Source organism: Mercurialis annua, linkage group LG7 (genome assembly GCF_937616625.2).
Source record: "Mercurialis annua linkage group LG7, ddMerAnnu1.2, whole genome shotgun sequence".
Lineage (NCBI taxonomy): Eukaryota > Viridiplantae > Streptophyta > Magnoliopsida > Malpighiales > Euphorbiaceae > Mercurialis > Mercurialis annua.
Genome location: NC_065576.1, coordinates 31333275 through 31405363, shown reverse-complemented (window position 1 = coordinate 31405363; position 72089 = coordinate 31333275). Strand labels below are relative to the sequence as shown.

The window sequence follows — 72089 nt, the reverse complement described above, 5'->3', positions numbered from 1 at the left end:
TATGAATACGATACATGTTAGGAAATATTAGGAGTCTAAGATTAAGGTTTCTATCGGATCAAATCTTTGTTTGTAATATGATAATATTATATTTGCTTGAATAAATGATTTTCATTTGCGATGTTATTTTGTGATAATACCGTTAGTAAGTTATATCTCACTCAGCTTAAGCCGACCCTGTGGTTTTTAAACATTTCAGGTACCTAGACTTGGAGTGACTAGAAGTCTATCGTTTTTCCGGGAGTCTGTCTTGCCTTGTACAGTCCGACTTCCGTGACCGCTGTAGTAGTACATTGTGTGACCAATCATGACCTAGAACAATATTATAGTTTTGGAAAATATTTATGAATGTTGTTGTGTATAATACAAATATTATAACAATGTTGCATTTGCGTAATCAGTGTTTATAAAATGACTAGTAATGTTTTCATAATTAAATGCATCCGTGTTATAACATAACTGCAAAAAAAAAGTTTTAGTGAATTTCAGGCTTGCTACGGGTTTCGGAACTATAATTCCCATTCCCTAGCGCCGGTCGCGGCCCTAAATTTTGGGTCGTGACACGGGCTTGGGCGTAATCTATTGAAGAATCTAATACCTCTGAGTCAGTAGTACAAATTGGGGAGAAAGATAGGGACACAGAATCATAAACCCACTTAGAAGGGAAATCAACAAAGGCACTCTCATGACTCACAATAAAGAAGGAGCATTGCCAACGCTTTGTAATCTTGGGCAAAGCATCTATTAAGCGCCTACCCCGGTGAGCAGCCAAACGATGATAAAACTCGTTACTTCTACGAGTAATAAAGAAAAGCTCATTAAGAAGACCTAATGAAGGAATCAAACACCCTATCACAGACTAACTTAACGAAACAACACAATACCCGAATCACGTTGGGATGAATCTGACCTAACAGGATCCCATAATCCTTGATGGAAGACTCAATCAACGGATCCAAGGGGAAACGCAACCCACAACAAAATTGCTTCTTGTAAACAACTACTCTCCTAGTACCGACACTCTCATTGGCACCCATACGAGCACCACAGACAGAAAAAGAATAAGAAACTGGAATACCATAGTCATCGCGAATCTCCTTCAATGACCCCCTATCAATATTGGTGACAAAAGAACCTAAGAAATTACGATAATCTATGGCGGCACCAGAAGAAGGGAGTGACACAGAAGACCGAGTACGCGCCATAATCAATACGAAAATTATAGAAAAGAAAAGAAGTTTCCCTGAAAACCACAAGGAAGAAGAAATCCGAAAGAAGACAGTGCCGATGGAAGAATGAAGAAAGATTTAAAATGATCAAGAAGGAAGAAAGTGAAAGGAAAGATGAAGGAAAATGAAATTCAAAAAAGAGTCTAGAAAACCGTTCAACAGTTAATAGCTAAAAACGTGGCACGCATTCAGGAGCATAAAATGATGGAAGTTCAAATTTTGAAAAAATGGAATTGAAGAGGCAATAATTCTCAACAGATAAAAAGAAGAGAAATCCAAGTCAGGCCCAAAGACGACCCAATAAACAAACATAAATGCTTGAAGGACATAATTTCGTGGGGACGGACTAATGATGGATATCACACCAGAAATAGTACCAGAGGGCAACTAGGAGACGTAAGTCTCAGACGATGTAACCAGTCAGCAAGTCCCTGACCCAGTACCTAACAACAACTAACGCAGATCAGCAGGTCAGCCCGTTATCCCAAGAAATCAGGGATAACTACGAAAGATAACTTAGCCTAACAAGAAGATGAGTTCAGAATAGAGGATGAGACTCCTAACACATGACAATGACTGCAAGTATATATACAATTAGACCTAAGTCAAGTAAATGCTAATTTTACTCATATTCACCAATCAATCTTTACTCCAATCCATCTGACTTAGGCATCGGAGGGTGTTCGAGCCAACACCGGTTCGAATCCTTCTAACCTATTTCTTCGTGTAGGTTGGATCAGACTCAGACCGGCAGTTTAAGAACCATTAATAATAAATCACTATTTAAAAATGATAAATATGATAACCTAGGAACTGTTATAATTAAAAATAATAATATGAATATTTTAGAATAACAAGTGTTTTATATTAAAATACAAATATTAAAATTGAATGATAAATGTTTAATTTAAATGACAAGTGTGTAAAGATTGATAACAAATATCTTAATAAGTTCAAATCGTAAATTGTTGTTCCAAAAAATAAAGAGAGTATTAGAAGCAGGGGTGTGCATCGGTTATTTCGGTTTGGTTCGGTTCGGTTTATGCTAAAACCGAAGAAACCGAATCTTCTATTTATTAAAACCAAATTATCTATTTTTAGTTTGAAAACCGATTAGTTTTTAACTAAAAATTTTCGGTTCGGTTCGGTAGTTTGATTTGGGCCTTTCACTTAGGCCATAAATTACAAAACATTCAAGAATAGTAAATTGAAAAATATAAACGTCACTAAAAATTACATATTTGAATGTTTTTAACCTCTTTAATACAAATTCTCTATTCCCAGAATATACAAACTCCCTATTACAAAATAAACAAATGAAGTCACAAAAAAATAATTGTAAGTATTACAAAAATGTGCAAATCTAAAAATAATTTGCATATATCAATTGGAGTTGCAAAAATAAAGCTCAATTGATTTGAAAGGATCCGAGAGGGGCCATGATTCATTGCATTCCATATCAGCATGAAAGGCAAGCACTGGCTCTGCACTGCAGTGTAGACTGCAAAGGATTGAAGCAAAATGAAAATTGATGGGCTCAGAAACTAAATAACTACAAATTAATAAACTGCACAAAGCTTATAAAGTAAAGAAAAACAGTTTAGATAAGTAAAAAGGGGCTCAGAATTAGATTTATCCTTTCACTTGCAATGCGAACAGGTGATATGGTGGCACAAAAAGGGACCAATACTTCATATCACAAAATTGAAGGCATCACGAAATCTGACAGTGGTGGAAGTTTCATCATTGCCAAAAACTTTGAAATAATAAAGTTTGAACATATAAAATTTAAATAAGAAGTTTCAAAATAGGTTAGAAACATGAAGTTAGAAAACATATTAAATGTAAATAAGAAGTTTCAAAACAGGTTGAAACATGAAGTTACAACACATAATAAATGTAAATAAGAAGTTTTAAAACAGGTTGAAACATGGAGTTTGAAAGCAGTTTGAAACAAGTACAGGTTCAAGTAAAAAAAGTTAGGTAAAATATACTCTCACGTCGTGAGAAGTGTTCTCACTTCGTGAGAAACACGAAATCCGCCCCGACTCCGATTCCGACGTGCTATCAACACTTCCGCACCTATCCATCATCCAAACGACACTCCAATCAACCAAAACGTAGTAAAAACACTTAAAACAAATCGAATACGCGATAACGGTACAGTTTTGCCGTAATATAACATTATATCCAAAAACCCGTCAAAATAAACCAAACAAACCTTAAAACGACTATCTCACCTTGATAGCCCTTCGTTCTAGGATTGTTTTACAACGAGTATTGGCAAATTTGGACGAGAAATGGAAACCCTAGGTTAAGCTGAAGTTTGATCGTGAATGAAGGAAAGTTTGGTGTCTGTAACTTCATAATGAAGTTGATGATCAAGGTTATATATAATAGTTAAAGTACACTTAGGCTCAAGAAACTCAATCCCGTACTTTAACTCAATTCCTTAATTAACGTCCGCGTCCAATTTTAAAACAGTATCAGTATTACACGAAGCTTCACCGATAAATTCTTCAAAATATTTTACGGACAATGGCATAAAAATTATTAGCTCGGGACCTACACTTTCATATTAATTTTCTTAGCTTTTACCCGCTAATACCCACTCTAACGAATAATATATACCGAATAAAATTATTATTCTGCGATTAACTTAATAAACTTATTCTGACTACGATTCTGAATTCCGACCTACTTGGCCTAAATTTTGTAATTTAGGACACGTGGCACGACCTAATACCTTAAAAATTTACGGGCTATTACAATATCTCAAATGGTATAAGCATTGGACAACAAACTACTAGATCATTAGTTTAAATTCTCCCACAAACGCTCCCCTCCAATTATTAAAAAAATTAATTAAAAATAAACAATCAAAATAGAAAAGTTTAAAAAGATATATTTAAACTTGAATGAAAACAGAAAAGGTAATATTAGCATGTTGCGGGTGCAAACTGATTTTTTTTTGTCAAATAGACAAACAGGTTCTTTAAACTTGTGTTAACAAAATTTCAAGTCTCTAAAAAGGAATCTGGACTAACAAAATTCTTAAACTATTATACTATTAATTGCGAGAGGATCGGGTTTTGAGAACGCTCGCTCAGTCTTATGACTGCCTTTCGATCTGGTTGGTTTAGAAAATAATGGAGTCGCCACCTAGCTTAGTGAGAAAACTTTTATACCGACTATACAACCTCACACGCATATGAGTGAGATCATCGTGCATTAGAACAAAAATCGGGTTCGTTAACACTACCAAAACTCTTGTTATTGACATATTAATCACATTAATTTAGAAGACATATCCGGAATAACTCATCACAACATGTATAACATTCCATAGGATAAAGTGTTGGAAAGTAAACAAATCTGGAAAACTGAAAATGAGAAAGTTGGAAAACATGCATGACACACATATAACTCGATCTGGATTAGCATATGAGCACGTAGCAATTGCTCATAAAAAATCATCTAATCCTGGGTTTTTATCATGTAGTAGACATAGGTAGATTTTATTCATTTTGCATGCACAAAGCCTAAACCGGATGTTTAAGTGAGATTGATTTTAATTAGTTATCTTGAATGCTTATACAACCACTAATTACATTTTCACAACAGTCCTAAGATTTCTAGGTAGTTTACTGGATTTGGAGGTAATTAACGTGGTTAAGTTATTAACTGTTAATGCTAGATTTGGACATGCTTTGGAAAGCGAGAAAGAATTTAAACATACCCATTTACAATTTACATACATGCAAGGTTAGAGATAATTTTAACCTTGAAGTACCCGAGTGTCTGACAATCGTCTGTCGTCTGTCTGTGCGGTCGGATTTTGGATATGGACAGAATATTAAAGTTCTTCCTCTAGTATATACAATTTTATTGGTCTAAACCGGAGTGAATTCCAAGTTCAAACGAACCTGGAATATGGTCTGAAAGTTGCTGGTCCGGCGGGCTTGGGCTTTGATGCCTATGATGACGTAGCAGTCCATGGAAATGATGTGGAAGCCTAATGATGACTGGGATGGGTCAAGGAAATTACGGAAAACAATTCTACAACCATTACAAGTCAGTGGGCTCAAACGTGGATGAATTCTGAGCTCAAACGAGTCTAGAAACACAAAAACCAACTACAACTACGAATGAAGATCTGGAGAGGGTCTGGACAAAGAACGTCGACGCCAGAAGAAGTAGTGGAGGTGTCATAATGATATGGCGATAGCACCACTAAAATCTGGTCCGAGGGGCAGTTCATTGAGGTTTGGGAAATGTGCAAAAACAGCATAAAAAGACGAAAATACATATTTAGAGGTCTGAAATTATACATGTTAGCAATATATGTGCAAATCATAAAAAACACATCTTGAACATGTTTCTAAGATTGAAATCATGGAAATCATGACAAATATGACAGCTATGACAGTTGATTTTGAACCTAACTAATCATGCATCCTAATTGACAGAATTGAAAATATAATCCATATATAAACAATAAACATGTGATATAACTGAAATTGGATCCTCATAAGTATCGTTCTGAGTCCATCGCTCGTTTTCAGGCGATCCGGATGGAGAATCCAGCTTTGGATTGATAGACAACAGCGCGTTCTTGGCAGATGAAAGCTTCTTTAGCTTATTTGATTGACTAGATTTGACTATGATTTGGTGTTTTTGGTCTATATGGTTTGGCCAAAACTTTAAGATTTTAGGGTTTTTGTTTTTTTATTCGTAATATGTGCCTCTCTGGTTTGATCTCCCCTAATTGTAAGTTAATAGTAGTATTTATAGGATTAGGCTACGCCTAGGGCTAGTGTAACATTTAGGTTAAGTCCAACTTGAATATTTAGGTATTATGATTAGCTTAGAACTCTATGTTAAGTATTTATATAGTTTAATTTGTATTTATTTATGCATGCCATGAAAAAGGTGGCAAAAAGATTATTTTGGTGCCTGAAAGTATCAAAATGGACGACAAGAAATCGTGTATGGTCATTTAGTACGTCAAACTTACAAATTGGCTCATAAACTTCTAAGTCATTGCAATTAGTTCGATATCTTGGACATAAATTGTGATCCCTTTGGATTTTTATGAACTATTTGTGGCTAATTACGCTATAATTTTTTACATGCAGATCACTAGCTCATCACTCAGACGAGTTTTTGTAGAAATCATCATTGGACGCTTCAGTCCATTATCACATTTTACCTGTCCGGAGAAAAATTGTCTACAAATATAATTCATATAAATCCTTTAGCAATAAAGTTTATAATTATTGTCAAATTTTTATTAGTTATGTGATGTATATAATTAATGAATCAATTATAACAGGATATATCCCTAAATATTAAAGAAAAATATTACAATAGTGAATAAAATAAATTAAATTATAAAAATATAAAATAAAAATGGCCAAATTCCTATCGGAGTCCCTACATTTGGCCAATTATTTACTTGCGGTCCTGTACAAAAAAAAACAGGATAGTCTGTGTCCATACACTTGGTAATTATGCCTTGGTAAATTATATCTTTATTTGGAGCGAGACGATTTATCTTCTGGCAAGTCGTTTCGTTTGCTTGTTAGGATTTTCATATTTCATTTTTTGACATGTGTCAGTCATCCGTTCTTTTGGTATCTCCAAATTTGAGACAAGTGTCTCGTTTTCATAGCTTGTTCATGTTATCAGTTATATATAAATAAATTTTTTCCTTTCATTTTTTCTTTTTACTTCTTCTTTCTGAGTATTTCTTCAATCTCTATTAGCTTTCATCTATAGTTCTTTTTTTGTGCTTTATTTTCAGGTAACCTCTTTTGAGCTTCTTCGTTATATTTATTTTCTTGTGTTGCTTTTGCTGTGGTTTCCTGTTTCACCATTTTTTGGGTAGTGTTCTTTGTTTCTCTAGGTAGTGTTCTTTGTTTTTCTATTTTTTTTACTCTGCTTTGATCTTCTTCGTCTCTTGAAATTCCTTTAGTTATTGTTCGTGTTCTCCCGCCTTAGGATGGCAGCTAGGAGGGCGGAAACTGAATTTTCTTCTATGGCTATTAGCGAGTCGCGTCTCAATCAGGAAGAGATTTTAGATATCTCTTATAGATATGGTTTTCCTTATGTGTATAGAGTTAGATTGCCTGATTATTGAATGTGGGCTTTCGTGTATCTCGGTTCTCCTCGGGAGGTAGTTATATTCAAAGAGCAGCTCGCCACTGGTCTTTGATTCCCTCTAGATCCTTTCTTAGTTGAATTTTGTAGTAGTTTAGATATTGCTTGAGGAGATCTTCATTCTGGAACTATTTAGGTGATTGTCGCCTTCGTAGAGGTATGTAGGCTTCGGGGTTAGTCCCCTTCTATGAATATTTTTCATTATTTTGTTGACTTGAAAAAGTGTGATAGCTATTTTATTTTTGCTCTAGGTATGCAAGGTCGCTCTTCTATTTATTTTCCTTGCTTAGATAATTATTGAAGGAAACAATTCTTTATGGTTATCCATGATTTTTCTTTTTCCCAGTTCCCGAAGGGTTTTTCAATTCATCGGATTAGTATCCATCACCTTTTAACTTGTCAGAGTCCATTCTTGCTTTTGACTTGTCTTTTCATTGCATTTTTCAACGTCCTTTGTTGTCGGTCTTGGTGAATAGCCAAGTTCGGTGTCAGTGGTTTCCTTTGGAGGATCCTTCGAGGGGTTTGGCGGACCTTACAAGAATTTGTTGAAGGTATTTAGTCTTGATTTTTTTTCTTTTTCTTTTCTTTTATATGATATCTTTCTTTTCTGATAATTTGATTTCAGGTTTTAAAGTAGATATGGATATTCCGATGGGCGAAGTTGCTCTAGTTCCTGTTGGGGCGGTTCAGCCTGATGTTGATATAGTGGTAGTGGACGATGATGTTGATGGTCCTGATGCCGAGGTTGCTGACGCCGAAGTTGCTGATGTAGTTCCCCCTCCAGCTCTGATGGCTCCTTTGGGGGCGGCAGAGGTTGATCCTGAAGTAACTGAGGTGACTAATGTGCTGGATTCTTTGGAAGAACTCCTCTTTTAATCGAAATTCCTACTCCTGATGAGTCTCGGTCTCGGAAGAGACGTCGTCTTGATGAGGGGTCCTCTTTTGAGGGGGCTCGTATTGAAGGTTCCGATCCTGTTCCAAGTTTGCTGAGTGGGATGAAAATCACGAGCTTACAAGTTTGCTGAACCCGCATATTTTGGGCAAGCATACAAAGAGTTTGACGATAGCGCAAGATATTGATTGGTTCGATTCGAAGACCGGGGGTGATTTGGACGATTTGGTTTGCTTTCATGGTTTTTCGGTAAGCTTCCCTTCGTTTTATCTTTTCTTTTGGTTTATTTTTCTTCTTGTAAAATCAACTAATTCTTTCTTGTTGTTTTGGTTTTCATAGGCTCTTTAGGCCGTTTTGGTTTTGAATGGTCGCCGGCAGTGCACCGAGGAGGAAGTTGGGCGGTTGACCGCTTTGTTAGCCAACTCCGAGTCGGATAAGGCGAGGTTGAAGGCTTCTTTGAAGGAGCATGATTCACTTCTTTTGAATTTGAAATCTTATAATGCTATTAATGATCATCAAGTGTTGGTCATTGAGAAGAGAACCGCTGATATGACTCAGGAGATTGAGGATCTCATCACCACCAACACTTATGTTGGTGATGAGCAGAACAAGCTGAGGGCTGAAGTTGAAGAACTCCACATTCGCCTGCTTGATACGAAGTCTTTCTATTCGTCATTGATGGGTGTATATCGCCTTGCTATTGGGAACAAGCTTCGCGAGCAGAAACCTGACATTGATCTTTCGGGAGTGAATGAGCTGGATCCTCGAGATTTGGCCAAAACTTTGATGGAGAAGATGGCGAAGGATCGAGCTGTAGGAAAATTGCAGTAATCTTTTTTGTAATTTTGCCTTTAGGCGCATTCTCTTTTTACGCTGTTTTATTTAATGAAGATTTCTTTTTTTCTATATGGTCTTGATTTACTTTCTTTGTTTTGAAAGAGTTGATATAAACTCTTTTTATTATGATTTTGAGAGTAAATCTAAACTTTTTTGTCTTGTTTTGTGGATGCTTCGATTTTAATGTATACTTTTAGGCGTTTTGCCTTTTGAGAGTTAATCTGAACTCTTTTATTTGTTCTAGGCATTTCACCTTCGAGAGTTAATCTAAACTCTCTTATTTATTTTAGACATTTCGCCTTATGAGAGTTAATCTAAACTCTTTTATTTAGTTTTGGCGTTTCGCCTTTGGGAGTTAATCTGAACTCTTATTTTTTTTAGGCATTTTGCCTTTGAGAGTTAATCTAAACTCTCTTATTTGTTTTGGGCGTTTTACCTTTGAGAGTTAATTTAAACTCTTTTATTTATTTTAGGCGTTTCAACTTTGAGCTTCTGATTCCTTTTCGTGTCATATATTGCATGATATTTGGGGGGGGGGGAAACTGGAATTTTATTGATATAAATGAACTTGCTTACAAAATAAAGATAGTTACAACTTCCATCGGGGTAAGACGTAAACTCCTTACTGGCGATGGGTTACTTATGTTTCCACTCTTCCTCCTTCTCCTTCTTGTTTCCTTGTAGGTCGATGAGTGACTCATTGTAGCATTTTTTGGCGATGTTCTGGTCTCACCTCAATGTTACTACTCCCTTTTCTGTTGGTATTTTCATACCTAGCGCCTTGATACTTGTAACTCGGCTGAGTCATGGAGGAATGGTCTTTCCAGGATTGCATTGTATGTCAACTCCATGTCCACTATGTTCAATAGGGACATGATCTTCTTGTTGATTCCCTTCTCTAGGCCGATTACGACCTCCAAGGTTACAGCGCTGAGCGGGTTGATGGAGGGTCCCCTGAGGCCTGATAATGGAATTGGGACTCGGCAAAATTTTGCCGCGGTTCCGCCTAGGCTTTTGTAAGCAGCATTCGTCATGAGATCCACTACACTTCCTTTATCTATGAGGATTCGCTCCATATTCTAGTTTTTGATGAAAGTGGTTACCACCAGGGCGTCATTGTGTGGGGCCTTTATGTGCTCATAGTCTTCTACGTCGAAAATGACCGGAGGCATGTGGGATTCTCTGATGTTCATTACTTCTTTTCTTTGTCTTTTCCTGATGGTTAAGCTGTTATAGCCGCCTCCGTTGATCATATGTGTCATTCCTAAAATTTTGGACGGCCTCTCTTCTTCTTTTTCCTTGCCTTTATCTTCTCGGTGTCTCTTCTCCCCTTGATCGCCGTTCTTTGGCTTTTTGGCGATGAACTTTCTAAGTTCGCCCGAGTCTATCAACCCTTCTATCTCTACTTTGAGATTCCTGCACTCCTCAGTTTTGTGTCCGTGTTTATCATGTAATTTGCACAGTTTCCTTGTGTCTCTGATTTTAGTTTTCATTTTGGGTGGCTATTGGACTTTTTCACGTTCTTCTTCATCCACGTGAGGACATTTGTCATTCGTGTGTTAAGTAGTGTGTAATTATACTCGTTGTCTTGAGGGTCGCTCCTAGGTTTGTATCTGCTCTGGGGGCGAAGCGTCTATTTTCTTCAGGTCTTTGACGCCTTTCCTCTGTTCTGGATTTTGGTATGTCCCTCGATCTTTCTTTCGAAGTCTTTTCCTTTTGCCTCTTTGTAATAGCCTAAATTTTAAAGGTACTACATATAGTTCCACGAGGAATAATCATAAAAATTAAGATCGAGAATATCGAATTAAGATGGACTAATAAGAAATTAGACCGAAACGGGTCTATCAGAATTACTGTAAAATATTAATTTGAATGAGAAATTATTATTTGGTAAATTGGACTTGAACGAAGTTAAAAAGAAAGGAAAATAAATAAATTGGAAAGCCCGAGCTAATAATTTTTACGCCAAGGTCCGTGAAATATTATTGACGAATTATCGTCAAAGTTTCGTAAATCTACGAAATCGTTATTAAAGTAAGCTCGACGATTAATTAAGGATACATGTTAAAGTACAATTTATCCTTTTGAGCTAAAATGGAATTTTAGCCAATAATAATTCAAAGTAAAGATTATTATAATTTAAAATAATTAAGAATTGATCGGAAAAAGGGTTTCCGATATCGTTTTGGAAAGTTAAGCACCTCGGTTAATCGATCGAGTTAAAGTGTATTTTAACCGAGCTAAAATGGACTTCTAGCCACCTCGTGCCAAAGTGGACTCTTTACCAAACAACTTCTTAAGGAAGTTGTCTTTCTCAATTCATTTCCTAAGATGAGAAATAACCACCAAAGGCTTCCATTTTTTCTCCTCCATGCCGAACCCATCTCCTCCACTTTAACTTCATGGATTCTTCACCAAACTTTAAATTTTTTGTTGCAATCAATCATAAATCTCAATGTAAGCAAGGTAAGCTTATCAATTTATGTTTTTGATGGTTAGTTTTGGTGAATTAAATATATGAAAAGTTAGGGTTTTAAGGTGTAATTGGGTTTTTTGTGCACTTGATGTTCATAGGTGTTTAAGAGCGTAAATGGAGCAAATTGGATGGTGAGCTGAAAGCTTAAACCTTTATCTTGAACAAAAATCAAGGTGAGGAATGATTTTTGAAATTTGATAAGTCTTGTTGATGGAATTGAATGATTGATTGCTAGGGTGTTTCAGCAATTACATGTTGTTTAATGTTGTTTGATAATTGATGGTTTAAGCCTTATAACTTGTGTTGTTACTGATTGAATTTTTTTTATGGACATTGGTAAGGGTATTAGGCATTCATGATAGTTTAATGATATGAGATAAGTTTATGTTTATGAACATTTATTTAAGGTTATTAAAGCGTAATTAAGTTGAGTTTGATTTACAAAAGTTGAATGAAAATTTGATGGAAAATGGATGAATGGTTCGGCCTAGGTGTGTAATTCATGCCTTAGTGATTTGATTATAATAAAGCTATGGATTGTGAGTGTCTATAACAGTATGTAAGGGCTGGATTGTATTGCTTCAGAAATATGATATCGATTAAGGTTTTTGTCAAAATGCATAATAAGTTGCGATACGAATCGATGCAAACTAGTTTGACGTTTTGCATAAAATTGTTCCGCAAAACAGCCATATTACGAGAGCAATATATTGAGTTGTATAACTCCAAATTAAGTTTTGTTTACTGATACAGAAACTCAAGGATGTTATCTATGATTTTCTAAGTTTACGTTTTCCCTAATTCGTACTCTAAAATATTCATTTGAAGCAGAACATTTTACTGCGCAGACTTTCCTGCAATTTTTAGAACAGCCCAAGGAATCAACTTCCAGGCTGACTTCCGACACCTTCGGGTGCTAATCGTAAATCGAGACCTCAATGAATGTTGTAGCCGACATTCCGAAATTTCAGAATATCAATGTTTTTAGGGGTCAGACTATTTTAAAAAGCATTTTTGATAGCTGAAGTAGGCTAGAAAAACAGCTTTTAAATGAAAAGACGTAATTTAAATTCTTATTAATTCGTCGTGTTATCGAATTTGCATAGACCCGACGAGGCGAATGTCGAAGGGGCTTGTAAATTAAGGATTGAGACATCGATTGGCTTATTTTTAAGGTATTGGATAGCAAGTGGTGAGTACACTTTTATTACTCGTCAATATTCATAAAGCTGTGTATTTTAATACGAAAGGCTATATGAATATATTATATATTGAATTGTATGTTTGAAAAGTAGTATGTATCGTATGTTTTGAAAATGACGATTTACGGTATTATGTTATTTTGGTAATAAAATAATTAAATGAAAAAGTTTCAAATGCTTAAAGAACCGGGGAAGGGTAAAGCATTATGATATGAAAACGAGTATCGACAATATACGAGCAAAGAAGCATAGTACATTACAGTATGTGCTATTAATCAAAATGAATACTCGTATGTGCGTGTGGTATATATGTATGTTCTTAGATTTTAATGTTCATGTCGTGATCCATAAAGGATCAAGAAAACCAAACGTAAAGTATCAAAACGATTAACATATGTGATAAAAGAATTGTACTACAGTACGTTCAAAAATAAAGATCCAAGATACGAGGGTGAACTCGGTAGAACTATCCCGGGACCTATATGTCACGACCCAATTTCAGAGATCGTGACCAGGGCTAGAGTATGGGTATGGCTGTACCAAATCTCGTAGCTAGCCTTGCAGATAACCACACAATCATATTATCCTGCAAGAAAACCACTGTTCGAGGGCAACCGAGACTGCAACCTAAGTCTAGCAGTTTGTATAAACATTTATATAACCAAATGCTCGGCTGAAATCCAAAACTCCAACAATATGCCATAATATAAATACTTGAATTCAAAGTAAACATGCCAACATATATAATTTATAACAGTCAGACCAATCCGACAAATCAAAGTATAAATAATCATAAAAGACTTTCTAGTTCTACTGCGGTCTAAGAGTATAAAACAGTTAACTAGTTTTATTAAAACAAAAGAACCTCCAAGGAAATCGAAAAATCGGAGATCGAGCAACGCTCTCAAATCATAAACCTTGAAATTGGGAACACAACAGGGTCTTATATACTTGAGATGAGTTCATAATACTATTTACATTTATTTGGTTAAAAACCTTTAAAACCTGAAATCCTTTCCTACTAATATATATACGATTATGGAATAACGTTATTGAAATGAAAACCAAAGTATAACCCAAAGTAGATGGGAACAAATCCTGATCAATCCCAAAGTACGCCAGATATTTTGTCGGCCAAACCTAAAGTACTTTCCGGGTCACACAATCTCGATAATGCCTATTGAGTACCTCGTTCCAATCAAGTTCCATAATCATTTAAAACAGTTCTAAAACATTTGTAATACTAAAATATATTGTGTTACTTAATAAAACGGTAAATATCACTACAAACTAACTGCTTGCAAAACCACGTGATAAATCCTGGCAAGCAACTAACCCTACGCAGACTCCAAAGCACGAGCAGACGACGAGTCTAAAAACAAGGCACAATTGAAAATCTATACAACCCATAACTCTAAGAATTCTAAACACCACATAGGACTAGTATCTCAACCACAGCCAAAGTACAAGCCAAAGAATTCATACAAACCAAACAACACAATAAGCTTAGATGCGTTTTGCTTTTGAAATCAAATCTGAAGTTCTTACATAACTTAAATAATCATTTAAAATACGTAGCATATCCAAAGTACCGTGTTAGCTATAAACCACATTTTAAGCTTAACATAACATGTCGGGCGATCCAAGTCTAACTCGACCCAACCATAGGCCAAAGTATAATTCAAAGTAATAACCAAAGTCTTTTAATTAAACTAAAAGTCATTTGAAAAGAAAGAACTCAATTTAAAGCTTAACAAAACCAAAGTTAACCACTAGCAACAACATGCTAACAATTTGCCAACACTTGGAAAACTACACCCAAAGTATATACGACTTAAATACATCACCTTAAAAGAAATCAAAATGATTTTAAACACTTTTAAATGCTCAAACTCAGATCTGAAGCATCCATTAAAACAACACCCAAACAATGGCAAAATCTAACATAACTTGTAAGCAAATTCGCCAAACGATTACCAAATAAATCAAAACAAAGCCAATGTATTATAAATATTAGAACAACCCTAAACCATCTCTTAGGCAACCACTTAACAACCTAGGCAAATAATCCATTTAATCCATCCAAACCAAAGCAAAGCAAGTCCAAAAATCAAAGGTTACATCGCCAACCAAAAGAGCAACCAAAATATTAATTTTATGTATTCAAAACAGCCCGATGTTTAGCATTTCCAGCCCCTTAAATGTTTTAAAATAAGCCATTTGGACATGACTTCGCATAACAATTGAAGTGAACAATCACCTATTCTTTAATATGTATCACCCAAAGTATAATTATAAATTGACAACCTAAGGTCAAGTCTTATATGATTTTCCATATTTTTATTATGCCCTAAAACAGAACTACAAATCAAAAACAACAACAATTTGATATATCATATAATTAAAACAACCATTCCAATCCACCCAAGGTACAAGTAACATTTATAAGCCAAATCCAACACAAAATGAACATTTCAAGATTTATAAATCATGGTGAATCATAATTTGAAAGCCACAACACCCTAAGCCTTTAACCAATCTAACAAATATACACAACAAATCAAGGGAAAAGGAACACATACCTCTTGATTAGACAAAGATCAACAAAACCCAGAAAATATAATTCAAAACTAGCCTACAAACAATTAAGTACAATAGCTAATGAATCTACAAAGATAGAGATGGAAAACGAATGATTAAACCACAAAGAAATGATGAAAAGACTTACCAATAATCAAAATAGGCCAAGGATTGGTTAGGAAATATTTTTTAAAAGTTCCAGCCGAATTTAGGTTTTCAGAAATGAAGGAAAATGATTTAGGTCGCGATAAGGTGCTATTTATAGAAAAACAGCAAACTGAACAATGTCACGTTGCGCCTGCGACCTAAGCTTGTTGTGCCCGCAAAAAGCTACTGCCAACCCAAAAATTAAATTTTTTAAATTGAGCTCGGAATCGCTTTAAAACCCGAAGCGACACCTCAAATATCTAAAAACAACATATATTAATGGTATTGGACCCTCAAACCATGATTCCAAGTAGTCAAACCTACTCAAACAAACCCAAAGTATATCGAAAAGTCAAACGGAACTAGCCGGGAAAATACAGGGTATTACACTATATCTCACTTATTCTCGATAATTGTCCTCGTGACTTATATGATAAAAGAACCAAACATAATACATCGAGAATCAATACGAAACAAGAGCGAGAACCGATATGAAAGCTTTCATATTAGACGACAATAGGAACGATGTGATCGATAGTAAAGTTCAGAAAATTTGCAGTATCAGAGATGAAGATATCTTCTTTACGATAGACACGAGGTTGAACTTGGTAGAATTATCTCGGGACCTGTGTCTAGGGAGTTAACTCGGTGGAACTATCCCGAGACTCACCTCGATTAATTTGGATATTAGAATGGTACGAGTCTGGGACAGTACCATATGGTTTTGGTTGAACTCGGTTGAACTATCTTGGGACCAAACCATCAGGATGAAGTTATAAGAATGGTACGAGTTAAACTCAATGGAACTATCTTGGGACTATACCAGATGGTTGTGGTTAACTCGGTGAAACTATCTCGGGACCAAACCATCAGGATCCCGTTATAAGAAACTTGTCAACAGATCAACTCAGTAAGGATCTACTGCGATTATACGATCTAGGATCTCAATCGGAAACCTAAAGAACTAAAAGAGAAAATAATGACATAAAAACCACAATATGGAATGAAAGATGTCCAATATGAATATAACATAAACTATATGTTTATGAAGAGAATAATAATTATGAAAGAAAGTAAAGATTATTTTCTATATAAAGCGGTTTTAAAATGTTTTCACTCTTTTATGTGATATTGCTTGTAATTTGGTGAACTCACTCAGTTTAATACTGACCCGTTGCTCCTCCTATTTTTCAGGAGTTGTAATATATAATTTGAAGGATCAAGCTTTCGAGGTTTTAACTTCTCGGAAGTCGTTTACACGAGACATAATTAGGCTGTTCTGGATAGCATGAAACCTTTATCATTCCGTCTAATTGTTCTAGGATCTCTACTCCTCTATTTTGAGTGTTCTTGATAGTTGAAACCTCCGTCGTTCAATTTGTTCTTATTAAAACTTCCGCTTGTTCCATTTGGTTGTTTTGGAAAGTTGAAACCTCTGTCGTTCCATTATGGATAGGTTAGAACATCTGTTGTTCCATTCGATTATTTTGGAAATAATTGAAGTATTTATTGCTCCATTCAGCTACTCAGGATAACTGAAAAATTCGATGTTCCCTTTGGCTATTCGGGATTATTGAAACTTCTGTTGTTCCTTTGGTTATTCTGTAAAGCTTATACCTCTGTCATTCTATTTGGTTTGAAACTTTTGTCGTTCCATTTTCCGTGTCTCGAATTCTTCCCTTCAGTCTGCGTGTTATAGCAACCAAGATTTTGTTCACTGGAGATCGCTATGCTTGATGGATACCTCGAGATTGATTAAATTTTGGACTTCCGTGTTGATCAGTATTATGCACCTGGGCTTGGCGGGATGTTCAACATTGGTGCTCATCAGATGAGTTCGCTGCTCTTCAAATGGCTTTAACAGGTTTGTTTTCTAATTAGTTGAACCGTGGTTGACACTTCTTGGGTTGATTCTGATTGAACTACAACTGGCCTCTCCACGGTTGATTCTGACACTCTGGCTGAATTAGTTGATTAGAAGCTTCTTCTCGAGGAAGGTTTTCTGAGGTGGGATCGCTCAGTTGTTTGCTAATTTGTTTAATTATTAGTGTTATCAATGTTGATTTGTCTGATCGTGATGTTTGGATCGCCGATGCCGGAGTCATAGAAGACTTGGTAAAGTAGTTCACAAATTTGTCGGCTGTCTGGATCGCTGATGTTGGAGTCGTAGAAGATTTTTTAATTTGTTGGCTGTCTGGGTTGTCGATGCTGAAGTTGCGGTAGAACCCTTTTCATATTCTTTTGCTGTCTGGATCGCTGATGCTGGAGTTATGGTAGAACACTTTTCTGAATCCTTGGTTGCCTGGATCGCTAATGCTGAGGTTGTGGTAGAAATCTTTTCTAATTTTTCTTGCTGGTCACTCGACATTCTAGATGTCAGTTGGGTACTTGATAGAGCAGTCAATATGATGACTGCAAGACAATGGGTCAGTGCATGATGCATGAATGTTGATGCATCCACAAAGGTTTAGTATATGATGTGTTGCATTCAGGATGCATGAGATATATGATATGCAGATGCATGATATGCATGGTTAGTTTTAACACATATCACTCAACACTTTAGCAATTAGCACATTAAGCAAATTGATATCACAGAGATAAGTTGTTCCTTCCAACCATATTCCTCCTACACACGTGTTGCGAGCGGGGTTTCATTCCTAGGATTTTTGGTCTGGACCCTCTCATCGCGATGAAGCAGTTGACGTATACATGCAAGCTCTCTTTATCAGTTCCAAACAGATAAGCAGCAGTAATTGATATTAGAATTCGTTTGTTACCTTTTGAAGGTGTGCAAACATAGAGAGTGGACCTGACGGTCCGTTTTGAAATCTATACTTAATTTAGCCTAGAGGCTAGTCAAGTGCATGGATAGACACTTGACTGGACTGGATATTGGGGGTTTGACCAAGCAAAGGAGTTTTTCTTGGTCAAAGTTTATATTTAGGTCTGGCCTAATAAAAAGTTTTGAAAATTTAGTTTTTGAAACTAAAAAGACTAAGATTTGAAATGGTACTTTTTTAAAATGGACTTGGATTCCTTACACCGACAATCATGCCTAAAATACTGTCAGTATATTAGGTACTTCCCTAGAGGGTAGTGTCCAAGTTGGAATGCATGTGGGCTGAGTCATTGGTATTGGTAGTAACCAGTTTGAGGTCCTCACAGACAGATATACCTTTATTGGGTCTCCTCAATCATATGTGAGTGATGCTACTCCGCATAAGACGTTCCAGATATTGGAGTTAAACTCCAAAGCGTGGGAGCAGATATGAGCATCATGGCTGATAAGAGACTCCTAGAGAGTAAGATGAGAAGAGAAGTTCTAATATATGTAGCGGATGAATGTCTGATAAGTAAAAGATTTCGATTAGGCACAAGTCGTGCGATTTAGATGCATGGAAACCATTTTTTAAAACAATTCTAAAAACGTTTTTGTGTTTAAGTTTTAAAAATAGTTGATAATTAACCATCCCTAGTGGAGTCTCCATTGAGAGCAGAAGTGGCGGGTTTTGGGGTCGCTCTCCCAGGCTTATGGTATGACTCTATGCTGAAAAAGGGTTTGAGAAAAAATTGAGTCGCCACCTAGCTCAGATAGGAATGCCTTCTATACCAACTGGATAACCTCACTCGCTTATGGGTGAGATTATCGTATGCCGGACCAAAAGTGGGTTTGTTGGACATTATCAAAACTCTTCTACTTGACTTATCAAATACCTCAAATATTTGCATCTTAATATAAAAAATAGTCCACAAGATATAACGCTGGCATATAAACAAGTCCAAAAGCGTGTAAACACATAGACTCGCATATGACTCAATATGGACTGGCGTTTGAGGCAATGGCAATTAGTCCTAAGCATTCATCTAACTTAGAGGTTTCTAAAAAATAGCAAATGACTGGCTGATCTTGATTAATTACATGTAGAAAGCCTAAAACCGGGTTTCTAGATTTGATTAATTTTATATAATCATCTTGAAATACTTATACAACCTTTAACTACTTTTTCATGGTAGTCCTAAGCTTTTTAGGTGATTTGCTGGTTTTAATTGATTTAACTAATTAACGTGATTAGTCCTTTAGTCTGTTAATATTGGATTGGATCATGCTTTTAAAAAGCGTTCTAAACAGTTTCAACATACACAAGAGCAATTGATATTCATACAAGGTTGGAAATACTTTTTAAGCTCGTAGATCAGAGTGTCGGGCACTCGCCATTTATTTGGAGGTCGGTCTGGGCAGATTATGGTCTCGGACTGAACACATAAGTTATTTGTATCATCAATACGGATCTACTGGTTTGAACCACTGTCGACTTCGAGTTTCGATGAACTTGTAATCCGGTCTGGAAGTTGATGGTTTTGTCGATCGTGGGCTTCAGGGCCTGGTTGGCTAGAAAGGTTACATATCTGGGCTTCAAGGCTCGAAATAAAAAGGTGCAAGCCCATTAAACATTATAAACAGGTTCTACAACTAAATATATACATGTGGTTTCAAATGGGATCCAATTTCGAGTTCAAACGAACCCGGAATTAAGAAAACAAGGTTGAAGTGGAGTTTGAAAGATCTGGGAGTCAATTCTGGATTTTGGAAAATGATGAACTGGGTGCTAATCATAGTGCCGGCGAGGGCACTATACACTGGCGATGCTGGCAGTGTATTCTGGCGGTGAGGGCACTCCGACTGGCAGCGTTAGTTTGCCGTTTTGGCGTGTTTCATGCGAAAACACTCAAAAAACCATTAAAATGTACGGGAAAACGTACTAAAACATAATGGGATCGCAGTACAATGTCTATAATCTAATTAAACATCTTAAAGTCATGCTTCTAAACTAATTTGATGGCAAATATGGAAAAATACCTAGAAACGCAACAAGCATAGCAAAACAGTTAGAGACGCAACAAACATGGCAATCATGGCATTCGATGTTAGAAACATGCATTCTAAGCGTCTGGATTATACAATATTAACATGCAATTATAGTAATACATATAAACATCCTATATACATACTTCTAAGGAAATCATATAGAGAATTTAGAGACATGGCCATCATGGCAAAGGCAGTTTATGCCAAGAACACAGTTTTCAACAATTTTACAGCAAAACAACCTAGCATGCATTCTAATACATCAAATCAAAAGTTCTAAATTACATGAGATAAAAAGTGATGAAAGGATGTACTTGTCATATGAATTACCGTTCTGAATCCTTGACTCGTTTTCTGGTGATCCGTATGTGGAATCTAGCTTCAGATCAATGTGCAGCAGTGCGTTCTTGAATGATTAAAGCGTACTTAGCTTGTTTGATTGATTAAATTTGAATGTGAAGTGTGTGTGGTAGTATGGTAGGGTTCGGCCAAAACTAGGGTTTTCCTAGGGTTTATGTGTGCGTTGTGCTTATGGTACGACCTCTAACTAGGTTGCATTCGGGGTCTATTTATAGTGGTCAGGGAGACCTAGGGTTTACTAGAGTCTATCTCGTGTTAGGTTTCTAAAAGGGTAGATTCTTAGATGATTGAAAGTATGTGAAGTGATAACCTTTTAGTAGTACAATGGAGTTAAACCCTTTTAATTAATTAAATCCCGTATTAAAACTTGGTAGAAAAGTAAAAGGTGTTTAAAAGCCATTTTTGGTGCCCGAAAGTGTTAAACAATGCTCCTAAGGTCCTCAGGGTTTAAATATTGTCAATTTTAGTCCGTTAAACTTGCAAATTGGCCCATAAACTTCTAAGATATTGTAGTTAGTTCAATTTCTGGACTTAGTCTACAATTGCTTTGGATTTTTATAGGGTATTTATGGCTAATTACGTTTTAATTCCTCAAGTTCGTAGTTATGCACTGTTTGCGCTTGCTTGAATTCTAATAAATGAATCGATAGCTTGTCACCCGGACAAATTTCTCTGGAAATCATCATTGGACGCTTCAGTCCCTTATCACTTTTTACCTGTCCAGAAAATAGGTGTATATAGGTTTACATCTGATTCAATGGTCATTGCTGATAGTGCCTTCACCATTGCTTTCTGGTGATCCTTGAAACGTATCAGCAAGTCCCAAATGGTCTTGTCTATGTTGCCTTTATTAGTTTGGCTAACTTTCAGGTCGTCTCTCTGAGTGGATTTCACATCCGTATCATGCCTCATTTTTAGGGGGCGTCGCTAGCTCTTCCTTCTCAACCTGGTTTGGTTTCGCCTTTGTAGTGACCTGGTTCTCATGTTCGGTACTAGCTTCTAAACCCTTATTGAATACGATTTCTTCCCTCGTATCATCTTCGTCCGAGTTGTACCATACATAAATAGCCATGACGGCTGTGACCGGTTGGCACAATTTCCTCGAGGGGAGTTTTAGGTGAGGGGGTAAAAACACCTTGAAATCGAATTTCCCGGATGGCTGTCCTAACAGGTCCATCTTTTTAGGAGCTTTAATGTCAGAAAAAGAGTTCATGACCTCTTTCTATGTCTTTTTGTTCTCGTGACTTCTATCGATCTTTAGTATTTGTAAGGAAGGTTTTTTAATCTTTCCTTGTCCTGTAAGGTTTATGATAGCGGTCTTCAACTCTGTGCAATTTTCCATCGAGTGACTGAATTCTCTATAGTTCTCGCATAGCTCGTTTTTCCAGGTGATAAGGGTTATCAGCCCTTGTGATCTTAACAACCTAAACAGATTCAATATAGGCTTGTCGATTGGTGCCTCATATCCGAATTCTGTCTTTCCCAGATCTTCAGAGCTGGTTGTAGAGAACGAATTCATGACCCCATCACAAGTCAGGATAGAATTAATGGTATACAAGCTCTTTGGTGGTGGCACCTCATGGTAATTCGGCAGTGGGTTATTTTTTATACTAGGTTGGCCCATCGACGGATCAGTGATTTTTCCATCATTGATATGGTCTTGGATAGAGCGCTTCGAAGTGATGCACAAATCCGTATGATGCCTCTGCATCTGGTGGAATTTGCATTGGGAATTGGGATTATTGTTTGGCGCATTTGGATTAGGAGGATTCCTGTGCGGTTTGGAATTATGAGCATGGTGGTTGTTGGCAAATAATCGTAAGTGTACGATATCGCGCAAGTAATATAACTTGTAAGACCAAGTATCGATCCCATAGAGACAATGGACTTAATCACTAATTTCAAATATTCTTTAATCGGCTAGCTAGGAAAATCAATAGGGTTTTGTAATTTAATTAAACTAATATAAACTGAAAACAAATAATAAAATATGATTTAAAACAATAAGATTAAAAAGCTCAAGGATTGATAATCCCAAATAAATAAGTAAAATTATGGAATAGGATTTCTTAGTGATTTTATCGCGAATCGAGCTATTCTAATGCACCGAATCCCGCTCTCTCAAGCCTCAAAGATCTGAATAAAATCACAACCTAATTAATTAACCAATTATTAACTCGCTCTCACGATATTAAAACTGAATTAATTAATCAAATTATAATTATAAAGCAAACTCAATGACTACCTAAATTCCAACCCGCTCTCACGGCGTTTTTCTCTAAGATCTTAATTATCTATGTCTATTTAATTAACAATCTCTCAATTAGTTAACTAAACACAAACTCATGAACTAAGTAGCTAATTTAATCCAAGCAATAAGATTAATAATTAAGACACGAATTAACACTAATCCATCCAATCCAAGTAATTATCAATTTATAAGTTCATATCAACCTCGAACAAGGGTTTTAGTTACACATATTAAAACTGAAACAAAACAAGAAGTATGATGAAGAAGAAAGCATAATTAAACAATAAATATCGGAGTTGTCAATTTTGGAAAGAATCGTCTCGATTAAGCTTGAAATTTTCAACAATCGTCTTGCAGAAACTACTTATAAACTGCTGGAAAAAATTAAACTAAAAGCTATTTAATAAACACTAAACTATAACTACTCTAATCTAATATCTAATTTTATTGATTGATTTTTAACTAATGCTATTACAATGCCTTTATACAGTAGAGGTAGTCCATGAATAATAAAATAACTCCAAATACAAGTCGGAATTGGATTAGGAGTTGTGTTGAAGTTGAAATAGGAGAAGAATCCAATTCGGACACTGATTCAGTCCTTTTTTGCATGTCTCGTTCGAAATAATTCATGGTACGTTATAAATAAGTCAATTCTCGTTCGAAATAATGGTTTCTCGTTTGAGAAATTGGCAAATTTGCCTTGGTACGTTCGTACCTCCAATTCTCGTTCGAGACACAATTTCAGCTGCAAAACTACTAACTTCAAAACTTCATAACTCGATGTAAAAAACTCCAAATGGGTCGGTTCTTGAACCGCTGGAAATCTTAGGATGTCTAATTTATTTCTTATGAAGAACATAAAATCATTTGAAGTCTTTAACTTCTCCAAAATTGTCAATTAATGCGTCGGGGTCATATTTTCATGTGTGCAAATGTGCTTTCTTCATTCCTAAGCTTCACGACTTTGATCTAATCCACAATTTATACTCTTTATTGCTCAAAACGCTCCATAATCACTAAATAATCCTTGAAACGCTAACACACACCATAAAGCATAAAAACACCAAATAATGTATGAATAATACTGTAAAAGCGATTAAAGATGCGTAGAAACGACTCGAAATATAGGAGTAATTTTACTCCTATCAGTGGTCATGAGCATGTGTTAGAATGTTTTACCTACTGATGTTAGGTGTATACTAGGGTGTTTTAAATATATAAGATCAGTTGCTATGTTATTTGATTCATTGGATTTATTTTTTGAACCTAATGGCATGTTTAGGCAATTTCTAGTGAAATTGCGAAATTGGTTGTTTAAGTGAGGTTGGCTTATGTTCAGATCTGAATTGTTTTACTATGAGGTATATAAGCATGATATAGTACTGATCTACTAGGAATTGTAATGTTGATTCATGTTGTGTTGATTCATATTGGCTTAGTTTGTGAAACTAGCTAGTTTTACGCTAAAACGTCTTGTTTATGGATACGATGCTTTGTAATGACTTATGATCTGAATTATTTTCATATAATTGATTATGGCATGTATGTAAACTGATCTAAGGTCTTTGGATTTGGTGATGCATGTTTAGACTCGTTCTAGGCTAAGTGTTACCAATGCTTTATTGACTTTATTTTGTGCAAAGCATGTTAATGGATTATAAATGTTTTGCTATAGCATGTGTTATTCCAAATATGATTATTAAGCATGAAAGGGTTGTTATATATTGATTCTATGGATTCTTTACATGTGTTTGTCCTTTGGGGACTTATATCAAACTCTGGATGGGCATTTTGCCATATTTGATTATAGAACGGTTTTCTTGTTCCTGTATTTTTAATAGTGATACTTTGGGTTATTCAAATGCTTTCCGTATTTGAACTTTGGTTTTACTTTGGTTTGATGGTTGGTTTGGGTTAGACTTGGGTCGCCCAATTTGTGAGAAGAAGTTTGGAAGTTGTGATAACTCGTTTAACTCACCGCTTTGGATTTTAAATTGGTTTATTGTTTTTAACTAAGTTATTTATTTTGTAATCTGGATTATGTTTTCGAAGTGGGAACTTGTATTTCTTTGGCTATGGATTGTATATTATATGATTGCTAGACTTTGGATTATACTGTGTCTTGTGGTTTGAGATACTAGTCCTATGTGGTATCTAGTATTCTAAAAGTTAAGGACTGATTTGATTTTAATTGAAGTTTTGTTTTTAAACTTGTCGACTATTCGTGCTTCGAAGTTGGAACAAGTTTAGTTGCTTGCCAGGTTTTCACGTGGATTCGCAAGCTGTGAGTTTATGTTGCTATTTACCACTTTATTAAGTAAACTGTATATTTTGTATATATATTGTATACGCATCTTTTTGAATTGTTATTAGACATTATGGATCTGAATTTGAACGGGTTACTCGATGGGCATCAAACCGGTATGATCATTTGGGTATTTGAAGTAGGTTAGAGATTCGTCTCGCCTTAGTGAGGGCTCCGGTAGAAGATACATCTTCTGGGACTCACGTGATTTATTTGAGTGACAGTCGGGGATCGGTTATGAAAATACGTCTCACCGACACGAAATTGGATTTAGTTATTTATGGTTTAGGATTTCAATGCTTATCCATAATGAATAAAATGTTCTATAAATATTTTAAAGGTTTTTCACTTTAAAAAAGATAAATAGTAATGTGAACTCATCTCAGTATATCTGACCCCTATTGTTTCCCCATTTTCCAGGTTTATGATTTTGAGCATGTCTGTTGATCTCCATCTTTCATTTTTTGTGGAGGTCTACTTTTAGTTTGAAATAAAGATGGTCTTCTTATTTTAAAACTCTTGGACCGCATCATTACTAGCTATGTCTTTATTGCTTATCTATACTTAGGATTGTCGTATTGGTCTGATTATTATGATTTTACTGTTGGCATGTTTACTGTATACTCTTAATGTTATTATTTATCCCATGATGTTGGAGACGCGGAGTTGAGCCGAGTATTATTATATTGTTGTTAATTGAACTACTAGACATAGGTTGGAGTCTTGGTTGCCCCCGAGCATTTGTTTTATGCAGGTTTGTTGTGTTGTATTTTTATCCGCAAGTCTAGCTATGAGTTTCGGAGCTACCACTCCCTACCCTATCGTCGATCACGATCTATGAAATTGGGTCGTGACAGTTATGGTCGACGTGTACCTTTAAGCTCTCTTCTAGCAGTCTGAAAAAAGACAATCGGCATAGTCAATGTAAGAATTGTTTGTCCCCTTAGTTGGAAGGTGTGTAAACACAAAAAAAATGTGGACTCGGTGGCCTCCTTGCAAGAATATCTGGAATGTAATTGAGCCTGGAAGTTGGTCAAGTGAATGGACTTCACTTGACCGGACTGGATATTGGAGGTTGACTAAGGAAATGGACTTTAGTTGATTTAATATGGTATTTAAGTCTACCTAACATGGTGTTTTTGAAAATCTGGTTTTGAAAACTGGATATTTTGAGAAAACGGATTGAGAATCCTTACGTTGACATCATGCCTCAAACATAAGTATAATATTAGGTATTTTCCTATAGGGTAGTGTCTAAGCAAGAATGCATGTCAGGTGCGTTGATTGGGTATTGGTAGTAACCAGATTAAGGTCCCCACAGACAAATATAGCTTTGATAGGACTCCACAATCATGATTACAAGCGACCAAGGTATTGGGCTGTGAGTGATGCTACATCGCATAAGACGTTCTAGACGTTAGAGTGCATAGCCAAAACGTGAGAACGATTATGAGCATTAGGGTTCGTATTGAGTCTCCTAGAGAGTAAGATGAGAAGAGAAAGTCTAATATGATGCAGCAGGTGCATTTATGTTAGGCAAATAAGAGTGTTCGATAAGAAACAAATCACGTGTTTGTGTCTAAGGCAACTGTTTTAAAACACTTTTGCAAAAACGTTTTGAGTTGTAATGTTTAAAAAAAGTTTACTCATCCCCAGTGGATTCGCCACTATGAGTGGAGTGGGGTTTGGGGGCGGCTCTCCCAGACTTATGGCTGACTTCGTATCTGGTTAGGTTTTAAAAATAATAGAGTCGCCGTCTAGCTAGCTTAGGAAATTCCTTTTCTACCGACTAGGTACATCTCTCATGCTTATGGGTGAGACCACCCTACATCGGATCAAAAGACCGGGTTCCTAGACACTACCAAAACTCTTGTACTTGACTTATCGAACACATTGTATATTTGCATGGCATATCCGGTTATCTAATCTTAACACTCATGCAGTCCACATGATATAATACTGGAAATGTAAACACGTCTGAATGAGGTAAATAAGTAAGAGGAGTATATTACTTGATCTGGACTGGCATGTGAGACATGTAGCATGTACTCCTTAGCAAATATCTAATACTGGTGGTTTCTATCATGTAACAAACAGTGATGGACTTTACCATTTTGCATGCACAAAGCCTAAACTGGATATATATGTGGGGTTGATTTTACTAAGTCATCTTGCATTCCTATAAAACCTTCTAATTATATTTTCATGGAAGTCCTTTAATTTCTATGCGACTTGCTAGATTTGCTGGATTTTACTAAGTAACGTGATTAGGTTCATTAGCTTATTAATATTGAATCTCAACATGCTTTGGAAAGCAGTAAACAGTTTAAGCACACACGTGCAGTTGATATACATACAAGGTTAGAGATACTTTTTAACCTTGTAGACCCGAGTGTGTTTCAAGTGTTTGTCTTCTAGTAGTCAGTGTGATAGAAATTTGGACTCGGTCAGAACACAAAAGTTATTTTTCTCATCGATACAGATTCATTGGTTAATTCCGATTTCAAACGAACATGGAATAGCTTCTGTAATTTTCTGATCTTCGCGGGGTTGGGCTTCAAGGCCCAGTTGGCATGGAAGGTTACAAAATTGGGCTTCGGGCCCAAAATAAATTTGGTTTGACCCATGGCAACATATAAACAGATCCTATAACTAATTACATGTTCGTGGGCTCAAACGGGTCTTAATTCTGGGCTCAAATGAGCCCGGAAACACAAAAACAGTGATATAACTACGAATTGAAGTCTAGGACGATGAAGAAAATTGGCGCCATTATGAGTGGCGAAGCTGACGCCATGACATGATGGCGGCGGTGCCATCATGGTCGGGTCGAGGGCAGTTTGTCGTTTGGTTTGGCTTTCATGCAAAAATGCTGAAAAACGATCAAAACATACAAGGAAATATTCTGGAATCGAAATACAATGTCTAAAACAAATTAAACACCCTAAATACATGTTTATAAGATGATTTCATGGAAATCATGGCAAAATAACTAAAAACATGGTAATCATGGCAATTTAAGCTACAAGCATGCATTTTAAGCATCAGAATCAAACGATTTCGACATGTGATGATTAAACACATAAAAACAGCATATGAACATGTTTCTAAGTCAATTTCATGGTAATCATATCAAAAGCTTAAAACACATCATTTATGACAAGGATACAGTTTATGACAATTTTCATGGCAAAACAATATGAACATGCAATCTAAGATATCAAATTTAGCAGTTCTAAATTATACATGAAAAAAGTGATGGAAAGAAGATTTTGATCCTCAGAAGTACCGTTCTGAGTCCTTAACTCGTTTTCCAAGCGATCCGGATATGCAATCCAGCTTAGGATCGATGTGTGGCCGTGCGTTCTTGACTAATTGAAGGGTCTCTAACTTGTTTGATCGATTGGTGTGTGTATGTGTGTGTGTGTTTGCTTGAGGTGGTTCAGCTATTCTAGGGTATTTTAAGGTTTGATAAAACTCTTTGGGTGATCACTTTGCCGACCTTTAATTAGGATGTGCTAGGTTTCTATTTATAGTAATTCGGATTGACCTAGGGTTTACTGGGTATTTGTATAGCATTAGGAGTGTGAAAGTGTGTGGAATGATTAGCTTAGATGTCTAATTAGGATTAGGATTAGGATTAGAATTATGTTTGACATCTATTTTAAATATTTTTCTAATTAAATTAGTATTAAATTGTGCATGCTAAGCAAATGAGGTTTAAAAGTTTATTTTGGTGCCCGTAAGTGTTAAAAATGGCTTATGGGACCCTAAGGGTTTGAGTATGGTCAATTTAGCCCGTCAAACATGCAAATTGGCCCATAAACTTATAAGATATTGCAATTAGTTCAATTTGTTAGACTTAGATCACAATCTCTTTAGATTTTTATAGGCTATTTGCGCCTAGTTACGTTTCAATCCTTCAAATTTGTAACTGCCCACAGATCTAACTATCTTTAATTGAAACAAGCGGATCACAAGATCGTCATCCGGACGAATTTCTCTATAAATCATCATTGGACGCTTTAGTCCCTTATCACTTTTAACCTGTCCGGTAAATAGTCGTCTACAGTGTATATCTCACGCTCCAACAAAATGAGATAGAGGGACTTGCATTGAAAGCTTTCAATAGTGCAGGATATTTTTTAAACGATTTTGAGTGCGGAGATCCAATTTGAAAAAATATAATAGTATAAGGATTCAAATATGCTTTTTGTCCAAAAAACTACCTATTTTCAGAAGAAGAAAAAAAGAGCTCTAGAGCAATAGCATTTGGTAAGTTGAATCGTGATGAATCCCACTTCCTTTTTGGTGTTTTCTTTTCTTGATTTGTGAGCAACATAATGCATTAAAAGGTAATTATTTTCGATTGGCATATTATATTAGTTAGATTCTTACATTTAAAAATTACACTAGAACAATGCTTAGTTTTATAATATACCAAAACAGTCTTTTGTTATATTTTCCGTTAGTCAACTGTTAATTAAGAAAAATAATATATTATATACCGTTTGAAGTTTGATGTATTATACTAATGGATTCTTCTATTTTGCAATATTACACACTGTACTACCATTTATATTTGTTGACATGTTTAATTTTTCAAATCTGATAAAATAAAAATAAATATTTTTTATATTATAATTAGTATGTTTTGTTGTAATTTATATTTAATGTAAAATAATTATAAATAGTAAGAAGTATGCATTGATTTATTTTTAGTGTATTTTTGTAAACAAAATAACTATTATAATTTTGACGTGTTTTATAATTAAAATTTAACTAGTTTTTATTTTTGTATTATTTATAATATAACTTTTTTTTCAATTTATCTTATTTTTTAGAAAATGTAAATATATTACTATCATTAATGTATATTTATAACTATTACTATTTATTTCCTATTAAGAGTAAATTATAATACGAAACAATAATTATAATATAAAAAAATAAAAAAAAGTTATAAATTTTTTATTTATTAAATTTGAAGACATATTAAAAATATAAATAATGATAAAGTGTGTAATATTGTAATATAAAAGGGCCCATTAGTATAATATATTAAACTGTAAGAGATATATAGTATATTGTTATTGTTAACTAACGGTTGACAACAAAAAATATAACGGAAGGGTGTTGTGGTATAATATTACAAAGTTGAGGGTTGTTTCAGTGTAATTTTTAATTTCAGGGTCCAACTAGTGTAATATGTCAAAACTTAAGGGGTTGAAAGTAATTACCTCTTTATTAGTATCTGGATATTTAATTTTAACCTTTGTTATTTTTATTTTAAAACGAATTTTAAATTTCAATCTTTATTAGTAGGTCGGATTATGATTTGAGATGTTTTTTTTAAAAAAAAAACTATGTAAGTAGCAATAAAATTATCTTCTCATAATTTTTCAAAAAGAATTAACAATCAGTTGACATCCATTAGTTGAATCAATATAAAGGCTGTATACATTATAAAGCCCTGTACTTTCAGTTTTTGTTTTAATTAGTCCCTGTCAAATTTTTTGTATCTGACTCATCCCTGTACTATCAGTTTTTTGGTTTACTATGTCCTTCAGCATTTAACCAGGTTCTAAAAATTTTCAGCAATTCGGTTTTAGTCCTTAGACTTTAAAACTTTTCAAAGATACTCAAATAAATCAATAATCAACAACTAGGCTCTGATACCATTCATTGTGAGCCTACTCCTACAATGGCGGAACTAAAGAGTTACTCAAAGATCCTTAAATTTTTGTCTGTTATTTCTGGACTCCTTCAGTTTCTCATACTCATGAAAGTATCGAGAGCTAGCGACAAAACCTAACGGTTCTCTATTCTTAAGAAAATAATTCTCAAATTTCACTCTGTTTAACAGACAACTCTTCTAAATGCCTAGAAAAACTTTCTACAGATTTATTTAAAGTTTCTAAACTCGCACTTAGACAATTAAGACGATCAATAATAGAATTTAATAATCCTATTACTGGTTCCTTACCTACCCCGTGATCTAAATGAAAACAATCAGAATGAGGACAATTAACATTTATCAAACTTCAAGCTAAAACTTCAACTCGAAATTATATCAATTAAGGACTAATAAACTTTCAAGTTTCAATTTCAGATAAATAAAATAATTTATTTATCTAAAAATATATACCTTCAATGAACAGGGTCCACTAAGCTTCCGCAATAGCTTTCACTTCCTCTACGCTCGTCACCAGCAGCTAGAAGGTTCTTCTGTGTTATGAATGCCCGCTTCACTTAAATTGGTTATGGGACTTATGAAACACTCCTTCACTAAAACAGACCGTCGTAAAATAAACAAGATATATAGTAGCAAAAATTCTCAGATAAGATATGAAAGAAACTCTGATTTATTTCTGCTCCCTTTGTTCATAGAACTTAAGGGTATTTATGAGGAATACAAAGACTAGCTGGTGCCTCTAGTACTGTTTTCCAGCTCAAAAGACTCAATAATTGAAAGCAATAATTTAGACAGCTGGTGTCTCTAGTCCCATTTTTCCAGCTGTAGTACAATAACTCACAATAATACAATATAAAAGATAAGATTCCTACTACATCACTAAAGATATGGCACACATATTAAGACACATGGGTCATATTATGGGCAGTGCTTTGTAGGATAGTGTCTGCCTCAATTATACATGTAGAGGGTGACATCATCGATGACGTTTTTGTCATGCCACTTGTGAGTGAATGACAGGCAGGTCCCAATTCATTTCGTCTAGCTCCTGCCTTGCTTTTTCAAAGAGTTGTTCTCTATACTCAGCTACTTTCTTCCAAATCTCAAAGTTTTCTGATTTGAAATTCAAGTTATCATCTCTATTGACTAGCTTCAAGAGTAATGCTTTTGCTTCTTCTCGTCCAGAGACAAAAAAATTATTATCGACTACTTCAATATCTTTGGACCAGATAGTTATAAACATTCTTCCATCTCCGATAATAATATAGTTAGAATTATTAACTATATTCTCCAGAACAGACTTAAGGAATTCAATATGAACAGCTTTGTTTGCGAGCTTTGATTCTTCATACATTTTCCACCTTAACTTTTGATTTTGACTATTAATTTTCTGGGGTTCCACAAGTTCTCTATTGCTAACAGGACGAAGATCCCAAATTTGATAAGGATATCGGACCTTGCCATCCTCTTCATATTCCATCATTCTACTTACAATTTGAAATGTAACAAACTTAGATGTTTGCTTAACATAACTTAGAGCTGTTTGCACAATTCCTTGAAATACTGACTTGGGAGTTTCTAAATCCGTTTCTAAAATTGAAGTTAGACCCGCTTCTGTGAATTTTAGACTTTCCACCGCCATATCTGCTTCAACTTGCAAATCAGGCCGTCCATGTGACTGCCAATGGATATAAGGTTGTAACATAGAACATTCTTTGAGAGAACGATCTATCGAATCAACTATTTTCTTCTTGATGGTGTATCTTATATCTGGGGGCAAATATTGATTCATTCTTTCAAGAAGTTTTTTCCTCTTAGAAATATGGTTAAGGAAATTTTCTTCTCCTGCTGAACGGAGTCCAAGTTGTTTTTCTAATTTTAGGATGTACTGAACAACTTCATCTGCAAAGTGTGATATTTGCTGAAAATCTTTATTTTAGATTCCTCCTTTTAAACCCGCACACAAATCAGATCCGTCTTTTGAAAGACCAAGACTTTCGTCTTCATAATAATTCCAGGTTTGTTCAACCTCAGGATTTTCTAATGATGCAAGAAATCCTCCAAGATCAATATCTTCAGCTTCGTTTTTTGAATTTTTTTCTTCCTGAGAATGTGCTGGTTTTTCCATTGAATATTTGACTTTAAAGTCATATTTTCCAGAGGGTTCTCCGAACGTATCCCATTCAGGACCATCATTAAGAAGATCATCACTATCTGAATAGTCATCTTCAAAATCACTGAACACTGGTATCTGATGATACTTTCTGTTCGGATTTTTAACCTGCTTGCTGGTGCTTTCCTTATGACTTTTACCAGAGCTGTCTTTTGAAGAAGGTTGGTCATAACAGTCTTCTCTCCTATGCATTTCTTCAATAATTTTGCAGCCCGTTCTCTTGATAGGCCATGCTTGGCATCTCCTTCAGCTAAATAGTCTCTTCCTGTTGTTTGAGACTCTTTCAGCTTCTCGTTCTTTTGAACCAAGAATTTTTCTTTTCGTTCTTTTTGAAGAACCAAAGGTTTTTCTTTAACCTTTTCATAAACCTTTTTAGGGTTTATCAGTTCTTTAGAACTCGCAGCTTCATTTCCTATTGGGCATTCTAAAGTAAAATGACCAAGTTGCTTGCACCGCCAACAAAGACTATCTTTTGAAGCCTTTGTTTTCTTCTTCCTCCTTTTAAGACTAGAGCTAATGCTCTCGTTCTCTTCATTTCCTCGCTTCGTAGGGCATTTCTTTCTTGTATGCCCTTCCTTCTTGCAAATCCAACATAACTTGTTTTTGGCAGCAGGATCCATCTGCAATATCAGAAAGTTCAAGAGAAAGAGAATCAGCTATTACATTTTTATCAGATGCAATGTATTCAATATCAAACCTGTAATAACTAAACCATTCTTGCAACCTCAAGAGTCTAGTTTGTCTAGCCTCTTTGAAGTTAAGATTTCTAAACCTTTTAATATAAGTAGAATCTGTTCTAAGAATAAACCTTTTTGGTGCTAAGAAGAGGTAAAAAGCTTTCATACCGTTTTTTGCCGCTAATACTTCCTTTTCATGAATTGGATAATTTAATTCTGCACCTTTAAAGGTTCCAGACCAATACTTACAAATAGGTTCAGGTTTTCGTCCTTTGATTCTAAGGACTGCACCCCAACTCTTTTCTGAGGCATCTGTTTCTAAGACTAACTCATCTGTATCAGAGGGTAAATTTAAACATGGCAAATTTTTCATTTTTTCTTTTACCTGTTGTACAGCTAGAGTGTCTTCTTCATCCCAATACCAAGGAGTTTTATCAGAAGATTTCTTAGATATTCTTCCTAAGTATTTGGACAAATCTTTCACGAATTGTCTAGCATAGTTAGCAAGTCCACAAAATCTTTGTACTTGCTTCCTATCTTCTAATTCATCAGGAAAGTTGATAAGTTTTTCAGAGATATGATTTTGTAGCCATATTTTTCCTTTTGCTATCTCTATCCTTAGAAATTTTATCTTTTCCTTAAGCCACTCTATCTTTCTTTCAGATAGAATCATACCTTCCTTTTGAAGAATATCAGTCACTTTTTCAAGGTGACTCATGTGTCCAGCTTCATTATTGCTAAAAACTAACACATCATCTATATAGACCACACAAAACTTTTTTAATGCCTTAAAAGCATTATCCATTTTGCGTTGAAATATGCCTGGAGCATTTTTCAAACCGAATGGCATTACTAACCATTCATACATTCCTTGAGGAGCATTGAATGCTGTTAATGGTATAGAGTCTTCCTCCATTTTTACCTGCCAATAACCGGTTTTTAAATCAAATTAAGAAAAAATAGATGGTTGTTTAAGACTTAACCTGTCAATTACATCTCCGGCTGTAGGAATCTTATAGCCATCATCTTCGGCCATTTGATTTACCTGACGATAGTCTATAACCATTCATGCTTTTCCACGCACCTGCTCTGCATGATTAATTACCATAAAAGCTGGACTAGAATGCGGACTTTCACTATTTCTAATCAAACCTTTTTCGAGCAATTCAGGAATTTGTTTATCAAATTCTTCTATCATTTCTTCAGAATATGTTATATTTTTTGATCTAATGATAGTATCAGAATTTTTCAGTTCTAGTTTGGCTTTTATACCATTTAGAACTCATAACTTTAATGGATTTTCACTAAAGTTATCAGCTAACTTGGTTAGAAACTTATTCCATTTGTTTCCTGCAAGTTGTATGCTTCTTGTAATAGGTCTTTCTATTACATCTTGTGTTTGACACAAATTTTCATACCAATTGGTATCTTTTGGAATTTCTGATCCAAATAAACAATCTATCCATGAATCACCATGCTGGGCTCGCACTCTGTATGCTGGTTCGCAATGTATAGATCCACACAACTCAGAAAATTTTACCGGATAAAAACCAAATTTTAACTTTAATTACGGACTTGTAAGAGTTGTGATTTTGACACCTGCAATTGAGATAAATACATCATCTTGCACAAAAGGACGGTTTTCTTTTTGCCCTTTTAGGAAAGCATATCCTAAAATAATATCTGCATCTAGTTCAGGAAAGGCTAAAATTTTATCAATAATGAATTGTTTTTCATTAATGATAACAGGAACCTTTTCAGCATAGTGTGTGACTAGATTTACCTCACCCCCTGCAATGCGTAAAACAATAGGTTCGGCCAATGGTTTCCACCATTCATCTGGTAATGCATTAGGTCTTGCACTACTGATTGTTTCTCCTGTGTCAATCAACGCATCTAAACAATAATCATAATAACCTGAAAATTTGAATGTTAGTGAAATATAAGTGCTTAAGTTGGTTTTTTCCAGGCTAGAGATAATTTGCGATGCCATTGGAATAGGTGATATCATATTCCAAATATCTTCAAAAGGCATTGACCGTTGTTGCGAAATAGTTTGAATTTTTCGAACAACCTCAGGAAGTATTATTGCTTGTCTCATTAATCTTACACTTTCCTGACCTTCCTCTTCATCTGCATAAATAGGTAGACTTATTTCTTTGTATCCTATAATTCTCCTATTATCAAATGATTGTCCATCTTCTTCTTTTATTGATGTTCTAGGAATTTCTATCCTATTTTCAGTTGCACTAGACACTGATCTTCTAGGTAGTTGGTCTATATTTATAGAGTTAAACATGTTCCTAGATGATAATGACCTCCTGAGAATAGGATCAGAGATTCTAAAACCTCTCATAGGTTCTTCTAGATTCAAAATAATGTCTTTTCCTCTTTGAGTTATTTGAGAAGATCCTATTTGCCTTGAAGATTCAGCTGGTTCTGTAAGGACCCAACTCTTGGGCCAACTAAGCTCTACAAGATTTATTTCTTTCCTATTGAATTGCTTATAGTTATCTGAACCTTCTTCGAACAATTCTGTTACTTTAGAAATGTTCCTTACTCCTGGATTTGTCGTGTTAATTAGTCTAAAGACAATCCTTGTGTGATACGCCAAATACTTGGCCTGAGAACTCATTCTATTCATCTTAGAGGATTTTATCCTAAGAGTTAATGAATTTCCCAAACATTTATCGCTTAAAGCCATCAAATAATTTGGATAAGCTTGAAACCAGACTGGACCATTTGCTAGGTTAGTCTGAACACCTGATATTAGTTGGTCTTTAAATTCCTTCCATCTTTTGTCTAAGACTGCTGCTATCACAAGACTGTCCGCTGGGAGATTAAACAAAGGGACCAATCCTACTTGGACTAAACCAACATGGATGTATTTGTATTAACCTTTAGACTTGTTCATCATCTCTCTAATTTTGGCAAGTGTAATCAGAGATACATCCAACATTTCTAATTCTGTGCTAGAAACCTGAGCAGTGGATTCAGATTGGGAAACGACTATCGATTTGAAGCTAAATCTAGACTTACTATAAATAGAATTGATGTCTACCTTAGGTAGTTTCCATTCTAGACAGTTTCTAGATGGATCCTCGTACAGAAAGGATTCTTCATGTACCAGAGTAGTATCCAATGGTACTAACTCGTCATCCATGTGTAATACCCCAAAATGTTTAATTGTTTAATTGGACCATGTGTCCAGTTTTGAGACGCTAGAGTGGCAATATCGGAAGATTTTCCGATAAGATTTAGATAAATAAGTTTTAAGTAGGTCGGTTTTGGGAGGATAATAATGATGTATTTAATATTATCTCATAGCTAGAAAGTTGGAATTGGAATGAAAAGGGAAAATGTCAAGAAAAGTCCCAAAATGAAGTTCAGGGACTAAAATGGTAATTTAGCCACTACGTCTCAAAATGAAAATTTATAAATTTTGACGGAAAAATATTAATATTGGAATTCGTATTGTTTATTGGATATAGATAATACGTATAAGTTATGATTAAAGAGTTAATTGATTTAGTTATGGACTAAATCGAACAAAAGAAAAGTTCAAAGGTTAATTTGTAACAAATAAAGAAAATAAAGATTGAAGGGATAATTTAACCAAATATATATAAGGAATTGATTATGAACGATGAATCAGAGAAGGATCCAGAAGCTAACATTTCATTTCGATCGATAACTTCGTTTCTTCGCCGTTTCGCCGTTCGGCGTCCGTTTCGGACGATTCTCGCGGCAATCTCTTCGGAATTGGAAGCTCTATCAATCCTAAGCTTCAAATCAAGGTAAATATCTCGAAATTTGGTGTTAAACTCGAAGAATAGGAGCTGTTTTGTATAGAAAGTTACGTTCGAATCGTACGGTTAGGAATCGAGTTGTTTTTGACGTTTTTGAGTTGTAAAATGATAAGATAAGTGTTTAAATGAATTGGGTATGAAGTGGTATGAGTTTTGGAGCCCCGGAAATGGTCCAGAGGCGCCGGAAAAACGCCGCGCACGTCGGTGCACGACGTGCTGCACTTCAGCACGTCGTGCAGGCGCACGACGTGCACCATGAAGGGCACGACGTGCCCTTCACAAAAATTGAAGGGCACGACGTGCCAAGGTGACACGCGTGCCCTAACTCGACCCGGATCTCCGTGGGACTTCCGGGAGCGAAAAAGGACCTCCAATAGCTTGATTTGGGTGTGAAACTCAGTCAAATGTTTTGAAATAGATATAAAACATTATATAAATGAACATTAACATAATAAATAGTCAAGATAAGTACATCGATTAAGTAAGAATCCGATTAAGAAGTTATCAAAATTGAGAGAAACGAATACGAAGCGAGAGGGGTGATAACTTAAATCTATAACCTAGGGTTTTAGGTTTATAAGGTTCACGTTTATGTATTAAACGTGTATTTGACCTATATATGTATCAGACGTATCAGCAAACGGTGGGGTCAGCCGATGTGGTCTAGCACAGGCATATTATCATATTGACTTCGTTATTGATTGGATAACGGTCACTGTGAGTTGCACTTTACTTTCGTGTATTATATATTAAAGTTATTTTATATAGATATATATACTGTTTACACGCATCGCATTATATATATTTGATCAAAATGTTATATGCTTTATTAATTTCTATATACGAGAACTAGTATGCGATCCGAAGAAACTAGCTACCTATTGGGTGTCAATAGGCTGTGTGATCACCAGTATCGAGTCAGTCTAGTATATTTGCATTTGAGAAATGACTTGACACAGCTGGGAGCTGTTGATGATAAAAAAAAATTATGTGGCTGGGCCACCAGCGAGTTAGACTCGCGATTGATATATACGATTGGGTTTTTGATACGAGTGAGTACTCGGCTACGGTGTAGTCTGGAGTCCCCGTATCTAGTGGCTGGGCCACCAGCGAGTTAGACTCGCGATTGATATTTACGATTGGGTTGAATGATAATAATTATTCGAGAAATGTGTCGCATGCTAGGATATTAGTTTCGTACGGATCAAATACATGTTTATATGTTTTATATTATTGTTTCTTGAAATGCGATGCTATGTTTTTATAATAATACCGTTAGTAAATGCAAACTCACTCAGTATTTTCCCAAATACTGACCCCTCACCTTTGATGTTTTCAGGTGTTTAGTATGTGGACCTAGCTAGAGGCCAATTTTGAAGTCCAGAAGTCAGCTGTGTATGTTTAGTTTCTGACTTCTGTGAATGCTGCAGTAGTGGTCCCGCGTTGACAGAGTCGTAGCCTAGACAGCAGTACATTTTTGATTGTGCATTTCACTTGCTGTCTTGTTTATATGTTTTGATAGGCTACGTATAATATGATTGTTCACGGCACCAGATGCCGGTGATAAGCTTGAGACACTAACTGATGTATGTAGTACCGCGAGGCCAGTTCGTACAGGGTACGGTAACTAGAGTCCGCGAGGTTTTAAACAGTTAGTGTATATATTTGGTTATATGTTATATATGAGTATTTGCTTCCGTTGTTTGTTGTTATTTGTTTATTATTTGCGAAAAATTAATTGTGATTTTAGGCTTGCTACGGGTTCCGGAGCTACCACTCCCGTTCCCTAGCGCCGGTTGCGGCTCAATATTTTGGGTCGTGACACCATGTCAGCTCCTGTAGTGTTTATCATGAATAATTGAGCTGTCCATAAACCAGATTCATCATTATCAGTTTCATATTCAGAAACTACTTCATAAATTGAATCTATTTCAGAGTCTATATCAGAAAATTCTTCCTCATCTATTGGTTCATATGCTAGACTCTCGTTTTTGAAGAAGACTCTCCTAAGATTTTCTCTTCGCTTATTCTTTTGAGGACACGTATCAGCTTTATGACTCTTAGAGCCACACACCCAGCAACAAGAACAGTTGCTCAACGGTTTTCCCTTAGGACATTTTGGTTCTTTACCATATTTTTTCTTGAACGCATCTATCCTATCTTTGTCTCTAAGGTTATTTCTTTTTCTAATAAACCTACCTGGCCTATCAGACTTTCTCTTGTCCTCTCTATCCTTTCTCGATATTCTTCTCTTCCTATATCCTTTGAAACTTTTCTTCTTTGAAGAATATCCTGTTCTGGGTTTTTCTTCTGTTCCTGAAGAACATCCATATCTTCCTGGAACATACTCAATCTGAGAATAACAACTCTTGTTTAAATAAGGAAGACGTTTTGCGTCTTACCTTACTTGAAGTTCTGTGCATGCTTTTCTCATAGCATATCTCACTGCTTGTATCCTTCCTCCTAAACCATTGACCACTTTGTCTTCGTTTAGGAGAAGTTGAAATGCAGTCTTTGCTACTTCCGGCCAAGGATCCGGGAGTTTAGCAAAAAATAATTCTGACATGTAATTTTGGGCTGCCAAGTCTAAATTGTAATAATATTTTTGAAATTCACAGGCAAAGTTATCAAAATAGCACATGTCACAGATTTGTAGTTTCATTAAAGCCATTAAAGATTGTTCTTTTTCTAATGACTCTGTAGACAACGAAAAACCACAAAATTCTCTTTTCAAGGCATCTACCACTATAGCTAGAACTCCATCAGCAAATATTTCTCTATCAATTTCTTCTTTTATTGGAGTGTGAGCTATTAGTGATTCCCAGTATTTTTGAGCATTTCCAACCATGGTGGCTTTGCACAATTTGTAGGCACCTCCAGGAGTGTAACCACCTGATTTGACTGTAAATCTAATCATAGTAATCCATTCATCTATTTTTTCAGACGCATGTTTTTCACAATCTAAGTTGAGAAATGTTGTCGGGCTAATTACCGGTCTTAAAGGGTTATCCCTAGGCACAAATTCTTCTTTTGTCATATGAGGATAATTGGATTTATACATTGTTCTTTTTGTAGAGACTAAATCATTAAAAGTTTTGTCATCTATATGCAGAGGGGCTTCTTCTACCAAACCTAAGGATTTTCTAAGGTCTTGTGCTAAATTATTGTTATTCATGTTGGCTGCTTTTGTTGCCGGATCTGCAATAAAAGGAACAATTTTTTCTTTTCTTAGTTGAAGAATTTCTTTTTCAGTTATTGGTCCTTTTGCCTTTTTTTTAACCCTTTTTCCCTTTCAATTGCGTCTAACCTTTCATTTACCAGTTTTCCTACTTCATTTGCTAAAGTAGATCTTTCTTCTGGTGAATCACCTAAAATTCCTTTTGCATGAAAATGTTCAAGGAGTTGGTGCACTTCACTTTGCACGTTGTGTAGTGAACTCATTCCTGATGGATTGCTAGAGTCTGAAATCTCGGCTGGATTACCCATTAAACTAGCTTAATTAAGCTTAATTTAATTAATTTTTTTTTAAACAGTGTTAATTACACTATTTCAGAAGTTTATTTACTTCTTTTATTCAAAAAATATTTTTTAATATTTTTTCAGAAGTTTATTTACTTCTTATTTAAGTGTTTAAAGAAAAATGGACTAAATTGAAAACAATTTTTCTTTTTGTACTTATCAGTATTGCTTCTTGAAAACTTTAGAAACCAAACTTACCTTTTTTGATGGTTTATTTTAGGTAAGATTCTGGCAAAGGACTTATTAAACCAACATTTTGATAGTACAGGGACCTTTGGAACCCAAAATTTTGTACAAGGACTTGATGAAATAAAAATGAATAGTAGAGGAACTTAAGGATGTATTCACCCCAATATAAACTCAATTTAAATCTATTTAATTTCGTGTCTAATTGTGTGAATAGATTTTATCAAATACTTCCGGCATTAATTAGAGCACTTATGAATTCATTATCACTACATTAGATAGCATTGCATATAATGAAACTTAAAATTTAAGTAAAAAGTACAAAAAACCCTTCAAACTATGTAAAAAGAACAAACAAATCTTTTAAGTTTTTATGGACCACTTGAGCACTCAATGTACTAGAATGGTGTAAAAATGTCTTTTAATATCTATAACAAATATAAAAGTGTATTCGCGGGGGGAACACTTCTGTTCACGGACAAAAATACCCTCTACATATTTTATCTAAGTTGATATTCCTAATTGTGACATATAAGAATATTTGTGCTTAACAAATAGAAAGCTGACATTCCTAATCCATAAAGGAAACATATTAAAAATAATTATCGCAGTAGCTACCATTATGTATTAAATTTCTAATCCTAAAAGGAATTGTGCAACAACTATCATTATGTGTTAAATTTCTAATCCTAATAGGAATTGCACAGATATATCACTATATATATATATATATATATATATATATATATATATATATATATATATATATATATATATATAAAGAATATGACGAGTTTCATTAATATTAAATAATCATATTATAATATTTATTTTAAAGCTTTGATATTTTTTATATTTATTAGTTACTCCCTCCGTCCCATTCTAATTGAGAAAATTTCAATTGCACATTATTTAAGAAATTTTAGTAACATTACTTTTATATCCTTACATTTCAATAAATGTATCACAACTTTTCAAAAATATGCTTTCTAAATGCATTAATTGGAGAGGGTATAAAGAGAAAAGTAGTGTGAAAAGTACTTTATAAATAGAAAGTGTCAATTAGAATGGGACACCCAAAAAGGAAATAATGTTCAATTAGAATGGGACGGAGGGAGTATTTACTATGAAAAATAATATAAATTTGTTTCAATCATATTATCATTTTTTAATAACAATATCAAAAATTAAATCTATTTCTTAATTCTAATTTTAACATTTCCAATAAAAGAAATTATAATTTTATAAAATAATTCAATAAAACAAATAAAAATATACAAGTCTAATAAAATTTAAATAATAATATATTATTAAAAAATATACAATTATAATATTAAATAACGGGTCATATAGATATCGTTAACGTGCGTAGCACGTGGCCAAAAAACTAGTTATTGAAAAAAGCATTTATGTTTGTTAGTTTATTTTTTGAACATTTAACTCGTCAAATGTTTTACTATTTCTGTGATTTTTTTCAAGTGTAAGGGTTAAATTGTTCATTTTTGAAAATAAAAAAAGCTTAAATGTGTTCAAGAAAATTTAATTTTTTATTTGTAATTTTAAGGAAATTATGAGGATTGTTTGTACCTTTTTATCTAAGATTTAACAAATAAATTACGAGTGCAACAAAACAAACCAGAGTTAATGCAGATGATGGCAGCTGCTTATTGTATGATTTTAAAGTGAAAAACGATCGATTTACTTTAATCAGATGTCAGATAATTCCATGGCCAATCAATTGGCACGTAATATTACCAATCAATTGGCGGTACTTCTTTTTATTTGAATACGATGATTTAATTATGCGTGGCATGCCCTGCTACCTCACACAAAAGCTATGAAAAATCAACCAACCACATCCAATCAATTTCTTGAGCTCTATTGGTTGGTGCTTTTTCTCTTTTTTTTTAATTATATTTTGTGGATATAAATTTTCTTTCTTAATTTTTAGCAAATGAATATGACATCTTGTTGGTTGATAGTAGGGCCGGTTTGGACCCTGAATGTCCGAAACCAACCCGGGTACAGTCGGATTAAAAATAATAATACTCCTTCCGTCCCATAAATATAGGTCATCTTTCTATTTTTAGCGTTTCAAATTATAGGTCACTTTCTATATTTGGTAAACAACTTAACAACTCAAAATCTTACATACCCTTCATAAATATATTTAGTTATCCTCAAATAAATTAATGATTTCATGTTCCAATACAAAACTCACCAATAAATAAGTTAGTCGTTAATATATTATTTATATATCTAATAATTATAGAAAGATAAAAGTGGAAAGTTGAATAAAAAAAAAAATTAACAAACTTTTTACACCGGCCCAAAGAATTGATAGACAAGAACATCATGTAGGCTTACAAGGGATTCAAGCCCAATAAAAAGCCTTTTTTATTAGTTTTGTTATTCTCCTTCTTATTAGGAATTTGTAACTCGTTAGGAGTGTTTTTTCTTCTTAGAGTTTTAGTTCTAGTTAAATTAGGAATCTCGATTATGAGGAGCTATAAATAGCTTAGACCTTCATTATTTTTGTATCAACAAAATCAATCAATCAAAAACCAAGCCCAATGCTTTTTATCTTGCAATCTCCAGATTGTTTTAACTTAGGAGTAGTTTTCAATATTAATCTCGCCCGAGTTCGTAGCTCCCATATTATTACTATTAGATCATATGGTTAAGTGTCTTTAACCAAATAAGCCCTGCGAATATCTACATATGTTCGTTAAAGTATCAAACCTCAAACCGATCCCGATTATAAATTCAAAGATTCGAGTCCGGAATATTTCCAGGCGAACATCTTTTGGCGACTCCACTGGGGAATTAGTTTATAGTTAGCACAAAAACAGACTTTAAGGATGATTTCAGGCACGCTCGGTCTTTACGCCGACAACAACTGAAGGGAGGTGACGTAGTAGAAGAATCTGACTCGGACAAATCTGAAACTATGGCCAAGGACAAACAAGTGAACCAATCGAACAAGGTGCCGAATACTTCGGACACCGATGGGAACCTTCCTAAGGACAAGAATGATGATGCAACCGACGATGGGATGGATTACTCGCGCCAGCTTCCTCCGTCTCGCCCATCTTTATCACAGGCTGATTTTTCGGCCATGAGGGGCGAGATAGCTTAGGAAAACAAGCAGATGTTCGACGGTGCTATGCACCAGATGTCTGAAGTTATGAGGAACATCATGGTCGATCAAACATCGGTCCAACGGCAGATCCAGGGTAATTTGGATGGCCTCAACAAGGCGATGGAAAACCTGGGACGACTCTTTTCTGGGCAGTCCACTGCAGATCAGGGTTACAGACGAGCCGAGCAAAACCAGACACCGAATCGATTCGGATATCCAGGTGGTTCGGCCGAAACAACGCAGCAGCCCGGTAAGTTAGGGTATACATATGGATCGGTCAAGCTCTTGACGAGGCATGAGGCCGAATCTGCTGGAAGGGCCGATCATCCGGGGGCAAGCACTTCGAACCCTCAAGGCGAGCCCAGACCACAGGGAGCCGCCACTGGAGCCAACACCCAAGAGCCCAATATGGGCGACCGCTCGTTTTCCGAAGGGGGCGATCCAAATATCTATAACCAGGGACAGCTTGTAGATATGTTAGAGAGACTCGGGGTGGATTTGAGACCGATGCCTCGCCCGTCATATATGAAGCCATATTCGGACTGGATCAATAAGTTGTACCATTTCCCAAGGGGATACAAAGTGCCCGAGTTCAGTTTGTTTTCGGGCGAGGAAAAGGGGCAATCGACGGTTGAACATGTCGCCCGGTTTTCAGCCCAATGTGGCGAAGCTGCGGCGCACGATTTTTAGAAACTCCGATTGTTCGCCAGTTCTCTAACGAAGATGGCATTCACGTGGTACTCGAGGTTATCACCGAATTCGGTGGACACTTGGAAAGATCTCGAAATCCTCTTCCATGAGGAATTTTACAGAGCACCGCCTGATGTCACCCTGGCCGATCTAGCTCGAATCTCTCAATTACCGAGCGAATCGGCAGAGAAGTATATCGGCCGATTCAGGAACCTTAGAACAAGGTGCTCCACCAAGATGTCTGAGGCCGATTGTGTCCCGATTGTGGTGAGGGGAATGAGCTTCTCCATGAGGGAGAATTTCGAAGGTCATCGATTCCGTGACTTGTTTGAACTGACAAACAGGGTGACGAGTTACGAAAGACTTCTTCAAGAGAAGGAGCAGAGGCGAGGCGCTTCTAAAGGAACCTACTACAAAGACCGGCTGGACGTGGCCTTAGTGTCAGACAATGAAGATAATAGCTCCAAAGATGAAGTCAACATGGCTGATTCTTGGGAACTAAGCCTCTAGAGTGTTTGGCCTTAAAAAAACCAGGCTTCGTTAAGAAGAACAAAACCGCGGTGGTACAGAAAGAGTATTCCTTCGATCTAACCAAGGCCGACGACATATTCGATGCCTTGTTTAAGGATGGGAAAATCGCCCTTAGCGAGGGTCACGTAATCCCACCGCCAGAAGAGCTGGTCGGAAAGGATTATTGCAAGTACCATAATTCCTGGAGGCACAACACGAATAATTGTGTGAACTTCAGAAATGTGATCCAGAAGGCGATCAACGAGGGAAAACTTCTGTTTCCAACGAAGAAAGAGGCCGATGCAAAGTATGTCTCCATTAACACCGTTCGGCCTCACTTCGACAGTTTCCTGGAGCAGGGACAGATCCAGAGTAAGTGGAGTCCGAGAAGACCTAAGCCCAGGGTGGAGACCGATGGTTCCAAATGGCGAGGAGAAAAAGGGCGATCTCAGCGACAGAAGAGAAAACGCCATAGCTCGCCTACTGCAGATATAACTTGCCCATCATGCAGTACTTGTTTCGAAGCTAAGAAGGCCGAAAAAGTAAGAGAGCATCCCAAGACATTCAAGCCTAAATCGCCCACGGAACAGTGGCAGAAGCATCAGCCACAACGGGAGTCTAAGACAACCGTGTTCAAAAGGATTTTTTGGCCAACGGAGGCAACTCCTCGTATGACGAAAACCTAAAAGAGACATATGCAGAGGTTAAGGCAAGAGTCGAGGGCGAATCACGACGCGAGATTGGCTCCTGAGGCCAAGCGAGGGGGTAAAACTATAACCAAAAGGTTGGGCAATAGGGTTCGGATCGAAACGTATACCGAGCCACGTGAACGACGAACCCATAAGGTAAGAAAGATATGGGTTCCAAAGCAAGTGTGCCGAACAGAAGATTCGACGAGCACAACTAAAAAGATAGAGGCCCACAAGAGCGAGGTAGGTCTCGGCGAGAAACCATCTTACAGAGACGTGCTCGTTTCTCACCAAGATGGCCAATTGAAAGCAAAATTGCCCAAAGATCGTGAGGTAATCGTCTCACACAGAAAAGGGGTGTTGAAAGCTTGGGTCCCAGTTGTCAGGGACGAATACGGAGTAAAAGTGGTCACACTCCCTAATTCGTATAGAAGCAAGCCCGGGCAGAAGGCGACGTTGGAAGGCGATGTGATCGTCCCAGAGGGTGATAGTGCCGACAGCACAACAGTAGTATCGCTTAGTAAACCCCCAACGAGGATGACAAGGCATATTCGGCCGCTATACATCAAGGCCGATTTGAACGGAGTATCAGTCAACAGGGTCCTTATTGATAACGGAGCTGGGGTCAATATACTACCACCGAAGATGCTCAAGAAGCTCGGCATAAATCGGGATCAGCTAGACCCCACTGATGTTTACATGACCGATTTCGCCGGAGGTGAGACATCAGCTGAGGGGTACATTACCCTCTGAATAAAAGTTGGGCGAGTAGAGACCGAAGAAGGGTTCTTCGTGGTCAATGCCCGGAGCAGCTACAACATATTGCTCGGCCGAGATTGGATACACTCCAATATGTGCATACCGTCAACCATGCATCAAATGTTATTCATATGGCGAGAGGACGGTGAAGCCGAAGTTGTACAAGGCGATCCCAACCCCTTCGGCGAAGACCATAACGTACTTGAGGCACGTTTATATGACGAGGAAGTACGGAACATACAGTCCCTTAGTTCAAAAGGGGAGACAATTGTACCCCTCTTATTAGTCAACTCGGATCGGCCAGTATCAATGACCCTCGGAGGGAATGGCCGATCTACTATCATGAGATGTTTAGAATGATACCACGACACAAGGAATTAAGGGAGAAGATCAGACAGCTCGCCTCTCTCTATATGACGTTGCATCGGCCGAATGCATCTACGAGGACCAGAATCAAGACCCAACCGGATCTCTGACAATTGGGGATATACAGCTGGCAACAGGGAAACTGGAAGATGATCTCGCCCAAGTACAAGATGACTTGCTAGAAGTAAACTTGGGCACGGATGAATCGCCTAGGCCTATTTATATCAACGTCGGGTTAGAGAAAGAATTCAAAGGAAGGCTGATCGCTTTACTCATCGAATTCCGCGACTGTTTCGCCTGGTCCTACGATGAAATGCCAGGCCTCGATCCAGGTATCGCCGAACACAAACTCCCCCTGAAGAGTGGTTTTCCGCCGTTTCGGCAGCCCCCTAGACGAATGTCAAGAGAGGTGGATACCCTCATTCAGGATGAAATTAAACGGTTAGAAGATGCCAAGTTTATTCGAGAAGCTCAGTACACCGAATGGCTATCTAACATCGTCCCTGTGATGAAGAAAAACGGGAAATTAAGGATATGCATGGATTTTTGAAACCTCAACCTGACCACGCCTAAAGATGAATACCCGATGCCTGTGGCCGATATGCTTATAGACAGAGTGGCGAGGCATACGATACTCAGTTTCCTCGATGCACACTTCGGGTACAACCAAGTACCAATCAGCAAGGACGACGTATCTAAGACAACTTTCAGATGTCTCGAACCGATTGGGGCTTACGAATGGGTCGTTATGCCTTTCGGCTTGAAGAACGCGGGGGCAACCTACCAAAGAGCAATGAACAAATTGTTCAGAGGACTGGATTGTCTTGAAGTTTACATCCACGATGTAGTGGTGAAGTCGAATACCGAGGAAGTTCATTTGGCCGATCTGAGAAAAGGATTCGAACGCATACGGTCTAATAGGTTAAAAATGAACCCTCTCAAATGTGCATTCGGAGTGTCGGCTGGAAACTTCTTGGGTTTCTTGGTTCACCAGCTGGGAGTAGAAATAGATAAGAACAAAGCAAAGGCGATCATCAATGATGAACCACCCAAAACCAAGAAGCAGCTCCAGAGGCTCATCGGTCAAATAAATTTCCTGAGGCGATTCATAGCAAACACAGCAGGCCGACTTCGCAGTTGGAGTGTTTTGCTACGAGGAAAAGAGACCGATCAGTGGGTATGGACGAACGAGCAGCAGAAGGTGTTTAATGACTTAAAAGAATACTTGGCCAAACCTCCGGTTATGACCCCCCCCCCCCCCAAAGCCGAACAAACCGCTGCTACTATATTTGTCGGCTGCACATGAATCCCTGGGATGCATGCTCGCCCAAGAGGACAACGGGGTGGAAAGAGCAGTCTATTATATAAGCCGCGGGATGACCGATACTAAGATTTTCTATACCGACATAGAAAAGATGTGTTTGTGTCTGTACTTCACGTGCTGCAAGCTACGATATTACATGTTGCCGGTAGTGGTGTACGTACTGTCCCAAACCGATATCATTAAGTATATTCTATCAAAACTTTAAGAAATCGGATTGGGAAGTGGGCGATTGCTATGTCCGAGTTTACATTAGTGTACGTTCCCCAGCGAGCAGTAAAAGGACAAGTGTTGTTCGATTTTCTTGCCGATCATCCTGGTATCACCCTTAGGGAAGAAACAATTAGTTGCTGCGACATAGCCATATGGGAGATGTGGTTCGATGGGTCCAGGACTAGCCAGGGTGCAGGCGCCGGGGTGCACATTGTCTCGCCCTTGGGGGCATCTTACCAACTATCGTTCAAACTCCAGTTCGAGTGTACCAACAATCAAGCAGAATACGAAGCCCTGATATTGGGTCTCGAAATTCTGGCCGAGCTGGGGGCAAAGGCAATCAATGTTAGAGGCGATTCTTTGCTGGTCATCAAACAAGTGAACGGGGAATTCAAATGCGAGTCTGAGTTATTGGTGAGGTATTGCAACAAGGCGAAGCACCTGATCGAAGGCTTTCAGGATACAAGGATGAAATACACCGAGAGGGCCGATAACGGTGTCGCAAATGATCTGGCTCAACACGACAGCGGGTACAAGATAAATCTCTAGTTCGACATAATCGAAAGAGAAACGCCGAATCTCCATACTGGGGGCATCACCATCGATGAAAGGAAATTTTCGGCATACCAAATCGATGTCACCGAAGATTGGAGGACTGAAATGTTGAAATGGTTCGAGAATCCAGACCATACGAATAGGAGGTTAAGGACCTTGGCCCTAAACTACGTCGTCCTAGCGAGCGAGCTATACAAAAAGGGTTTTGAAGGGCTACTCTTCAGATGCATCGGCCCAAAGGAAGCAATGCTAGCAATGGCCGAAGTACATGAAGGGATAGCTGGCGCTCACCAGGCAGGCCCCAGGATGAGATGGTTGATCCATAAATACGGCTTCTATTGGCCGAAAATGGAACAAGACTGCATAAGATATGCTAAGGGGTGCGAAGCCTGTCAAAAATATGGTATGATACAGCACGTCCCGGCCGATGAACTCCACTCCATCATTAAACCGTGGCCATTTAGGGGATGGGCGGCCGACCTCATAGGGAAGATATATCCTGGCTCGACAAATGGCCATACTTTTGTCATCATCGCCACTTGCTACTTCACCAAATGGGTCGAAGCAAAGCCCCTAAAATCGCCCACGCAAGAAGCTGTGATTCAGTTTTTAAGAATACATCGTTCATCGACATGGGTTGCCTGAATCAATAACCACAGATCAAGGGACGATGTTCACAGGAGGCGATATAATTTGGTGGGCTTCTCAGATGAAGATCAAAATGCTTCACTCAACACCATACAATGCGCAAGCCAACGGACAGGCCGAAGCGACGAACAAGGCCATTAAACTTATCGTCCAGAAGATGATTGAAGAAAACCCAAGACAATGGCACGCTTTGTTGTCAGAAGCAGTTTGGGCGTATAGGACCAGCTAAAAGTCGGCCACAGGAACTTCACCTTTCCGAATGGTGTATGGGTACGATGCGATGTTGCCAATGGAGCTCACTATGATGTCTACTCGCCGTCTGTACCAGAATAGATTGTCTAAGGACGATTACTTTGACAAGATGGTGATAGACTCCTTAGATCTCGACGAGGAGAGATTGGCGGCATTAGATCATCTTGAGGCCCAAAAAAGAAGGGTTGAGAGGGCATACAATAAGCGGGTGAAACCAAAGTCATTTTCCATAGGCGATATGGTATGGAAGGCGATCCTACCTATTGGTCATAAGGACAAGCGACTTGGTAAGTGGAGTCCGAACTTGGAAGGCCCATTTATCGTGACTGCCAAGATGACTGGCGGTGCGTATGTCCTGGCGAATATTGACGGGGAGGAACACGACAGGGCGATCAATGGACAGTTCCTCAAAAAATATGTTTCCAATTGCTGGGAGAACATTGACCGACAGCTATTTGGAGCCGACGAAGAATAATGACCGCCGCGAGCCTTCACCGAACGTCCTAAGTTGTTAAATATTCATGAATAACGTTGAACGTCCATGTTTCTGATTTATAAGGGTCGATAACTGAATGTATCATTATCATTTCGGCCATTTATTGTTACAGTTGAGTTTTTTCAACGGGTCCTCCGTTTTTCTGAACATTTTATGTAAACAGTTATAAAGTGCTATATCAGGGCCGATAATTGAATATATCATTGTCATTTCGGCCATTTACTGTTACAATTGAGTTTTTTCAACGGGTCCTCTGTTTTTCTCAACATTTTATGTAATAAGTTATAAAGTACTTTAACAGGGCCGATAATTGAATATATCATTGTCATTTCGGCCATTTATTTTTAAAATTGTCTTTAAGGGGCCCTCTGTTGTTCCCAACGTGTCATTTGTTGAAGCCGACCTTTGAATATCAGATTAATTAAAGAGTGATAGCGATGATGAAAAATAAAAATGAACTAACGGCAAAAACCTTCGGTCCCATGACCGATTAACATGAGATGAAAATCTATTCAACAAAAGGGAACGGCCAACAGGCCGAACCAAAACAGTATCGTACGGTTGAAAAAGAAAAATATTGTTCTGAACTTAAAAGAGATTACAACATAAGCTAACAATGGCTAAAAATATCGCCAATCTCACTGCGAACCGTGCTGAAAGATTTACGGGCTTCTTCCACCTTGGGCTTCATTCTGGCAATGATCTGCTTCAGCAAGTTTCGGTTTTTCTTCACGTCGACACCTTCTAGCAAGCTTTTATCCATGGAGACTTCTAGTTTGCCTATACCCTTCTCTTCAGCTTCCAGCTCGAGCTTCATAGCAGCGATTTTGTCTTGCAGCTCCTTTGCGTGCTCCCAGGGATTGGTCAAAGCTGAAACAGCCAATTTCACAGATGCCTTCAGCGTCTCCAGCTTCTCTTTGGCTTCGGCCTCTTGAAGGGTTAACTGGTCATGCTCGGTTTGGATCAGCATCAATTCATCATACATCTTCTGAAAAGCAGGGAGCGATGCATATAGTTTAACCATGGCACCACGAGTTTTTTCGCCGAGGACTTCTGGAGGAGCATCGGCCAGGGCAGTTGCAGCTTTTTTAAGTTTCTCGAAGTCCTTGGGCGACTTGAATATAGCAATGCCTTGGGATTTCAGCTCAGAAACCACGTCCAGATGATCGCCCCAGTTCTCAGAAGACCCGCTGGTAATCTCCACCTGCATTTCGCCCTCTGGCATAGGCAATTCCTCATCTTCACTATCAGAGTTCAGGAAAGCCGCTGCTTTCGCCGCCAAGTCTTCATGTTTCGCCGGAGCGTCATCAGCGATCTGCCAGGTTTTGCCACAATAGAAAATCAACTGCTAAGATTATTATTAAGGCGATAATAAGAAAATTTGAGGTACCTTAGTCTTGGCAGCAAGACGTGCCGGAAGGTTAACCAGGTCCGAACCCAGCGGCGAGTGCAAGGCAGCGGTGAAAAATCGAGCATCTGTGAGACAATTGGGGTTACCTCAAAAGGGGTTTTCTGGGACGAACGGGTTTCCTGAAGGTAGACTCCTTCATCACCAGTTTGATCGCCCCCCGTTTGGGTATCTCCCCTTGAAGACGAATGAGCGCTTCTGGAGGGATGATTCATCTCAGGGTCAGAGGGTGTAGGATTGAATAGGCGAGACCCGGAGAGATCAACTTTAACTTTCTTGGATTTCGGCTCCTTCTTGGACGATTTGTTTGATGCCGGGCGTTTTCGTCTTGTTTTCTTTGCTTCCGGTTTCTCATCGCTGTCGGTATCGTATACGTCGCCCTTACCCCATCTTGGCACGCCAACTGAGAAACAAAAGTTACTACAGAATTAAATAAAACTTTGAAAGGCAAAACGTTATATTCGTTACCTGGTATTCTAGTGTAGCCGTTTTTGACTAGTTCACTTATCGCCTCGACATCAGAAGGGCATCTGATGCCAGTGTAAGTTACCCCTTCACTAGTTATGATCGGCTGCAATTTTTTAATCCGTTTTTTAGGCATTTTAATTGGAGTTTGGGTGGACATATTACACTTAGGAACTGGTGGACTCTTGTACTTGAATTTAGGGCGAATATGAGCTAAGTAGAATTCATAAGAATAAGTTTTTTCATATTTTTCCCTCCAGACCTTTTTCATTTTTTCATTATACTTAGTCCTAGCTATTTGCCTATGACGCTGCATTTTAAGGTTCATACCAGGCCGATCTAATGGATCATATTTGAATTTATAAAAGCGTTCAAACCTAGAAATTTCAAAAAGATGGAAGAGGTTACCTTCGAATTTTGGACGTTTTGGTACCTGCAAAAGAAACAGATCTGCATGAGTTGGGTTTCTCGATAAAGGAGGTAAAGTAAAATTATGAAGAGATAGGATTTCTTTCGGAGAAAGGTCGAAACAGGATTCAACGACCGAAGCCCACTAGCTTTCAAACTCAGGGGTACATTTTGGTGAATGGAAGGACGAGAAATTTCTGATATAGGGGGAAGATAGGCTCGATTAAGGCGGGTTATAAACTGGAGATCGACATAGTTTTCTATTGAGGGTCTATAGGTCCCGCGGTTATTGACGGAGATCAATAAAGGACAGGGAATTCCTTGATTGTAGCCGAATTACCGAGCTACATAGTTAGGGTAATAAACCTCTATACTACTACGGTTATACTCCAAACCGGCGATCAGATTTCTACATTTCAAGGAGCTACCCCAACATTGGCCTCCAAGTTTCTGTTTGGGATCGGCCATTCCTTCTTCAGTATCGTCGCTATCCCAGCCGAGGTATAACCAAGAAGGAGGATACCTCAGAGTCAATATCGGGAAAAATAGTTATGGAGTACGAACATAGTTTGTGAACACCTCCAGAACGTCAAGGACATGGGGAAGGCGAGTACCAGCAGCGATAAGTTGATAACCGCAAAGTTCGGCCTTGATATGGGGGCCAACTTCAAAGAGCTCGGGAAAGTAAAGTGCGAGCCATAATTATAGAACCCACAATGGACCACTAGGGCATTTAAAGACCCGTTGTTCGGCATGAGGAGCAATCTCGTTCATACTTCTGTACAAGTGAGCCATCATGAACTCACCAATATTGCATTTTCGTCCTTCGGCAAGAGCGGCGGCGAGTGTGAAACAATCTGTTGTGACTATGAAAGATGAAGTACAAAGGACGAATTTCGCTATAAAAAAGGCGAGGAAAGCAATATGCTCTCTGGTGTCAGGCTTGTAATGTTCTTCGCCCATAAAAAGTTTGACGAATGGGCCATAACTCCTTTGGGCTTTCGTCAACTTAAAGGTAGGGATGTCTGCGTCTAGATTGGGCGAAATACGTTCGCCGATAACTGGGATGTTTAGGATGGCCACCATGTCTAAAAGGGTAAAGGTCATCATGCCAAATTTGAAGCAAAAACAGTTGATGGCGGTCGACCAAAAGAGGGAGGCGCCCATGATGTAATGCTTCGCTATTGGTCTACTCGCCTTGCAGAGGCCGATCATGTCGTATATGCCAACATCCTTCCACAATTGGCCGAAATGGGGCTTCAATCGATTCACCCATTCTTGATACCCCTTGTGTTCGGTCGGCCAGTTTCTGAACATGGTATTTACCCAGATGGAGGACTGATGGGCGAGTGAGAAGCGTGGTGGGACTTCTTTGTGAAATGGAGTGGCAATTTTGCATAGGTGGCTGGGCGAAACCAGAATCGGACCAACACATTCTTGATCATCGTTGGTTTTAATTATTACCTGAAAATCGGCATTTGGAGCAGCAGTGCGAATCTCGTTGATCTTATCAGTCACTTGGGTGGCGATTGTGTCATTGGGAGCAGCCATGATAACTGAGCAAGATTTCACCTTAGTTAGGGCGATAATTAAAAACGGCGAACTAGGAATAGGTAAGGCGATTTCAGGCGCTTACCAGTAGGTTTGTAGAAAGCTTGAGATTGCTGAGAAGAGAGAGAATCTTGAATTTTGCAGAGAGAGTAGGTAGTGTGAGAATGACTGAATATTTTTCTTAAAATGCAAAATGAACAGAAGCTGAAGGGTTCAAACATTTACTACGTGGCATCGTGGGTAACAGCTGGAGATGACGTGGATTTAAGGGGGGTATTGAACGGTTTATAGATGCGCACCCCTTTGTTATGAATTGCAATGGTATCTGGGCCGAGGAAGTGGACCAAACAGCTTTTCATTTGGGCCTAAGAAGGAAAACAAGCCCAAAACGAGAATTTCAGGCTTGTTGGGGGCATTGTTTACACCGGCCCATAGAATTGATAGACAAGAACATCGTGTAGGCTTACAAGGGATTCAAGCCCAATAAAAAGCCTTTTTTATTAGTTTTGTTATTCTTCTTCTTATTAGGAATTTGTAACTCGTTAGGAGTGTTTTTTCTTCTTAGAGTTTTAGTTCTAGTTAAATTAGGAATCTCGATTATGAGGAGCTATAAATAGCTCAGAGCTTCATTATTTTTGTATCAACAAATCAATCAATCAAAAACCAAGCCCAGTGCTTTTTATCTCGCAATCTCCGGATTGTTTTAACTTAGGAGTAGTTTTCACTATTAATCTCGCCCGAGTTCGTAGCTCCCAGATTATTACTATTAGATCACGTTGTTAAGTGTCTTTAACCAAACAAGCCCTGCGAATATCTACGTAGGTTCGTTAAAGTATCAAACTTCAAACCGATCCCGATTATAAATTCAAAAATTTGAATCCGGAATATTTCCAGGCGAACACAAACTTAACTATATTTTTTTAAATAGTGTGTTTGTACAAATGACCTATTTTTATAGGATGGAGGGAGTAAAACTTTACAATTAAGTCAAACTGGCTTGGAATAGATCATAATTAACTCTGAACTTGTTCAACATATTTTAAAACTTTAACTGCTGGTTTTGATTTTAAGCCGGATATGAAAAAAAATTCATTTTTAAATAATCTAGTAAATATTTAAAATCAAGAAATAGTGATAAAATAAATACTAATCTTTCAACTGTGTAAAGATTTAATTTCATTGTTCAAAACGTTACAAAACAAATTGTATCTTATATATATTTTGTATTTTGTAGCCCAAACTATTTTTCGGCAATTTTGTCCATACGTGGCAGGCATATTAGATACATGTATTGGCACATTAAATTCCAACGTTTTAAAAATGTTCCAAATACAATTCTAATATTTCACGTTTTTATATTATGTAGCCTAAAAAGAGGGACAAAATTATCATAAAACTAATTTTGGCTAAAAAATGTAAAAACGGGAAGCATTAGGAATTTTTTGTAATATTTTGAATAGGCTTAATTATTTAAAAACCACTCACCTTAAACTTTTTTTTCGTTTATACCCTGACCTAGGAAAAAATCCATTTCTACCCTAACGTGTGTATTTATGTTTCACCTCTACCCCGGGGCACTAAATTAAACTCTTTTCATTAAAAAAAAGTTTAAAATAGTTCTTCATTTTTAACCTAAACTAATTAGAATTTAATTATAAATGAATTTTTCTCTAAATGAAGGACTATTTTAAACTTTTTCCTAAATGAAAAGAGGTTAATTTAGTGCCTCGGGGTAGAGGTGAAACATAAACACATACGTCAGGGTATAAATGATTTTTTTTCTAGGTCAGGGTATAAACGAAAAAAAAGTTCAAGGTGGGTGGTTTTTAAGTACTTAAGCCTTTTGAATAATAGGATTAACTCGCTATAAAGTTGAAACGTTAGGTTTGGTTTCACCAATAATCCTAAAATTAATTACTAATACTCATTCTGCTTCGTTTAGAGAGTCCCCTTATTGTTTTATACGCATATAAAAAAAATAGAAAACATTTTTTTTAATTTTGCACTTGTTAATTATGCTTTAAAATTATGGCTTAATTACTTAAAAAATTCCCACCTTAAACTTTTTTTTCGTTTATACCCTGATCTTGTAAAAAAGTCATTTGTACCCAATTTTGGGTTTTTAGGTTTCATCTCTACCCAATACAAGAATATAATTGACAATTTAATGAATTAAAGGATGAAAACATTAAAAACAATTAAATGAAGGGTTATATCATACGTCTAATTAGTATATAAATATAAATTGAAGGATTATCTTAAACTTTTTTCCAAGTGAAAAGAGGCAATTTTAGTACTTTTGCGTAGGGATGAAACATAAAAATACAAAATTGGATATAAATGGCTGTTTTTCAATGTCAAGGTATAAACAAAAGAAAGTTTAAGGTGGGGTTTTTTTAAGTAATTAAACTTAAAATTATATATATTATCAATTATCTTATAAACAAAGGTAAAACAAATGGTAAACAAAAATTATGCTAAAAAGTATAACGAGACTTTTTAAAAGGGATATAAAATGATAAAAAGACTTTCTGATAGAATGAAGAGAGTATATCAGTTTTTTGTCTGCTTCAGAATGAGAACCAACAACTCTTCTATGTAAGTCAGATTCTTCAACTCACTATTCACTTGAAATTTAGTACTCCTCTCAAAATAATAGTTCACTTTCACCTTTTCACACAATTTTAAAAAAACACAATTAGTGATTTAATATTTCACAACTTTATCTTCATTTTTTATCATACCTTTATTAAATGTTATGACTAATTTACTTTGAGTAATGATATATAACCCACCTCTTTAAATCTATCTTTTTGTATCATCTGACGTGTCGATCAAAGAGTGGATTAATTTTGTTTTTTGAGATATACACTTTTGGGTGAGAATTTGACGAATAAATCCTTACCACATAAGGAGGGTTATGGAAGGTGGGTTAAATAGGTGGGTTATAAAGAATTTTTCATTTAGTTTTTAGGTTAATGGAATTAAATGATAAACTTTAAATAAGGACAATATGGAAAAATCAACACTTTTAAACTGTGATTTACTAGGAACATGGACAACAATTTGGGAGAAAAAAAAAAGAGGAAAGTGAACTATTGTTTTGGAACGGAGGGAGTAAGTCTTATGATATAATAATAAATAATATACTTTTGGGTTAATTTCATAAAAAAATCACGACCTTTACGCGAAGTTTCATTTTAATCAGGACCTTTAAAAGTTGGCATTTAAAGGCGCAACCTTTCATTTTGTTTCAAATCTAACACCAAATTAAAATTCGTTGTATTTTTCTGACTACAAATTACTAATCCTACATACTCTAACTAAAAGATAACAATATTTAGTGTCGATTTGTAATTTGGGTCTTTCATTAATGGTTTAGTGAGGAATTTAGTCAACAAACATACACTTAAATGATAGATTTGAAAGAAAAAAATGAAAGGTCATGGTTTAGTATGGCAACTTTCAAAGGTCGTGATTAAAATGAAACTTCGTGTAAAGGTCGTGATTTTTATGGAATTACCCCTATATTTTTTATGATTAATATTGAAAAAACAATAAGTTAGGTTTTAACTCAAAGTTGGCAGAGTCCAGTCTCCACGATGTCAGACAACCACATAATTATTATCTGATAATGAACCTTGGACAACGTAGCCAGTCAATGGACAGAAGCAGAGAGTCGCCATCTAATTATGCTGGGATACACTAAATACTGACACATCATACTGAACTTTCTTATGCATAATCCAGTGCCTTACACGTAAGCCGTTGAAAGCAAGACCAAGATAAGGCTTGACTATTAGGGAGCGGACAACCGCTAATCACTAGAGAGTGGTGCTGGCCACTCGATCTAGTGAACAAAGGGAGGCTGGGCTTACAGCCACTAAAAGAGGGAGAGATGTTGATAAAGTGGAAGAGGCGAAAAGGCCTTGCCTTGACCAGAATGAGGAGAAGGTGGAGGGTACCAGCCTTACTGGTCCCCAAAATCAGATATGAGGACGCTCTTGTGGAACTGTGAGGGTGTGGGGAATCCCCTGACAGTCCACCATTTTAAATGGTTAGTGAAATCCCATTCTCTTGATTTAGTCTTTTTAGCTGAATCAAAGAACAAAGCTCAGGTGGTTGGAGGTTTTTTTTTTGAGGAAGTGTGGTTATCATTTTTTTTATACTGTGGAGCCGGTGGGCACCTCAGGCGGTCTTTTTTTAGCATGGACTGGTAATATTTGTGTTAATGTAGTTCAGAAGGATGCATTTTTTATTTGTTGTAATTTTGTTAATTGCGATGACAGTGTAATGTGGCAGTTTGTTGGAATATATCTTAGTTTTTATTATTCTGTGCGTTTGATGCAATTTAATTTTATTGATCAGTACATTAGAAACTTGTCGGGATATAATATTCCAGGTGGAGATTTTAACTGCATTACCAATAATCAAGAGCAACTAGGTGGCTCGGTGGTTAGTACTAGACGTTGGGATTAGTTCAATACATGTATTAATGACTCTAATCTTCATGATGTTGGTTGTACTGGTCACCCTTTCTCTTGGAATAACAATAGATTGGGAGCTCATAATATCCATATGAGGCTGGATAGAGTCTTAGTTTTGTGGAGCTGTTTACAGCGATGCCCGTCAGCCAGAGTTGTTCATTTGGAATAGTTGGGATCAGATCAAAGGCCGTTACTGCAGGACTCGATGCCTGATGTGGTCAAAGGTAAGGGCAAGTTTCACTTTGACCATAGGTGGGATAAAAACGGAGAGGCCCAACACATTATTGCTGCAACATGGGGGAATAATATTGGGCTTGAGGCTCCGTCTTTATCTAGTAGGAATGACAATATCAGTTTTCGAAGAGTACAGGTGTAGATACCTATTTTTTAGACAAATAAAAAGTGATAAGGAATTGAAGCGTCCAATGATGATCTCCAGAGAAATCTGTCCGGTTGACGAGTTTTCAATTTTCTTGCTGGAATCTAAGCAGGCATAATCTGTGCACAGCTGCAAACTTGGAGGATTAAAACACAATTAGGCGTAAATAGCCCATAAAAATCCAAAGAGATTGTAATCTAAGTCCAGAAATTGGACTAATTGCAATATCTTAGAAGTTTATGGGCCAATTTGCAAGTTTATGGACTGGAATTGACCATGACCAAACCCATAGGACTTTAGTAGCCTTTTGTGACACTTTTAGGCATCAAAATAGACTTTTAGCACTTTTTTACTTAGCTTGCTAGTCTAAATCCGAAAATTAAAATTAAAATTCTAATTAATTAATTAAAAACTAATCCTAAAGACATCGAGAATTATCACTTAACACTTTTTTAAACCAAGTTCAAACTCTAAAAGGACAATCCTGTAAATGCACTTAAGCTAATCCTAGACCTAATTAGACCCCTATAAATACGGCCTTAAGCCAGTCTGGCTGGAGGTGGCACACAAAGCCTAAATTAGACTAAGAAAATCCACCCCCCCCCCCCACTTAGACTAGCCATAGCCAAAAATCGCAACACACACACACAAAACAAAAACTGCACCAATTCCGGTCCTAAAAACACTAATACGTGTTAATCCTTCAAGAACGCAACACTCGCACGGATTCGAAGCTGGATTCCGCATCCACTTCGCCTGCAAACGAGCTTAGGACCCAAACCCAATAATTCTGAGGACCCTCAATATTATTCCTTTGATTTTTCCATTGAATTGTATGCCATAAATAGCATAATTGTTGTGATTGTGTGATTTAGGATGTATGTTAGCTTATGAGTTAATTCTTAGCCATAAAATTGCCATATTAAGCTTAATTGTTAAATTGCCAAATTGCCATGAAATCGATGAAAAAGCATGTTATTGACTGATTTAATGTGTTTAATGTGTTCAAATCTGGAAACCTAGTAGATTTTAGCTCTTAGGATGCATGTTAGGTGTAATTTTGAGCTTATTTCCCATAAAAAAACCCAATTTTCGAAGTTGCTGCCCAGAAAATATTTTCTGTTTAAATGAGCTTTAAACACTCTGTAAATGGCATATTTGAATTCCTTATTCGCTTTTATGAGATTTTGATTACTTTTGCATGAGAAACGGACTTGCAACGATTGAGAACGAAGCAAAACAAAAATCCCGTAACTACTGTCACGAACCGCCGCCGCCGCCCCTGCAATCGGTGCCTCCGCCAGAACAAAGTGGCGGCGCTACCACTACGACCTGCCTCCGCCGGCAGTCACAGTTGCGCCGTGTTCTTCGTTCTTCACTGAAGATCTTCAGCCTCCCAAAATCGCTTCCCGGATCTTCCAAACTATGATTCGAACTTCAAAACGTGTTTCTGGGCTCATACGGACTCCGAAGCAGGCCCAGTTTGAACCCAAACGTAGATAATTTCATGTATTTTAATATTCTTTACTGTAATGGGCCAGACCCGATGTAAAACAGACCCATAAGTCTAAATATGTAACATAGTGTATAAATCGGGCCCACGAGCCTGAGGCCCAGCAAACCAGCAACTTCCAGAGTCGATTTTGGGCTAACCCAAACTCAAAATCGACTCCGGATCAAACCAGTAGAACCATATCGACGAGACGCACAACTCTCGTGATCTGACCAAGAGTCCGTTCCGACCAGACCGATGGTCAAATGCCACGCGAGTGCCAGGAACTCAAAGTCAACGAGGTTAAAAAGTATTCCTAACCTTTTATGCATATCAAAATGACCCTGAGCATGCCGACACTGTTTACCTCTTTCCAGAAGCATTCCAAATCAAATAATTAAAGGATTAATCACCTAAAATTGGTCCATTAATGCAATTCCAGTCCATCACTTAGACATCTTAGGATTAATACGAAAAGTAGTAACGGTTGTATAGGTTTTTCAAGATCACCTAATAAAATCAACCAATCTCACTTGTACATCAGGTTTAAGCTTTGTGCATGTAAAATATCCAGACCAGCTAGACTTATGCTATTTGCTAGAAACCTCTAAGGTTAGATGTATGTTGCGGAGTACCAGCTACTTGCCTCAAATGCAGTCCAGATCGAGTCATATGTGGGTCAAACTTATTTACAGCTTTCATATCTTGTGGACTGTATATACTGTTGAGATGATATAAATGCGAATATGTCCAATAAACAAAGCCGGTAACAGATAGCCAAGCACAAGAGTCTCTGGAGGTCCACAAACCCTAGTCTTTGGTCCGATGCACGATAATCTTACCGGAGGAGAGTAGGGTTATCTAATAGGTTAAAAGGCATTTCCTAATTGAACTAGGTGGCGACTCCATTTTTCAAACCATTTCTAGATCGAGAAGTCAGCCATAAGCCTTGGGCAAGCGGCCCCCGAACCCCGATTTGCTCACAACATGGTAAGATAAAAGCTTGCAGAAGGGATTTGTTTAGTTGGGCCAAAAACTGAAACCATAACGCAAGCAAAAAGATTACTAAGCTTAAGGAGGAGCTGGTTGTTTTCCATAGATAAGGATTCCAAAACAATGCAGATTTCAGAAGAGAGATTGAGGGAAGCTGGCGACAAAAGTGGTTAGGGCGGAGTAATTCTGGCATTAGAAATCGAGAGTTAACTAGTTGCGATGGGGTCTTTCATGCAAAAGTAGTCCAAAGATGGAGGAGAAATAATATCGCCCAACTTTGAAATAGAGATGGGGTCCTGTTCTTTAGTCAAAACTAGGTTATTTAAGATAGCCCTCAGCCATTTTATGAATATTTATTCTTCGTCTCGCCCTAATAGGATTTCTGAAGCTACCGCTGGGCTGTGCCCTAAGGTGTCTGCTGAGATGAACAGACGTCTTACAAGGCCTTTTTCGGAGGACGAAATCAAGAAAGCTACTTTCTCCATCGGTCCAAATACAGCCCTAGGGCAGGACGGGATGACTGGGATATTGTTACATGCGAATTGGGAGGTTTTGAAGGAAAATGTTTGTGAGGTTGTGAGGTTGTGAGGGCCTTCTTCGCGGGCAGCAGGTTATGTACGGGCCTCAATCACATGACAATAACTCTTATTCTGAAGGTGAAAACTCTGATGTCCATGTATGACCTCCGGCCTATTAGCCTATGTCCGATTTTTTTATAAGATTATCTCTCGCTTACTTACCTATAGGCTGCAGCTATCATCCCTATTATCATTAGTGCTCAGCAAAGTGCATTCACGAAAGGCAGGATAATTTTAGACAATATTTTGCTTGCTCACGAGTTAACTCACCAGTTGAAGACCAAGAGAGGGCGCTTTAACTTTGATCTAGCGCTCAAGCTTGATATGAGCAAAGCATATAAACGAGTGGAGTGGGGTTTTGTCAAGCGTGTCTTGTGGAAATTGGGTTTTAATCACATCTGGATTTGTTGGATAATGAATTGTATAACCTCGGTATCTTATTCGGTTAACTTCAATGGTGCTTCTCATGGTTTTATTTGGCCCTTGAAGGGCTTCCGACAGGGAGACCGACTTTCCCTCTTTCTATTTTTGTTATGCGCAAGGTGTTTCTCTTCTCTAATTGCACAGGCTGAATTGAATGATGAGCTCTCGGGTGTGCAAATTTCATGGAGGAGTCCAAGAGTGTTTCACCTCCTTTTTGCAGATGACTCGCTTCGCTTCTTCAAAGCTTCGCTTGTCCAAGTGCAGAAATTCCAACATGTCCTTAAGTTGTATTGTGAAGCTTAAGGCCAAATGGTTAATAGTGAAAATTCCTCTGTTTTTTTTCAGTCGGAATACTCCGGAAGGGTTGCGCGCTCAGTTAGCAGCACAACTCAGAGTTTCGAATGTGGGAGGTCATGACAAATACTTGGGCCTGCCAGTAGTGGTTTGTAAATCAAAAGCTGAAATGTCAAGGGAAATTTGTGCTAAAGTTCGTCAGAAAGTCACGGGCTGGAAGGAGAATTTACTTTTTTTATGGCGAGAGGGAATTGCTCATTAAGAGCGTGGACACAGCAGTTCCAATGTTTATGATGCCGTGTTTCCAACTGCCGATAAAGCTTTGTAAAGAGAAAAACAAGATTATTACCAACTTTTTATGGGGGAAAAAGAACGGGGTGAGGAAATTTCACTGGATCTCGTGGAAGCGTATGTGCAATTCGAAGGAGGCGGGGGGTATTGGGTTTAGAGATATCAAGTAGTTTAGCTTATACTTGTTAGCCAAACAGGGTTGGCGTTTCCTGGCTCACCGGGATTCGCTAATTTTTAAATTGTGTTAGAGGCAAGTGCTTCCCCTTTGGCTCCTTCTTAGATGCAAACTCTCACTCAAACAGATCTTGGGCGTGGAAAAGCTTATTGAAAGGGCAAGAAATTCTAAAATGTGGTGTACGGTGGCAGGTTATCTCGGGCACTGATATTTTGGTAAGAAGGGAATCGTGGCTGCCTACCTGCTTTCATTTTAAGGTTGCTGCTTAGATAGTGATTCCAGAGGAGGTTAAATTTTTTTCGGACGTTATTTGCAGAAATAGGATGGATGTTGAGTTAGTTTGTGAGATTTTCCCTTACAATGAAGCATCAGCTATTATAGGCATTCCAATCGGCTTTATTAGGAAAAATGATAAACTGATCTGGCATTGGAACAAGATAGACTCTTTTTAGTTAGATCGGCGTATCACTTAGTCATGGATAATCAAAATCTGAATCGGGTAGCGAATGAAGCTCATCAGCCTGCTCCTTCGTCTCCTTTCAATTAGAAGCATCTTTGGAAGCTAAAAATACCCCCTAACATTAAATGTTTCTTCTGGAAGATGCTTAACAGCGGTTGGCGTCGAATGGCAATATTAACTCGCGAATTCCTGAACGGATAGCCTTACGTCCACGGTGCAACGTTGTAGAATCTCAGGTACACCCTTTTCTATTTTGCCTTTTTGTGGAAGTGGTTTGGCTGGGTTCTCCTATGAATTTATGTGTTGGTATGGCTTTGTGGAGTTCTATGAGAGAGTTTTAGTTATCCCTACTTAATATTTCAGAAACTAATTTGGCGGGGGAAAGTGCTTTGTTATCGTCTGCTTGGGTGTTGTGGGCTATGTGGCTGGCTAAAAATGGTTTGATTTTCAGGGAGGAGGACTGTGATCCCGCCTATGTGATTCAGACAGCGCGTGAGCTCAAGTCAGAGTGGACCACGAATGTTACTGGAAGGAATTATAGCGATGCTGGCAGCCTTTTTCCCACCAGGGCAGTGACTTTGCTGCATTGGTTCCCTCCTCCGCCTGACTTTTATAAGGTTAATTTTGATGGGGCCTTCAGAGATGCCTCTCATCTGGGAGTTGGTGCTTGCGTGGTGCGAAACAATAGTGGTAAGATCATCGCTTCAATAGCTCGACGCTTCCATCAGGTTTCATCTCCGGCCCTTGTGGAGACGTTAGCTCTTAGGGAAGTAATTGCCCTCGCTATCAGACACAAGCTTAACAAAATAATTTTTGAAGGGATGCCAAATACATTATTGATGATTTGAATGGGATTGTTAAGGTTGATTTGGATTGCCAAATTATTGTGGGTGACTGCTGAAACTTATGCCTTAGTTTAGGGGGTCTTTTCCTTTGTTTTCATTAAAATGAATTGTAATTGGGTGGCGCATAGTGAGGCCAAGAAAGCCCTTAGTGATGTTAGTTTTTGTTGTTATCCTCTAGTCCAAGTTGAGTGGCTAGAATCGAGACTCATGTAGTCGTTTTATCCTTCTATGAAGAATTATATTCGGCAAAAAAAAGTGCGTGTAAGTTTATTATTAACTTTATTTATTAATAGAGCAACCATTATTATATAAAAATATATTTTACAATAAAAAAAATTCAAATTTATTCAATTTCCATGCACAAAAATCTAAATTGGATGAATAAGCGAGATTCATTCAAATTAAATTATCATTTAAATAAATTTTTTTGATGATTTATGATTTCAATGATTAAATACGTATATACTTACAAGTTAAATTAAACTTATATTATGTGAGTGTTTATGATCAAAATTGATCGATTAAAAAATCATTATTCAAGCATAACATGGATTTACAACTTTAGATTCAAATAATATTCCTGATCTGATTTAAATCAGTCATAAAGCGTATAAAAAAATATCAAAATATCAACATGCATGAAAATCCATTGCATAGCATAATGAAAGTTAAAGATACAAAATTGGATGAGCATATCTACTTCAAATGCTGAAAATAAAGATGACAAAGAAGCCAAATTATGCCTATAGAACCTTAAATTACACCACTTCAAATGAACTATGATCGGAAATCATACGTGTGAGAAACAAACACAAAATATGGGTAAACAAGGTGGGGGCTAAGTGGCGTAGCGATCAGGATGAATAGTGTAGGTTAGCGACCACTGCTCTGCTAACCAACATCAGGTCAAACTAACATGGGTTGCTACATGCTCAGATGTAGTCTGAATTTTCTAGGATGGTGGTAACAACGTTTTCGGGCTCCAATTCGATCTTGCAACTCAATAAATGTAACAAAGTTAGTAAATCATCGTCGATTATTAAAATAGACATTAAAATATAATTTTAATCCACATTTAATCAAAAAATGGGATCTAGCATAACATACAAATAAACAATGAAAACAGAAATCAATAAGAAAAATAAAATTGTAAAACTTATGATTATAAAGCAGATGTTAATTTGCGTCTACAAAAACACCTTTTAGAGGACTTGGTTTGCTTGGAATTTATCTGGTCGGAGAATTTACTTCTTGATTAGGCTTATATGATGAACTGGAATATTCAGCTAATCATTCAGATTTTAGATGTTTTTCGTTCAATTCTTTTGTTATAATATTGCTTGTTTTTTTTTTACGCATTTGTTTTTTTTCTGAGAGCGTACATATTTAAAATATATAAACTGTTTTCCATTTTGTTATTGTTAAGTGTTTTATATATACAATGTTTTGAAAACAAAACTAGTGGCTGAACCAGTGAACCCATCGGTTTCCGATTCAACAAATTTAAAGAATTATTTTTTATAAAAATAAATAAATAATACTAGCGACAAATTTTAGGTTTTTAACCGTCGCTAATTCTCTTCATCCAATTTTATCGCGGTTCAATCGGTTCAATCCGATCCAAACCGGTTCAACTTGATTTTTGGTTTTTTATGTTTTTTGAACCGAACCACTGGCCGGATCTCAGTTCGAACGGCCAATCTCATTCGATTTTTAAAACACTGATATATACAATGTGGGCTAGGGAAAAACCCGATCACAATATTGCACAGCTGCATACATTACTCCTTTCAATTAACAATAATTGATTTAGTTTTTATCTATTTTATCTCCCTTTAATTATGCATATTATGTATGAAATCCCAAATACTACCTTAGAGGGGGGAGTGGGGTGGGAATAAGGTTATTTTGGAAATTAAAAATTGATTAGTGTTTGGTTTAGAGTTTGAGAGGTAGAAGAAAGAACACAAGCAATTTATAGTGGTTCGAATTACAAACCGATTCTACTCCACGACTCAATTAAAGATTGAGATTTGTAATAAATTCACTAATGGGTGTTTTAAGCTTAACACCTAACTATTACAAAGAGCGTTTTTCTAGAGCTCAACACAAATTCACAAAGTGATTTTCTAAGACAAATCACAAACCTACAAAACTAATGATAAATCAAAATTGATTATCGACAATAAAGAAAAGTAATCAATTGATGATACGCAATTTAATAAGAGAGAGAGAGAGAGAGAATAATTGAATGCTTGTAGTTGTTGTTAATGTAGCAGTGTCTAACCACATTAATGTGGTGGTTATGGGGTATTTATATCCCAACAAATCTCCTCTAAGTCTTCAAGGTAAAAAATTGTCTTTTTGCAAAAATCAGGTGTGTCACAGGCGCGAAATCTAATCTGCTTCTCAAGAATTCCGAAAATTTGAGTTTTCGTTAGAGTCCTCTGAATTGCTCCACGATGGTTTTGATAGGTTCCTATACACTAGTAAACAATATTAGAACCTTTAAATTGATTATCAAAAGACAAAATTGAAGAGATCAAAAGGACTTGGTCTAACAATCTCCCTTTTTTTTATTTTGACAATTAATTTACACAAATGGCTAAGTTTGTGGGATTTCAAATGAATTTTGGCTCCCCCTCACTTTATGAACTAAGATAAATAACAGTTTTCAAAATATAAAGCAATGAAATTTTAAACGTTTAGTCATTTAGTAAAAGTTTGCAATTTTGAGTGAAGTTTTGAAAAACTACGGCAAAATAATTCTCCCCCTTTGTCAAAATCAAAAATAATAAAGGGCATTAAAGAAATAACCACAAGTGAAAACTTCATTAATAAGGAAATAAGAGGACAATAACAAGTCATTTGCATAAAAAAAACATTACACATATATTCCACTATAAGTTGGAGTACAAGGCATTTTTGGCATACAAAAAATGTAGAAAAATTTAATTGAAAGATGGAAATGCATGAAAATGAATGATATGATAGTTCAAGTCCTCAATCTTCATCACTTTTGGTTTCGCCAATTTCTTCCTCTTCATCATTATCGTCATCATTACCAGTGTAGGGAGGAGAAGGTGGACCCCAATGTGACGATTGCGCATATAGCCTACATCAAGTTCCAATTTCCCAAAACGGTTTTCTAAAGAAGTGAATCGGTTCTTAAAAGTATCCGTCCAGTTGAACATACGCTCATTTTGACCATAAACGACTCCCAAAAGTTTGTATGTGCTAAGACCAAGAGGAGGAGCATATTGAGTACTTGTAAAATCCAGTGGAGGATGTGCATTGCGCCTTGAACTTGGCCAATTTCTTAGTGAATGGCCGCTTCTTCCTCACCATGAACTTCTTCTTGAGTGGGCCCCACTCTTCTTCGCCTTTTGCGGGGAAGTTGTTGAATTTCCTCTCTTCCCAAATATTCGCCAAAAAGGGAGACATAGTGGTTGTCTATTTCCTTTATAGCACCTACTCTTTCCAAAAAGAAGGCAAAATTGAGAGGCGATGCATTCCATGGAAGGTGCATCCCTTGCATATCTCTTATAGCCGGAGTAAGAGCACCCTCCTTTGCCAACAACTTAGTTACAAAAGATCCAACCTGAAGCTTGCCTACCGGCTTTGTGATATCCGTGAGATGATCAAGGAAATACCGAGTCCATGAGATCTTGATTCCGTTCACAACTCAAAATAGGATAGCCAAATCTTTAACAGACACCTTCTCATTTCCTTAATGCCTCGCATTAAGAGAGTAAAGGATAATGTGGTGGATGATAAAAAGAGATGGTGATTTAATGCTTTTGGCCATCAAAAATTTTGGGCCATGAGCGGTTTCCATGCTAATAGATCTCCAAAAATCTTGGGGAGCAAAATCAAGCACCCTTGCCGGATCCGTGCCATGTCCACTTTCAAATCCAAAAGTCTCATCAATTTCCCCCACCGTTAGTTTGAAAATATTTCCACTTACTTGAAAGGTTATCCCCGCAAAGCCAAAAGTATTACCTTGGCGTGTGACTATGTGGAGAGTGGAAAGGAACTCAATAGTGGCAAGATTCTCCTCAAGATTTTGAAATAAGAAAGTTCGCCATCCCATTGTATTGACCATTACCACTACTTCCTTTTTCAATCCATCCCGCTAAAATTCAATCAAAATTGGAAAATGAGTGGCCTCAACTTTTCTCCCAAGCAATTTGGTTGCCCTTTTGGTAGCAAGTTCATGAAAAATTGGAGGCCGATTTTCGTCAAGTTGAGGGGGAGGAGCGGTTCTTGTAAAAGATAAAGGCCTCTTAGTTCTTGGTCCTTGTCTTGTTCTTGAAGCCATAAGGATGATGAATGAATGTGTGTGTATGATTTTGGAAGGGATGTACTATGCTTCCATATTCTTATCTTTATTTAGGCACATCGACATCCCGATCCTTAAATCTCCGAGCCTCGTCGGTCGTTGCCTTGTCGTGTCTACTTAAATAGAATAATAGCAAGAATTAAAAGAAATTCAAGTTATAACTATTTAGCTATAAAGTTGGATTTCTAGCCAACTTTAGAAGAAAGAAAGAAAGTTCAAATCGTAATAGGAGAATACCAAAAGAAGTAAAACAAACAAAGGAAAAGAGGAAGACCTATTTATAAAATTCAAAAACCAGACAAAGAGGGAAAACAAGGGGTAAACACGTTAAGAAAAATTACAATAAATAGAAATAAAGTAACCACGAACAACTGCTAGCCCAAGAAACAATGACACGTGAGCAGCTAAACCGTCAAAACTTAATCAATGACAAAAACACGACGCACATGGAAGGAAGAGAAATCTATAAATGCGAAACAGCTATAATGCACCACTAGAGTATTATAAATAAAAGGAAGGACAAATTAGAGAAAACAAAAAAGAGAGGAAGGATCTCAAATAAAAATGCATAAAGTCGCTAGATTTACTTTCACAGTTCTATAGGCAACCCAAATCAGGGCAACATTCCTATGTCACAATTTCCTCCAGAGACAACAGAAGTAATCTGGTGATAAAATGTCACGAAAAATGAATAGCAAAAATGGTGAAATCAACAAAGGCATAGCAAACGTCTAGGATCTGCAAAGCAATACCTCAAAACCATTAAAGTTGCATCGAAAAATCTAGGCATAAATACCTAGTCAATGCAAACAGAATAGGGGGAATAATTGATGGATCAGAATAAAAACCCTGGTGAAGAGAGCTGTGCGAAAGGGATCCAATATCGCCTAGAAGTACGGAGATATGCCAGAAAGCCTATAAATAGACAATAAACCCATCCGTCTAGAGGTACAGTATCTAAACAAAAATACTTTATAAACGTTCCCCATAAACAAAACTCTTACTAACTTAAGCATCAGAGTGGATTCGGAGTGCAAAGCCCGTCTCCGACTATTGTTATTTATGTATTTTCCCCTTACAAGAGATCTAGACCCGACCCGGCCTTCCAAACTCACATCTGGCATCCTGGATCCATAAATTCCAAATTCTCACATCACTAACGAAAGGAAGGTCACACTGAAAAGCCTATAAAAAGGGTAATAGTTTCATTTCCTTATTTTCCCTTACACTCATTTATTACAAGTACTTAATAACATATATACTCTACTAACTTAAGCATTGGAAAGAACTCAGGGCCGGAAGCCCAAGTTCACCCATTACTTATTTGTGAATTTGTCTTCCGCAGGTAGTCCAATCCATATCTGCACTCCAATCAAATCTTTATGACCCATAACAAATCCTTGACTGTTTATTTGAATCCATCATTTGGGTACAGTTTGGGAACATATTTCCGATGAAAAAATTGGTGACTGGATCCCAAAAGGACGGAAACAAACAAAAACCCACCAAATCCCATGACTAAAGAAAAAGCCCCTCTATCACAGGATACCAGAGAAACGTCTGACGATAGTCCTTACACGCTGATAATCCAGCTACAAACCGCAAAAGAAGCCATCCATTACCAGGGATTCAGAACCACCAATCCGAGCTGGTGGGGAATTCTGTTTCAACACTGTATGGAGTGATCAACCAAACTATCGACGGTTCTCAAAGACGATTTCATGAAGATATAGCTATGGTAGTTGAGGAAGCCACAAGCAATTTAATATCCCAAGCTCCAACAAGAAGGACAGGAGAGAATCCATGGGAGGAAGCAAATGCAAGACTAGCGGGACAAGCCAAAGATATGGACAAACAAGAGTAGGAAGGAGTAACGGCCAATAATGGGATTAGAGAAAAGGAACCAACTGAGAAACTACCAAGGGAGATCAGGAGAAGACAATTAAAGATAGCAACAAAATGCGTAGATCTGCTAGAGGTGCAACGATTGACAACTGAAGCCATACAATTAGCAATAGAGAGCAAAGTAAGAGAGCACATCAGTACTAGGAGCCTAACCCGAGGAAAATTGCCTTAACATCTTACAAGAAAAACTGCCTAAAAGATTAAAAATACCAAATTTCGATAACTTTGACGAAATAGGATGCCCGGAGAGCCACATGACCCAATTATACAACAACATTGTCCTCCTAGATATTATTGACGCCATACCGCGCAAGACAATTTCCTACCGCCATAGTGATATGGTACAACGGTGGTTCAAAAACCTGGGGACAGGAATAATCACGACTTGGAAAAAACTAAACCAAGAGTTCATAATGAGTTTTTTTTACGAACATCCCACCCAAGAGGAGTTCAGAGGAGTTGTGCCGATGTAAACAAGAAGAAGTAACGCTGAGGGCCTACATAGAGCAGTTAAATAATGAAGCAATATGAATCGAGGACCTGAACAATCACACGGTCATACAGGCGCTGAAAAAAAGA

General features: G+C 37.1%; 3 protein-coding genes across 3 annotated transcripts; 2 read left to right on the top strand and 1 right to left on the bottom strand.

Annotated features, from left to right (window-relative positions):
• Positions 1-37180: 37180 nt before the first annotated feature.
• Positions 37181-40843, bottom strand: LOC126657031 (uncharacterized). The gene is made up of 3 exons (XM_050351649.1): positions 40076-40843; positions 39494-40021; positions 37181-37186 (listed from the first exon to the last, which is right to left on the bottom strand). The coding sequence occupies exons 1-3, from the start codon at positions 40841-40843 to the stop codon at positions 37181-37183; spliced, it is 1302 nt and encodes a 433-aa protein (XP_050207606.1).
• Positions 40844-50525: 9682 nt separating this feature from the next.
• On the top strand, positions 50526-50993 carry LOC126657027 (uncharacterized). Its single transcript, XM_050351646.1, has one exon. The coding sequence runs from the start codon at positions 50526-50528 to the stop codon at positions 50991-50993; it is 468 nt and encodes a 155-aa protein (XP_050207603.1).
• An 11492-nt stretch (positions 50994-62485) lies between these two features.
• On the top strand, positions 62486-63754 carry LOC126657026 (uncharacterized). Its single transcript, XM_050351645.1, has 3 exons — positions 62486-62770; positions 62944-63485; positions 63544-63754. The coding sequence occupies exons 1-3, from the start codon at positions 62486-62488 to the stop codon at positions 63752-63754; spliced, it is 1038 nt and encodes a 345-aa protein (XP_050207602.1).
• The last annotated feature ends 8335 nt before the right edge of the window (positions 63755-72089 follow it).

Bases quoted from the DNA above. Each gene is read 5' to 3' on its own strand.
- LOC126657027 (XM_050351646.1), top strand. From the start codon at position 50,526: ATGGTGTATGGGTACGATGCGATGTTGCCAATGGAGCTCACTATGATG.
- LOC126657031 (XM_050351649.1), bottom strand. From the start codon at position 40,843: ATGAATAACAATAATTTAGCACAAGACCTTAGAAAATCCTTAGGTTTG. The intron at 40,022-40,075 runs GTAAGGTAAGAC...TGTTATTCTCAG, and splicing joins AAGCATGCACAGAACTTCAA to ATTGAGTATGTTCCAGGAAG.
- LOC126657026 (XM_050351645.1), top strand. From the start codon at position 62,486: ATGGGGTCCTGTTCTTTAGTCAAAACTAGGTTATTTAAGATAGCCCTC. The intron at 62,771-62,943 runs GTTGTGAGGTTG...ACTTACCTATAG, and splicing joins TGAAGGAAAATGTTTGTGAG to GCTGCAGCTATCATCCCTAT. The intron at 63,486-63,543 runs GTATTGTGAAGC...GTTTTTTTTCAG, and splicing joins TTCCAACATGTCCTTAAGTT to TCGGAATACTCCGGAAGGGT.